The sequence below is a fragment of the Sycon ciliatum genome, chromosome 2 (genome assembly GCF_964019385.1).
Source record: "Sycon ciliatum chromosome 2, ocSycCili1.1, whole genome shotgun sequence".
NCBI lineage: Eukaryota > Metazoa > Porifera > Calcarea > Leucosolenida > Sycettidae > Sycon > Sycon ciliatum.
In genome coordinates, this window is record NC_088644.1 from 4,782,834 (window position 1) to 4,843,781 (window position 60,948).

General features: G+C 47.2%; 4 protein-coding genes across 4 annotated transcripts in view; 1 reads left to right on the forward strand and 3 right to left on the reverse strand.

Moving 5' to 3' along the window:
• LOC135808348 (uncharacterized) overlaps nt 1-5,864 on the forward strand; it is a 22,781-nt gene extending 16,917 nt beyond the window's left edge. Inside the window, exons 14-17 of the mRNA XM_065321526.1 lie at nt 411-501; nt 2,313-2,445; nt 3,240-3,299; nt 5,119-5,864. Of these exons, the coding sequence (XP_065177598.1) occupies nt 411-501; nt 2,313-2,445; nt 3,240-3,299; nt 5,119-5,397 (563 nt within the window). The 3' untranslated portion in view covers nt 5,398-5,864. The remainder of the gene's footprint in view (nt 1-410; nt 502-2,312; nt 2,446-3,239; nt 3,300-5,118) is intronic.
• LOC135808349 (monocarboxylate transporter 8-like) lies at nt 5,460-20,616 on the reverse strand. The gene is made up of 6 exons (XM_065321527.1): nt 20,331-20,616; nt 15,370-15,994; nt 11,674-11,911; nt 10,484-11,063; nt 9,613-9,988; nt 5,460-7,242 (listed from the first exon to the last, which is right to left on the reverse strand). The coding sequence occupies exons 2-6, from the start codon at nt 15,725-15,727 to the stop codon at nt 6,983-6,985; spliced, it is 1,812 nt and encodes a 603-aa protein (XP_065177599.1). The 5' UTR covers nt 15,728-15,994; nt 20,331-20,616; the 3' UTR covers nt 5,460-6,982.
• A 6,336-nt stretch (nt 20,617-26,952) lies between these two features.
• On the reverse strand, nt 26,953-41,339 carry LOC135808351 (uncharacterized). Its single transcript, XM_065321529.1, has 6 exons — nt 40,047-41,339; nt 35,632-35,744; nt 34,184-34,500; nt 32,378-32,560; nt 29,581-29,919; nt 26,953-27,713 (listed from the first exon to the last, which is right to left on the reverse strand). The coding sequence occupies exons 1-6, from the start codon at nt 41,066-41,068 to the stop codon at nt 27,594-27,596; spliced, it is 2,094 nt and encodes a 697-aa protein (XP_065177601.1). The 5' UTR covers nt 41,069-41,339; the 3' UTR covers nt 26,953-27,593.
• A 10,533-nt stretch (nt 41,340-51,872) lies between these two features.
• On the reverse strand, nt 51,873-60,696 carry LOC135808352 (TNF receptor-associated factor 3-like). Its single transcript, XM_065321530.1, has 9 exons — nt 60,083-60,696; nt 59,480-59,540; nt 59,045-59,149; nt 58,143-58,307; nt 57,287-57,364; nt 55,577-55,654; nt 55,126-55,344; nt 54,315-54,519; nt 51,873-52,594 (listed from the first exon to the last, which is right to left on the reverse strand). Exons 1-9 carry the CDS (start codon nt 60,340-60,342, stop codon nt 52,173-52,175), a joined length of 1,593 nt encoding a protein of 530 aa, XP_065177602.1. The 5' UTR covers nt 60,343-60,696; the 3' UTR covers nt 51,873-52,172.
• Nucleotides 60,697-60,948: the final 252 nt, after the last annotated feature.

The following is a 60,948-nucleotide window of genomic DNA, read 5'->3' on the forward strand; positions in this document are numbered from 1 at the left end:
TCTTTGTGCACGCATATGTGTGTATGTGTGTACGTGTGTGTGTGTACGTGTGTGTGTGTACGTGTGTGTGTGTGTACGTGTGTGTGTATACGTGTGTGTGTGTGCGTGTGTGTGTGCACGTGTGTGTGTGCGCGTGTGTGTGTGTACATGTGTGTGTGTGTACGTGTGTGTGTACGTGCATGTGTGTGTGTGTGCGTGTGTGTGTGTGTGCGCGTGTGTGTGTGTACATGTGTGTACATGTGTGTGTGTGTACATGTGTGTGTGTGTGTGTGTGTGTGTGTGTGTGTGTGTGTGTGTGTGTGTGTGTGTGTGTGTGTGTGTGTGTGTGTGTGTGTGTGTGTGCATGTGTGCGTGTGTGCATGATATGTGTGTACGTGTGTGTGTGTGTGTGTGTGTGTGTATCTGTTCAGTGGTGAGCCTTCATGCCGTCACATCCCTGGCTGAGTGGGGCACACTAGTAGGACAGCATGTACTGTACATTGTACTATTCCACAGGCGGGGGTAAGACGTGTACCTTCCTGTTTCCGTGGGATACCAACCACCCAGCTGAACGTCTGATTCGGCTGCTTGAAACGGCGGGGGAGGATAGATCGGATTAACAACCAGAGGCCAAAGGCCGAAATCCCATTTGCCTCAGTGAGGAGAACTCCACATGGGGTTTAGTTGGGTGTGCCTGCATGGTAAGATGTGTGTGTGTGGGTGTGCCTGCATGGTAAGATGTGTGTGTGTGGGTGTGCCTGCATGGTAAGATGTGGGTGTGCCTGCATGGTAAGATGTGGGTGTGCCTGCATGGTAAGATGTGTGTGTGTGGGTGTGCCTGCATGGTAAGATGTGTGTGTGTGGGTGTGCCTGCATGGTAAGATGTGTGTGTGTGGGTGTGCCTGCATGGTAAGATGTGTGGGTGTGCCTGCATGGTAGGATGTGTGTGTGTGGGTGTGCCTGCATGGTAAGATGTGTGTGTGTGGGTGTGCCTGCATGGTAAGATGTGTGGGTGTGCCTGCATGGTAAGATGTGTGTGTGTGGGTGTGCCTGCATGGTAAGATGTGTGTGTGTGGGTGTGCCTGCATGGTAAGATGTGTGTGTGCCAAGTATACCATGCCGCTACCGGACCTCACCGTACCGTGGTATTTTAACATCAAGGGAAACGGCACTTGCGAGTGGAATGCAACACTATGTTGGATTCACTGCTGGTCTACCCGTTCCACTCACCCATAGTGCAGTGCAGATTTATTCACGCGCTCGCACATTGAATGGCTGGTCTCTGTCACGTTGGGGTCGGCAGGTCAAGGTCGCGATGTCAAGTAACGTTGCATAGATCATGAACCACGCCGAAGCTGCTAGTCCCGGGCCTAAATGTACATGTATATCGTTTCTGGTACTTTTGTCTCCTGCTCTCTCACTACCGGTACATGCTGCGACTCCCTGGGCCTCCTGTAACCGCACACGCTTGCTTTCCATGAGATTATTCGGAAAGGCGGGGAACTCCCTGATATCCGAAAGCGTTTGACGTTGTACTTCATTGCGTTCAGTGTAAATTGCTCCGTACAATTTTCCACTGGTCGGCGTGGAAACGGGATTCAAGATGACCGGATAAGCAGAGTCCGAGAATATAACCAGTGACATACTTTATTTTACTTCACCAGAATTACAGGCAGTAGAATGCCTTCTCACTAGACCAGGTCTAGTTCTCACAAATGATGAAGAGTTGCGCTCGCTGGAATCCGGCCCAAGGTGCAAAACTAGCGCCCTGGACCAGTTACGATTGCATCGCTTTACTTGTACATCTACACGTCCAGCCGCATTCAAACCAATTCCAGGGTGCCAAGGGCCGTGCGAGTTCAGGGCGCAGAATATGCACTTTGGGTCTGATTTCACCGAGCGCAACTGTACTTTTACTGGCAATGCCTCTGAACTAGGCCAGGTGATGACGATGCAGTGCACGGAGTACCTGTACGTGTGTCGTGTTGTACCCTGTTCAGTGTTGCATACCACAATCAAGGTCAGTGTCTGGTTCTGCAGTTACTTCTGCTGTATGCGCAGTCCGAGTAGCCGTGTCAACAGAATTGCTGTTGAAAGAGATGCATTTGTTACAGTTTGAGTGGCTGATTTCGGTACATGTTTGGCTTGTTGCTTATCATTGTTGTGTGTGTGTGTGTACGTGTGTGTGTGTGTTTGTGTGTGCGTGTATGCTTGCGTGTATGTCTATGTGTGTGTATGTGTGCCTGTGTGTGTCTGTGTATGTATGTATGTATGTATGTGTTTGTGTGTATGTGTGTATGTGTGTGCATGCACATGCATGGCTACTTGTCCAGTGATGCTTACTCAGAGCGTGCACTGCAAGACGTGCAGGAGGTGTGTGCGGAGATGATGCAAGAAGGCTCTCTGTTCAGCCAGGCCACCCATCCCACGCCGAAATTCCTCTCCGTCGACTTTGATGATCTCCGCGTAAGTGACTGAATTGTCCTGCCCAGATTCAACACACTGCAGGGGACTTGTCAAAGGAGGGGGAAGAATCGTAGGGGAGGGGAGGGTTGAGGGGAATGGCGGGGAGGGTGGGCGAGGGGATGTGTGTGTGTGTGTGGGGGGGGGGGGGCATTGAATAAGGCAAACACCTGTCCAAGAGGACCACTAAAGCCAAGCCAGAGGAGTATCTTTCCAGGCTGGCTTACTGTTGATGAGGTGAGGTACGTTTGCATATACGCATAGTCTTTGCGAGGAGCATGTTTTTCAGGTGGTTTAAAGCAGTGGCAAGCTATAACAGGTTTACTGTACAAATGATCTATGATCGTCAGGGGTGTTGGTCACGGTACTGTCAGTGCGCTATTGACCGTACCACTATTTGCTCCAAGTACCCCGTAAATCAATAAAATGCACTGATTTGGGCTCTAAATTTCCGAAATGCTCGGCTAGGCCACCCCTCCCCCACGTGTAAATTGTAGTTGAGATGGCTGACTGACCGTACCACACTAAATTACCTTCCGACGCACCATCCGTCTGGGTTTTTTTGTCATTGCGGGGGGGGGGGGGGGGTACATGCACGGCTACACTATGTCGCATTGGCTAAAGCTGTCGGTTTGGGTACACTGGAAGCATGTGAAGCATGTACTGACGGCTTGTGTTCAGCAAAGCACTTTGCAGCTGAGTTGTGTATGTGTGTGTGTGTGTATGTGTGTATGTGTGTATGTATGTGTGTGTGTTTACTGTGTATGTGTGTATGTGTGTGTATGTGTCCTGTACAGGTAATAGCCCAGAAATACAATGTAGTACAGGTGCCGGTCATACTGCCTATCGTAGTGCGTGTAAGTTGCACTATTACTCAACTATTACTAAATTACAGCAAACCAGTTCAGTACAAACTAACATTACAGTATTAGTGCTGGAATTAGAGCCGGTCTTTTTATTACTGCCTGTCTGAAGTAAGCAACTAGTCATTTCAGGGCTTCTGTGTGGATTTTTTTCAAATTGGGTGAATTTTTAGCTCGCAAACTGCGAAGCGCCTCGGCCAGTATTGCCGAAAACGCCATACTACAGTTGCGCTCGGTGAAATCCGGCCCAAAGTGCATAACTGACGTCCAGTACTGATGCGGCCCTTGACGCCCTCAAAGTTGTACAAGTGCTAGTGTGCACGTGTACCGTATGAACTGTACCAAAGTGTAAAAAACCGCGCCAAACAAAGACAAGTGTAACATTCATTTCAGTTCAGCACAAGTAAAGAAGACGGAGATCGTTTCGAAGCAGTTTATTTCATACACAGAGCAGCAGGGCTTCAATATTTTGTGTGGCCACCGTCTGCCTCGATTAGCGCTTCAACACGACGTGGCATTGACTCCACGTATGGCGGGGAAACCGTGTCAGGAGCCTACGAGTCTCACTCCAGGTGTAGTGCCTGCACCAGCTGGTCAGCATTCTCGCAGCGATGTGGAATTATTCTCTTCTTGAGAGGAGCCCACACATTGGGAATGGCCATGTCCTTCTTCTCTATCTCTTCTTGATCTTGAGCTGTACTTCGTGAGGTGAATGAAAGACATTTCGAAATGTTTTTATTTTTTTTACACGTGCACTCCGAACTTTTACACGAGGTGCGTACAGTTGAGTTCGTACACACAAATCGCTAGTGATGCAATGGGAGCTGGCTTCGCGGCGCCAGCTTTGCACTTCAGGCCGGATTTCACCGAGCGCAACTGTAGTACCTGGCTTGGGTATTGCATACTTGTTTGTATTCTCTTGCAGAGGAGAATGTAGTGTACTTTCTCGAGGACCCTGTGTTTCTTTTCCAGTTATTTGACCTTGGAAATGGAGGGAGAGAGAGAGAGAGAGAGAGAGAGAGAGAGAGAGAGAGAGAGAGAGAGAGAGAGAGAGAGAGAGTGAGTGAGTGAGAGAGAGAGAGTGAGAGAGAGAGAGAGAGAGAGTTATGAGAACATCGGCTATACATGTAATGTGTTGATTGTCAATTTGTTATGCTCATTTGAGGTACGCTACACATTGTACTTAAGTTCAAATGTATAATTTATGGTTGACTTAGCTTCCCCTCCGATTGATCTTCCAATCTTTAGAGCCACACAAGTTGTGTGGTATGTTGCTATGCGTACTTGAATTGTGCTTTGACCGTATTGTCCTATGGTCTTGCCAGTATCGTCTTCGACATACATGTACATCCACCAACGTCCTTCAGAGCTGAGACTTTCAGCTCGTGCTTATCTTGGTTGCGCGCACCTTCCCGCCCTATATTACTGCTACAACGTTGAACCTTCCAAGTTGGAAGGCTGTTGGAGTGCGCATCCAAGACGTGCCAGAGTTTATTGGCAGTTAGTTGTAGAACGCCAGTACCGTTGGTCAGTGTCGTGCAATGTTATCGCATGAGCTGATTGTCAAGTAAGTTTTGAAGTAACTGCTGGTCTTAGTGTGGTAGTGGACACTATAGCCTAACTTGTACTTGTAGTTCCTTGGTCCTTTTTCTTCCTTTAAAGTTCCTCTTTTAATTTTTATTTCTCTCTGTCTCTCTCTGTCTATGCGGTGTGTGTGTGTCTCTCCTCTGCTCTCTCTCTCTCTCTCTCTCTCTCTCTCTCTCTCTCTCTCTCTCTCTCTCTCTCTCTTCCTCCTCTTCCTCCTCCTTCGCAGAGAGTAAGGCGTAGAGGTATTTCTGGCGGACCTGATGTTAATATGAAGGAAAAGCTCTTGACGCAGATGCGAGATTGGACGGCTGGTCTCCGTCATCAGCAGCATGCTCCACAACACCATGATGATGATGATGAGGAGGATGATGATGACGACACTGACAGCGACAATGGTGAAGATAATGAGGCGGTCATGGATGTGGAGGACGAGGAGGGCGACAGCAGCAGCAGTGGTGCTGAGGACTCTGAGAATGACGATGATGACAACGATGAGGACATGTAAGACCAGTTCTTCCCTCACTCATGCATTGCAATTATCACACCACCATCATGCCCACACTCAACTCATAGTCAACAGTAATCATCATCTTCTTTCTTTTAAAATGGGAAAAGAACATAACATTTACATGAGCACCATGCTAAATCATCTGATCTGACCCTGCTGTGATTACCAATCTACATCACTTGCATCTGCATGCTTTCTTTTGATGTTAAAAAAACTCTCTAAAAAGGAAAGGAATAGAATAGGTGGGGTGAGAATATCACCGAAACGGTTCGGAGAAGAACTGTTTTCTGTTTATGCAATGCCGGTTCTGTCTGCTGTAGTTTTTCTTCCAAGTTTCTTTTCTATACTTACTGTGTCTATTGAGTGCTTTTCTCACTGGGTTGCTATCTCGTATTAGCTGCTAGCAGCACTTAGCCCGACGTACATATTTATCCTGAAGCAAAGATCAAGCGTGCGGACTATTATGCATTGAGGGAGGAGAGAGGCAAGCTCATAGCGTGTATGTCTGGGTATGCTTACAGCAGAGAGGGGGGAGTCTGGGAGGCAAGCTTGTGACTGATGGTTGTGAATGACTATAAATAACACACATCCGGTAGAAGTAAATGCCTTTACTCCAAAGTTCCATGTCACTCATCAGAAGTTCATAAAGCTGATACGCACGATATAAATATATTATGGCTTGGCAGCAATGCACCTCACTGATATGCTAGATGTGCAAATCTTGTAGGTAGAGAGCATTCGTTGGCTATGATGCGCTGATGCGATGTTGTTCATTGGCCGAGTTCATTACAACTGATTGCTTTGGCTGGATACTCTGTGTGCTCTCCTGGGCAGGCGGGACGAACACAGCCACTTGCTGCCCTGGCTGGATATTGAACATGCTTGTGAAAGGAACTACTGAAGTAACTGCTAGTACCAGTGCATGGAGGTCTTGTCTTTTCTTCTAGTTAGAACCTGTGTCTGAGAAGCAATTTGATGTAATACATGTATGTACTTCGAATGACTATTGTTCCACCGTGCCCAAGGTCACTCAGGCTGGTGTTCAGAATGACCACCTGTTGATGGATCCAAACATGGGTTTCTTGGAGTCGGTGGGTGGTGGAAGGTTGTAGTGCCTGCACGGATTTCTTGCGATTTATCTTTCGTTCCGCGATTTTGTAATTTTGTGCATTTCTCAAGCTTCTGCGCGGCAACATTTTATTTACAGGATGTAGCCTTTATCATGTTGTCATTGTCGGCTACGTAGAGTACCATGCTACGCATAACCCTCGGAACGTTGCGCAGATGTACCACTTCCTGCGATTATGGACCCTACCATATTTGTATACATGTGTATTGTTGTTGTTCCACCACGTATCCTTTACGAGGATCTAGCTCTTGCATTGAAAGTCGGCTCAGGCTTTCTTGTTCTTGCTTTTCCACTTCTGGACTTTTAGCAGTAGTTTGTGGTTTGTCTCTGCACGTAGAATTCTTCCCTCGTTGGACTGTCTCCTTGCCATTTCCTGTGTGCAATATACCGATTCTCGCTGACTCGATACTGGGAGTTAATTAGTTAAAAGAACATTGTCTGCTGTACGCGTGATTAGAGGCTTGTTTCCACAAGGTCGCCGAACCCTGGCTGCACAGCACAGCGTAGCCCCGGCAGTGGAGTTGCACTCCTTGCTGCTTTGCGAGGCCTGCCGTCCTCACTGCCGCTTGCTCCGTCAAGTGCGTCAGCCCCCTCCGCCGGTGCAGCGGGTAGCCAGAATGCCGTCAACTCAAACCCTATGATACTTGACATGGCTGTAGCTCCTGCTATGATGTATGCTAGTTGATAGTCACCTGTTGCATCTGTTATCCAGCCTGGATGAGGAGAGAGACGGAGGCAGCGACAGACAGACAGACGCAGAGAGAAAGACACACACACACACACACACACACACACACACACACACACACACACACACACACACACACACACACACTTGTACTTATTGCTCACTGCCAAAACTGGTCACGTGGGTCTCCCCGGGAGAGGGGGGAGAGATTCAAAAGGAATCTTGCCCGTAGGGGTGAAACGAGTGTCAAAATCGAGGACTAGAGTACTCGTTGAAAAAACGAGCGAGTACGAGTATTTTACTGACAACATAAACAATGCACTGCACACATTCTCACCACACCGGACGTAGTACACCCGATACATGAAGTCTTGCCAAGCACTTCTCACAACTTGTTACTAGAGAGGTTCCAGGGTACGATTTTCCGTGCCAAAATCCGTATGGGCGCTACGGATTTTTTCCAGGCGTGCTCCATACGATTTTTCGGCACGAGAATCCGTGTGGACTGGCTTTCATACGAACCATGTTTCGTATGGAGATTTTGCGTCATCGGGTGCAGAAAGATTTTTCGCGTACAAATTTGGTACGAGAAATATCGATTTTTCGCGGGAAGTTTTGATTTCGGTACAAATTTTCAAAATAAAAAGGCATAGCGCGGGAATGTGACGTGTTTGCGATCGTAACCTAGGCAATGACGGCAAACACATGAGTTCCGTACCCCGGAACTTTTCACTGCTCGAAAACGACGTACAAAAAATCCGTAGAGCCTCCACGGATTTTGGCACGAAAAATCGTACTCCGGAACCTCCCTATAATCAAAAGCACTGGACTTTCACAAGATTCAGATCTGGAGGTGCTAGGCCGCAGTAGGCGCACTTGCCTGGGCTGTAAGTACTGGCCAGAGCAACAGTAGGCGCACTTGCCTGGGCTGTAAGTACTGGTCAGAGCAACAGTAGTCACACTTGCCTGGGCTGTAAGTACTGGTCAGAGCAACAGTAGTCACACTTGCCTGGGCTGTAAGTACTGGTCAGAGCAACAGTAGTCACACTTGCCTGGGCTGTAAGTACTGGTCAGAATAACAGAAGTACTTGATGTACATGCATACAGTAGTGCCTAGTACGTTTCGAGTATTTTCGCGAAACGAGTACTCGCTCTTTTCAAATTTTCGAGCAAGTGCTCGAGTATTCAATATGTTTCACCCCTAAATCTTGGAAAGATGACTCGATTGGCTATTGTCGTATTGAACTACCCAACGACCGACACCCCCTGAAATCCCCAAAACTCTGGGTGGACTTCAAAATGATCCCACTTATGGGCTCGCCACACCTCAGTAAGTGGGTGAGGCCAAGGTGCAGAAAAAGGATTGACAGCATCAGAGTATCCGTCCCGGGATCCAACTGCAGTTACCCATGCCCCCAGGCCCAGTGAAGATAATACTTGGTACTAGTGTGGCTGGCTAAATCAGAGTGGATCTGATATAAGCTTCACTAGCACCATTGATTACACAAGAGTTAATCTAGCCAGAAGCAGTCCATGGTTTATAGCAGGTATGTATACTTCAAATAGAAAGTATATGAACCCTGAAACCAACAAAGGTGCCAGGTACAACATTACACCTTCAAGTAGCCGAGCCCGTTGGCAACAGACCCAACACAAGCAGGCATACGTGTACCCACCAACCGAACTAGCTGACACACACGCACACACACACACACACACACACACACACACACACACTGACGGAGAGAGAGAGAGAGAGAGAGAGAGAGAGAGAGAGAGAGAGAGAGAGAGAGAGAGAGAGAGAGAGAGAGAGATGGAGAGGGCCAAACAAATGGATTAAAACCAGGTCTGTGTGAGAACCATTCGCCAGGCTTTTCCGTCTTCGCGCGTCAGAGTACATCTACACATTTTTGCCTCGAAAGGCTCAACTTACATACAGCATGCAGGAACTTCACTGGGCACATTCTACTAGTATAACAAGCATGGTGACTGACAAAACCAGCGGGAATGGGATGGGAAAATGCAGCATGGTCGAACTGTGGGCAACATGTACATGTACTTTGAAGTACGCCGGGAGAGAAGTCCTCAACATTGTACTTCCAGGGAAGCTCTGCTATGGATCAGTCAGGGGCATCAGAAGGTATTTTAGGGTGATACGATCAGCCACCTGTGTAAAATTTACTCGGGGGGTTGAGGTGGCTCCAATTATAATTTTCAGAAGTTAGACCCCTGATCTGTGTTTTTTATTGATTCACAGGGTACTAGTACCCGGGACGGAGAGCGGTACGCGGTACGGTTAATACCGTAGTAACCGTAGAGTGTCCCTGAATCTATATTTCTTTGTAGAGGAGATATTCCTCAGCAAACTTCTAGTGCATGTTTGTTTTTGACTTACCAGCAATGGGAGGTCCGATTAGATCGGGTATGCCGCTAAATATACATGTACTGGCCCATGCACAGCTGAACCATTGCTCTGTTACGATATCCTGCGCAGTGACGGCCATTAGCATAATGCCACTGCGGCACAGACCTATGACCAGAGCGTAGACAACAAAGTGCCAGTACTCGCTGCCAAAGTGAACCAGGATGTTAGCCAGGCCGATGAAGAAGCCAAACGAGGCGAACAGGTGGAGGCGTCGGCGGCCAGTCTTGAGTACGTCCGACAGCCATCCGAACACGGGCAGGAACACCAGACCACTGCCAGCCGAGTAGCTGAGCAGGAGGGCTGCATCGCTGCTGCTGACGTTCTTGTCCTTTTCAACCATGTTGATCTGACCACACAGAGTACACACACGTGCATAGCGACGGGTTCACAGCACACAGATGCGCGTACATGAACATACGAATGAAAACACACACGCACACACACACACACACGCATACATAATGCGTTAAGAGCGGGAGATGCACATCAGAACTGATAGCCTTTGTAATTCTTCTTTGGAAGTACGTGTACATCTGTATGGTACTATCAAATCACTCACCAAGGTATGCTAAGATTGTATACGTGCATACAGAGAACATTGGTTTGTTTCAGAATGGATGCATGCCTAGATACCAGGGCAGGGTGGGTGCATGCCTCTCCGTCATTCTCCCTTTACACAGTGTACAACAGAGCTCAGATAGACTCACACCCCTCATCCCCCCCCCCCCCCCCCTACACCCCTCAGCCCCACACCCCTCATCCCCCCCCCCCCCCCTACACCCCTCAGCCCCACACCCCTCATCTCCACCCCCACACCCCTCAGCCCAAGACTAAGACTCACCAGATGTACAATAGGTGTGCTGTAGCAAGCAATCCACAGCGTACACGCCGCCAAGTAGACCAGGAACGGACCGTTGTACCAGAAGTGTCTGTTCAGCAGCACCCGGTCGACGAAGACGAGGAATGCACGCCATGGCGAGTACCGGTGTGTGCAGCTCTGCTCCTCGCTGCTCAGCTGCTCGTCGTCAGCAGGGACATCAGGCTGGCTGCTCTCACATTGATCCTGGCCACACTCCGGTGTTGCTTGAACCTCCTCACTTCTACTACGACTGCTTGCAATGCTTGCAATCGTCTTCTCGTGAGTAGCTGATGATCGTCGCCGTGCCGTCACAGCAGCTTCGGACATGCGCCGCTTCTCTCTCCGTTTGTCCTTGAGCTGAGCAGGTGTGTCCAATGGCGAGAAGGAGAGTGCACAGCCAACAGTACCGACCGCCTGCACGGCAGCCAGCCACCAGAGAGCACGGCGCCAACCCCACAGGTGGATGACGCGCTCGTAGCTCGGTGACAATCCCATCAGGCCGACGAGGCTGCCCGTGAGGATCAGGGAGAGGACGCGTGACCGTTGCGGCGGTGGAAAGTACCTGAACACATGCACATGCATGCGAATGCATACACACACACACACACACACACACACACACACACCACACACATACACACACACACACACACACATGCACGTACACCAAGATTTCATCATTCCTCCTAATTTCATATCTATGTCTTCCTTGCATCAGCCTGGGGACTTGTTAGCCGTATACACCTGCATGTACCATTAAGTACCGCGAGAGTGCCCGTCTCGCGAGAGCGACCGTCTCGCGAGAGCGGCCCACCTTGATTTTACAGCCAGGGGAAGGAAAATCGTATTGCAGAGTGCAACAAAGCTTGTACAGTGTGAGAACCTTAGTGTACTAAGGTCACGCTTAGCCTGTTTTTGTGTGGAGCTCAAAGGTAAACTGAGTACGGATTGACTGCACAGCATGTGATGTCACTGATGTGTGTACAATGTACGTGCCACATAACCTTCAGACAAGACACCACCTCCACAGCATGGCCGCAAAAGGACGAGTTGGTGGGACGCTCTCGCGGTACTATACGGTACACATACTGGCCTCTGAAGAATGTACTGCGGCACCAGAAGACACAGCAAAACAATACAATGCCAAATGGCCGGCTGCAGTGCGGCCATACCTGCTGGTGTAAATCACAACTGGCTGGTAGATGAAGGAGGAGCCGATTCCCAGACACAAGCCGTAGGTGAAGTAGAGCCAGTACAAACTGCCCGTCACGAGTGATGTGAACACAAGTGACGCTGGGCAGATCAACGAACCTAGCGCCAACACCACGGCTGGACCCCAGCGATCGCAGAGGACCGCTACCAGCCTCGAGGCAAACAGCATCACGCCAAACGCCAGAGATCCTATCCAAGCTGCACGCAGGAGAACACCAGGAGAAGAAGAAGAAGCGTTTTAGCTTGGCATGCAACTTATAACTTCATGTGCACTGACATGCATAGTGCTAGGGGTAATATAGTGCTAACTGTCACCTACTTACAGTGCCGCTTGCGTGAGTGTATCACAAGAACATCATGTACTGAGTTTAGCTGTGCAAGGTCTGAGCACCTCATTGGTATCGTTTGTGCAAGGTCTGAGCACCGCGTTGGTGTTAGAAGTGCAAGGTCGGAGCACTAAAATAACACTTATAGTGTACTCAGTGTGACGACTGTAGTACTGTCACAGTGTGCCGTGCACTATACTGCAGGCTCAGGGTCACCGCAGCTGTACTGTACTGATGGTGGTAACAACACACCTGAAGGAGTGATGTACCAGCCCACAATGTCACATACCACTAGCCATGTATCAACTTGGCTCCATGCGCGAATCGATGGTGGTGGTGGCGGTGGTGGTGGTGAGAAGGAGAGCTCTGTGGCAGATTATAATATAACTTTGCAGCTCAGATAGCGTATGCACTTTGCCAAGTGTGCTCTTACTACAATAGTCAGTGCTTTCGGAAACAACACAATCATTCTAGTGCATGCTAGTGCATGCTAGTGCTTGGAACTGTAGCGCCAAATACGTAGCAGAAACAGTGAAGGTCGCAGCCGGCATCATGTGATGCTGAGAGATGGCGAAGACCATGCCCTCCTGTCAATATGGAGAATTGGCAAACATCATCGGATTTGCGCTGACATGATGTCGACGGGTCGTTAGGTAGCCATAGTACAGACGACCGTTAGCTCAAGTACTTCAGTAGTATAATATACTAATTTCAGAAATTTTAGGTGCTCAATATTTTCGATATGAGGGCAAAAGACCAGGCTAGGTGAACAGAAATTTTAGGTACAGAGAAGCCATTTCGTATCGGACAGGGTGTGTGTTGTGTTCGTGTGGCTATTGAAATTTTAGGTATGAAAGAGATGCACTGAAAGAGATGCACTGAAAGAGATGCACTGAAAGAGATGCACTGAAAGAGATGCACTGAAAGAGATGCACTGAAAGAGATGCACTGAAAGAGATGCACTGAAAGAGATGCACTGAAAGTACCGAAAATAGAGGTACATGTACACCGACAATTTTGTGAAATTACAGTATTCCAGATCCTTAGAGCTAGCTGCGGTGCTCACACCGTACAGCCGACATAGCCAGGCTCTGAAATCCATGCAATGATCATGGGTCTAGTACTAGCGGAACAGTACTGGGTCTGCAGAGCATAGCAGCCCCGGCTTGCCGCTTGTACTATGTCCAGCCACGGAACTCCTACAGTAACTTCTCCCCTCCATTCCAGGAATCAACCACGCATGCACTATCGGGGTAAACACAAAGTAGCAAAACGTTACCATGGTTACACTGGACATACAGTAAAACCTGGTGTAAGCGATCTCTGGTTTTAGCGACCACCTGCTCTTAACGACCGTTGTTCCATGCACTGACAGTTCTCCACAGAAACTGCACCGGATACAGCGACCACCTGCCTTGCGCGACCAGCGACCGACTTTTAGTGTACCAAGTGCCATATTGGACCTGCACACAGCGACCAGAAACTAGCCAAAAGCTCCATCTCGGCTGGCAGGGTTGACTCAGTGCAACTGACTCACTTGAAGTGCACTCTGAAGCAAGTGCATGCAGTCAACAGAAGTGCCAAGTGACAGTGCAGGGTGCCCGTGGTGCATGCACTTGAGCGAGGTGTGCTTTGCCTGCACAAACATATTCTATGCTCCATACCTGTCAATATGAGTACACAAGGACCGCTTTTTCTTGCACCGTGGGCTTGTCGCTTAAACCAGGTTTTTACTGTATGCATACACCAATAGACCGTAAATAGTTGCATACCTGTTTCACCCTTGCTCGCCTTGCTAAATAGTTGCATACCTATTGCACCCTTGCTAGCCTTGCTTAATAGTTGCATACCTGTTGCACCCTTGCTAGCCTTGCTAAATAGTTGCATACCTGTTCACCCTTGCTAGCCTTGCTAAATAGTTGCATACCTGTTGCACCCTTGCTAGCCTTGCTAAATAGTTGCATACCTGTTGCACCCTTGCTAGCCTTGCTAAATAGTTGCATACCTGTTGCACCCTTGCTCGCCTTGCTAAATAGTTGCATACCTGTTGCACCCTTGCTAGCCTTGCTAAATAGTTGCATACCTGTTGCACCCTTGCTAGCCTTGCTAAATAGTTGCATACCTGTTGCACCCTTGCTAGCCTTGCTTAATAGTTGCATACCTGTTGCACCCTTGCTAGCCTTGCTAAATAGTTGCATACCTGTTCACCCTTGCTAGCCTTGCTAAATAGTTGCATACCTGTTGCACCCTTGCTCGCCTTGCTAAATAGTTGCATACCTATTGCACCCTTGCTAGCCTTGCTAAATAGTTGCATACCTGTTGCACCCTTGCTAGCCTTGCTAAATAGTTGCATACCTGTTGCACCCTTGCTAGCCTTGCTAAATAGTTGCATACCTGTTGCACCCTTGCTAGCCTTGCTAAATAGTTGCATACCTGTTTCACCCTTGCTAGCCTTGCTAAATAGTTGCATACCTGTTGCACCCTTGCTAGCCTTGCTAAATAGTTGCATACCTGTTGCACCCTTGCTAGCCTTGCTAAATAGTTGCATACCTGTTGCACCCTTGCTAGCCTTGCTAAATAGTTGCATACCTGTTGCACCCTTGCTAGCCTTGCTAAATAGTTGCATACCTGTTGCACCCTTGCTAGCCTTGCTAAATAGTTGCATACCTGTTTCACCCTTGCTAGCCTTGCTAAATAGTTGCATACCTGTTGCACCCTTGCTAGCCTTGCTAAATAGTTGCATACCTGTTGCACCCTTGCTAGCCTTGCTAAATAGTTGCATACCTGTTGCACCCTTGCTAGCCTTGCTAAATAGTTGCATACCTGTTTCACCCTTGCTAGCCTTGCTAAATAGTATAGTTGCATACCTGTTGCTCCCTTGCTAGCCTTGCTAAATAGTTGCATACCTGTTGCACCCTTGCTCGCCTTGCTAAATAGTTGCATACCTGTTGCACCCTTGCTAGCCTTGCTAAATAGTTGCATACCTGTTGCACCCTTGCTCGCCTTGCTAAATAGTTGCCATGATACCTGTTGCACCCTTGCTCGCCTTGCTAAATAGTTGCATACCTGTTGCACCCTTGCTAGCCTTGCTAAATAGTTGCATACCTGTTTCACCCTTGCTAGCCTTGCTAAATAGTTGCATACCTGTTGCACCCTTGCTAGCCTTGTTAAATAGTTGCATACCTGTTGCACCCTTGCTCGCCTTGCTAAATAGTTGCATACCTGTTGCACCCTTGCTCGCCTTGCTAAATAGTTGCATACCTGTTGCACCCTTGCTAGCCTTGCTAAATAGTTGCATACCTGTTGCACCCTTGCTAAATAGTTGCATACCTGTTGCACCCTTGCTCGCCTTGAACTCCGCCAGCAACTCCACATAGAGTATACCGAACATGAACATGTTGGAGTAGATGGCAAAGTTGCTCAGCCACGCGCAGATCAGTACGGCCGCACGCCGTTGCTTGGAGATGTGCCACGGCTGGACGGCATAGTCAATGTAGTCGGTGTCGTTGCCCCGTGGTGCCGATGACTCTTCTCCCGGGTAGCGCAGGAACACGTCATCATCGGTGTCCGTCTTTGCCGTGTCGATCACATAATCTGTCTCTTCGTTTTCGCCGCTGTGGAGCTGAGGTGCTGGTTCGGCACACACAGTATTCTGAGCGGAGTGCTGGTTGTCTTCTCCCTGTGCCATAGTAGATATAGTCGTGTGGGTCAGTGGCACTGCTGGCACATGAACTGATACGCTGGTTGAGAACCAATCCGATGTGGTGTGTAGCGATGCGTTCCTATGCTCAAATCACCAGTATGTCCATGTCACGCCGGGTCACCTCGGTTACACCTCTCTCTCTCTCTCATTCTCTTTCTCTCTTTCTCTCTCTCTCTCTCTCTCTCTCTCTCTCTCTCTCTCTCTCTCTCTCTCTCTCTCTCTCTCTATCAGTTTACTCCAGCATCATGAGTCCTGCAGAAGAGATCAGAAGACAACAGCATACACTCATGAACATTGTATCGTCATGGCACAACTGGGTATATGGTGCAATACTGGCTATGGCTGTGGGGTTTTCCAGTACAGTTTAGTCAACATGACGCAGGGCTCTAACAAAACATACACTCTGACCTGCAATTGAAAGCTGAACTGGACACATACTAGCCATCATCCCTATTCCATTGGCTCAGTATGTGCCAATTCCGGAATGCTTCAACCTCGCCACCAACAAGCAACTCTGGTTAACAATCATTGACAGATGCATGAATTGACCCCTGTATGATTTGTTTATGCGGGCAATACCGTAAAATTCCGTAAATAAGCCCACCCTAAATAACGCCCATGTCCGATAATAAGCCCAGTTTTAGGCGGTGTACACTTCAAGCCCGTTTTAGCGCCCATGCCCGAAATAAGCCCAGGGCGTAAAGTGGACAAGTAGTTTACCTATCAAATCTGTAATTTATCGCTACATTCTTGGTTACGACCAAATTTCCAGCTGTGGTTTGATGTACCTGTACCGCGCTCAGTGTGAATGGTGGTTCACTGAAACTAGTGGGTTGCTGATAGATTGATCTTCTGTAGATTGCGTCCGAAATAACGCCCATGCCCTAAAATAAGCCCATGCCCAAATATACGCCCGGTTTTTTACGCTCTGCAAAGTATACGCCCGGGGCTTATTAACGGAATTTTACGGTACGCGACCTGTTCATAATACTAATATTACTAAGTTAGGTGCCGTGCTGTACTATGAAACATAGATACTGATACACGGAAACGGGCTAGGGCTGTGGGGCTGTGAGGTTGCAATGCCCACGACTTTGAAGCCAAGTGCACCCATGCAATAACGTCACCGTTTTACTCAATTCATCAATCCACACGTTTTGGGGCAGTTTCCTTCACAGTTTATGGTCACGACACATCTGCCGGTATTGGCGCTCCGGAGCTCCGGGGTCCCACTGCTGGTGTAGGGAGCACTTATACCATCATGTAACATGAGATGCCTCCCCACCAGATAGTGTACCATTCCGTATGGTCAGAGTGGATCCGATTTCACACTGAACTCGTTTTCTATTTTTTTTATCGACATCTGACATCATCATATTGAAGCCCTATCAATGGCTTTCACATGTCTCTTTGGAGAGAAGGTGTACTGTAGGTCTACAAATTTCGGCCTCCCAGGGTTAAAACCCATTTCGGCCGCATCAAATTTTCGGCCTGTACTGCTGCCGCCTGTATACACTGTCACACTGGACCTTGCAAAACAAAATGTCGGCCAAACATGACCAGGTGCAGACCAGGTGCAGGCCGAAAATAGCCGAAAATAAATATGCGCCGAACGCTTGTTGACTTGCAGTGGATTGTATTTCCAGACTTGTGACTTGAACACATACACTTAGTAGGGCTTGAACGTGGTGACACCAGAAGTCAATATTGTACGACTTCTAGGTCGAAATAATTGTCTCAATCTGGTGGGTAAGCCCCTCGTGTCGCATGCTGATCTGACTCTCCCAGTATCAGCAGGCAGTCCTCGAGTGTGCAGTCAGTCCCGGAGTGTGCAGTCAGTCCCGGAGTGTGCAGTCAGTCCCGGAGTGTGCAGTCAGTCCCGGAGTGTCCCGGAGTGTGCAGTCAGTCTCGGAGTGTGCAGTCAGTCCCGGAGTGTGCAGTTAGTCCCGGAGTGTGCAGTTAGTCCCGGAGTGTGCAGTCAATCCCGGAGCGTGCAGTCAGTCCCGGAGTGTGCAGTCAGTCCCGGAGTGTGCAGTCAGTCCCGGAGTGTGCAGTCAGTCCCGGAGTGTGCAGTCAGTCCCGGAGTGTGCAGTCAGTCCCGGAGTGTGCAGTCAGTCCCGGAGTGTGCAGTCAGTCCCGGAGTGTGCAGTCAGTCCCGGAGTGTGCAGTCAATCCAGGAGTGTGCAGTCAGTCCCGGAGTGTGCAGTCAGTCCCGGAGGATACATGTATGTAAAGGAAACCACCCAAACACTTATAAAAGCGCTGAAATGGATCCAATTTCAAATTCGTACTAGTACGAGGTGAATTGCGATTTCTGGACATTGTACATTTCTGGACATTTCGAGTAAAATAATTTTTCGTCGCGTGTAGAGTCAAGTCAGTCAGGTTGATGAAGTTTTTTCTTGCCGTAGTTGACAGCTGGGCTGTTGTAGTTTCTCCTCGTGTCGATGCCTTGTTGATAGCCTTTTCTTGGGAGGCATTTCAACGAGTTTTGTGGTACTATGTCGCATGAGAATTTTGAATTTTGAGTAAAATAAGAAGTAATGGACGAATCGTTGGCTTCCCCATGTGCACTCCACTTCAGACGCTGTATAGTCTTGGACCTGTTGGCTGGAAGTGTGAAGAGGCCAACTGCAGTCCACCAATAGAAATAATAACAAAAATGGTGCAGTATAGGATGCCTATTGACGCTATTTTACTTTCATGTCCAGAATTCCATACACTGAAATTTAGGCCAAAAAATTGGCCTGTCGAAAACGTCCTGCTATCAAGTCTCTGGGATCACAGCATGAGCAATTGTCACATATTTGGAAAGATGAAAGATTAGGCCATACAATAGATACAAAAAGATATGAAAAATGTAAAACACACAGCCAGCGGAGCTCTATTTTATTTTCATGTCCAGAAATTGCTATTCACCTCGTACTAGGAAATTAGAGGCCACATGCCTCGTACTGCTCTTTTCTCTCCAAAACTCAACACTTGCAAGCCAGATACGAAAGAAAGAAAAAATCATAAGTCACGCCACCGGGACTCGAACCAGAGACCTTGCTATTCGTGAGCAATGCTCTAACCAACTGAGCTACAGTATGACTCTTATCCGCAGTGAAGGCAAATCTATCCTTCTTCGATCAATCAATATCTGGCTTGCATCATACTGGCAACTCACACCAATCAAGAGGGCCCTCGGTCATCCGCTTGATATCATGGCGAGCGCTCTTGATTGGTGCGAGTTGCCGGTATGGATAAATACAAATTAACCCTTTAACCGTCAGACCATACATTTGTGGGTCGAATTCGACCCATCATTTGAAATACTCGCACTGGAATGATTTTTTACCCACGATAGAAAATTTACTATCGATTCGGTCGCGAATTTTCCAGGCTTTCTGTTGCAGAAATCCGCGTTGAGCTACGATGTAGTCATGGTAGTGGAGCAGAGTTATCAAGCACTGAGTAGTGCACGCTTGTCACTTCCGCTGCGCTGGGCGCGCGGCTGACGTCGTCACGGGATTTCCCCGTTTCTTCACGCGCTCTGTGACTGTTGCTCGCGACCAACGTATTCCTCACGAAATGCTCGATCTCTCAAAAAAATTTTGAACACTCTACGATGAAGGAGACGGCCATGGCGGAGTTTTGAACTTGTCATTTGCATGCCTGGCGTTGAGACGACGTCGCTGCGTTCCAGCGCTGGTTTTGTGACTGCTGAGGCGAAGAATGTGGTATCATCGTGCTGGTCTCGTCCAGAGCTTTCCAACGAGCCCAAGATTATAAAAATCGAGTGAGTACAACTAAAGTTATGACCTGGCAAAGTTGAAATTTCGTTCGTTAAATCTGGATCCATGCAAAGTCTGGATTAGATAGTCATACTAAAATCTGGATCCGTACAAAATCTAAACCCATACAAAATCTGGATCCATACAAAAAATCCGCATCCAAAAGTCAGCGCTGTCATGCCTCCGACCTCGTCCAAGCCCGCATGGTTTTGGCAGTGGTTAGTAGAGCCACTTTTTATGTGACCACAATGCTTCAAAAACACTGTGTAATGAAGTGTAGTGAGGTGTTGCTTGGGTGCTTGAGGGGGGGGGGGGGGGGCAAGTGTTGGGCTTCAAGCGATGGTATACTTGCCCAAAACACTGCCACTTACCAGCAGCGGGAGACTCTTCTTTTCGCTAGCAATCACAGATTCACACTGTCACACCCTACTAACGCCCCCCTCATCCCTCCCCCCCCCCCCCCCTCATTTTGTGTACATGAAGCAGCTAAGCGAACTGGATTATTTCCACCTCCATTAGACCCCTATCTCAGTCCTGGGATTGAGTGCGTGGTTTGGACGATTGGCTCGGAACTGGCAAAGGTGACCAGACCCGGAGTAGAGATGAGCAGCGAGTTCATTCAAACATTAGCCACCCTGAGCCTCTCTAAGTCTAACCCCAGTCAGGCTACAGTACATGACCATGCCAACCAGTCACTCAGTGCAGTATGGGCTACTAGCAGTGCCAGTAGCGCCCTCACCGTCCTTGGCTTCACCTAGTGATACGGAGTGGCTACATTTGCCTTTCCAGTAGGATGGCCGCAATGGACCTACCTGATACAGTGCTGGGTAGTCGGTAGTCTCATCAGGCGATCTCCGCACTCGCTCTCCAGGCTCCTGCGTCCTGGACGGCAGAACTTCACTCTTCAGCCCGTCCACTGAACTTCGGACTGGCTGGACTTGGTTCAAGAAGGGTCCTCGCTGCCTTCACTGCACTATTTTGTGCTAGCGTCGCCTTTTAGTTATGGTACCATGGTACCAGCCTACAGCCTACAGGCAAGAAATTGAAGAAAATGCTAGCTTACTTCCAAACGTTTTGCAGTGTACTATCCACCATGCATGATCCACCAAACTCCGTGCCAACTGCAGTGAAGTTTGACACGGATTTTTCGTTGCGCCGGCGCCGGTTCTGCTGTGCGGAGCATGCTGGTAGCATGCTCGAACTCCCCGCCACATGCGCAGTAGACTACTCTGTCCGCTCAGTTTTCGCACGGAGACCAGTCCGTGAAGCTGGCTTCACATGCACACGGAATGAAAAAATCCGTAAATACCGTGTGTACTGCACTGATCTGTAGATCTGCTGTGCCTAGTTAGTCCTGGAGCCAGGTCCAGAAATCTGCCAGTGTCATTTGACACCTCGCCCAGGAAAGATTTGACTTCAAATTCGGAGAGGCGAACCAACTATAGGAATTTTGGAGAAAACCAAAAGTTCCCAATGTTGTCCGTTTGGAAGTTATGAGCTATTTCCAAATTGCTTAGGTTACTATGGTAACCTGTGTGCAATTAGCCGTTTCTGAGGCAAAGCCAGTATAATTGTGGAGAACAAAGTTACCTTGTTGGATGGCGAGCTCTTTCGAAGACTATGAAAACCTGAAGTTTATAGGACTGTCGGCTTCCTTGTTACAGGAATTTCTCCAATTTCTACGGTTACCACGGTAACGTGTATGCTTTTAGCCACTTCTAAGCCAAAATCTATGCATTTTCTCCCCTGTAGGCAGGTGAAAAGCAGAGAATAGTTCTAATAGTGTGGCTTACATGTCTATGGGGCTGTTTCAAGCCAGGTTTGTAGAGACTGGGCCCCTCTCCCCTCTAACAATGCCGGGATTGGGATTGATCTGGCACTTTTTTCCCCCTTCCTTCACATACATGTACTTGAAGTACTAGCCTACGGTACCCGGACAGCGGTGTACTACATGTACGTGTATGTTGACAGAATCAGTGACCATGATCTGCTTTCCACCCAATTCACATTAATTAATTATTTATGGAACAATTTCATGCAGGCTGTCCAATCTACATGTACATGTACATGTTTTTGTATAAGCTTTAGGCAGGCAGGCATAGTGGGATGGTCTAAGACCGTGATTGAGAAACAGAGGGTACCCGGTTCAAGTCCTGCTTGGAAGCGGAAGGAATTTTTCCAGCCGTGCTGCGACCCACAGTTAATTGGGAACTCGTGGCCTGGCACGAGGAAAACATGGATGCAGTGAATGGGATTTTCGGTCTTTGACCACTTGCTGGTGAGCTGATCTACTCACCTCCCACCACTTTAGGAGCTGCATCTGCGCCTTGATCCTTGAAGGGTGGTGGCGTTCCTACGGATGCGGAAAACCCAGCCGAGTCTCACGCGAACCGTGAACTTTTTTTTTAGGAAGCATAGTGCCCATGAAATAAATATATGTAGACCAGGGCGGGGGTATCCTACACGAAGACCTGGAAGGGCAATTTTGGTGAACGAATTGGCGAATAGACAAACAACTGTCCTAACCGCAACCTACAGCAAACTCCGCCCCATGTTCCGTGTTCACGTGTCATCCTTCAGCAACTCACAGCTAGCAGGCATTTACACAGAAAGGTCTGATCACATCCCTCTGATCAAGCAACAGTTTCAAAACAGTGACTAATCCCAGGCCAGGGGACAGTGACCTCTCCTGCTATCTAGCCGAGCCACTATGAAGTCTATCACACTCATTTACCTAGTACCTGTGGCATCATTTCCAGCACTCACAGATACGTGTGCAGCAGTGGTTCACGATCCAACTGGGCCACAAGCGATGCAACCTGAATACCTGATGCCACAGATTCTAGTGCATGTACATCGAACACCCTGAATGAATGAATGGTTTCACCTCTATACATGCACATGTAAATGTGGAGACAGTTTTAATCTGGACATATTGACAACTCTCAACTCCTACAAGTACAAGCCTGCATGCTTGGATGGCGTTCCTCCCTGCATATTTGGTCACGCAAAGCATCTACATTGTGCATTGTATTGCAGCCAAGACGGTGGTATGTACATGTACATGTACGTCCTCTCTTCAAATCCGTAGACAAACTATCAGCTACTGCCCATATCTCTTGCCAATTGCCAAGGTATTGGAGACAATCATTCATCGGCAGGTTTGGAGTTCTTTAAGTGACAATAGTGAGGTTTCTGCCCTGCCAAGGAGCAGTTTGCATACTCAGATCTCTCGAGTCTTCTAAGTCATCTCCAAGTGAAAAGGGAACTTGGTCTGTGCAAGATAAAGTCCGAGTATACTATGGATGTGAAAAAATACAGTACAGTCTGTATCGGCTATAGAGTGACCGGATATAAGAATATATCGGCTACAGTGATATTGGTACGAAATATCAAAAGCAAAACGTATTTTATCCAGTACAAATATCACTATAACCAATATTATCGGATGAATTGATATATCGGATATTATGATGGCAACAAAGAATCAAAACATGCATAACACACTGCATTATTATCGGCTATAGTGATAACTTTAAAATACATGTTGCAATAATATCAAAGGCCCTATTTTTCTTTCTTTCTTTCTTCACGTTCTTCACGTTGCTTATTTTGATAGTGACACATGTACATGTACTTAAGAGAATTTTTTTATGGAAATGCGGGCACTGTCAACTATGCAGCATGCTCATTTGTCAAAACGCCATGCTGGAAGTATTTCCCTGCCTTTCATGTGTTGATCGAAAAAAATCGATCGTATCGCATATAGTGATGCATCGGTTATAGTGATAAAATCACGGAAATCAAAAGGGTACGCTATAGCCGATACAGACTGTACTTGAAGTTGAACATTATACATGTGCAAAATGTAGTTGGGTTGCCAGCATGCTAATACACGCTAGGCGGAGTACGCACTGTGTTCGAAAACAGTGCTCTTTGCTCCTTATGACTTTGCAACAACCTCCACGGTTGGCAGAGCCCCAGTACCGCGGTCTTGCGACCACTTGAACTATTGGGCTAGTTCCGGTTCTGACCCTCATTATGCTAGGGAGTTGTTTGATTCTTCTTGTTTTTGTTTTGTACTGTCAGTTGTGTTTTCCTTGCTTGTTCTTGGATGTCAGCTCTGCGTAAATCCTCTTGATCCTTTTGTTTTCAACCTTTCAGCTTCGGTTCTATATTGTTTCTGTTATGTTTGTTCTTCTTTTCTTTTATACCCTTCTCTTCATTTCTCCAACTTCTACCCATGGCATCCTTCTCTCAGCTCGTCAGCTGACAACACCACGAGAAGGTGCTCGCTGTAGACGAGGTTGGTGATGTCCCGACCTGGCTGTGGGGCTAGCCCCATACCGTTCAAATGGTCGCAAGACATGTAGTGTAGGACTCGGTGTGGATCCCGGCACTAAATCAGGAGAGAGGGTCCCAGTCTCTACAAGTCAGGCTTGAAACAGCCCGATAGACCTGTAAGCCACATCTGCTTTCCACCTGCCTACAGGGCCGAAAATGCATTGATTTTGGCTTAGAAGTGGCTAAAAGCATACACGTTACCGTGGTAACCGTAGAAATTGGAGAAATTCCTGTAACAAGGAAGCCGACAGTCCTATAAACTTCTGGTTTTCAATAATAGTCTTCGAAAGAGTTCGCCATCCAACAAAGTATCTTTGTTCTCCACAATTGTACTGGCTTTGCCTCAGAAACGGCTAATTGCACACAGGTTTCCATAGTAACCTAAGCAATTTGGAAATAGCTCATAACTTCCAAACGGACAACATTGGGAACTTCTGGTTTTCTCCAAAATTCCTATAGTTGGTTCGCCTCTCCGAATTTGAAGTCAAATCTTTCCTGGACGAGGTGTCAAATGCAACTCCTCAATAAAGCGACTTTTTCGGACTTGGCCCCAGCACTAAGTCGGTGACTGCGTTATGGCAGGGCCTCGCGTCATTGACGCCGCTGCCGGGTAAAAATTAATAGCCTACCCGTACTCAAAATGGTACTCGCGCGATTAGTGCCCCTGGGGCACTATTTTTTCAATGTCCATCACAGATGGGGCCGTATTCAAGAGAGGGCATTATTCAAGAGAGGGCACTATTTTTTCATTGCTGGTACATTTGCATCATCCAGCATAAAACAAAGAAAAACAGAGCCTAAAGTGTACTGTAAACGCTCACGACTCCACAGAAACGGAAACAAGACCTGCGATTTTGTTCCTGAAAACACCAGTGCAAAGTGGCCAAGAACATTAGCAAAAGAACACCAAACTTGCACATGGGCTTGGTTACAAGACCGGGGGGGGGGGGCACTATTCAAGAGAGGGCTCTATTTTTCACTGGCTCTTGCCGTTTTGGAGACTAGGGCACTATTCAAGAGAGGGCTCTAATCGCGTGAGTACGGTATAATTTATATCATAATTATGCAGTCATCTACATGTACTTGGCGTGGTCGGTTGTAAGCCTGGTCACGGTGTGTGATAATGGTGTTGTTTCGTCTGAGTAAACGGATCGGATTATACAGTATCAGCGGTTGGTTTTTAAAATCTCTGAAAGCTTCTTTTTATCGCCTTGACGGGCACAGCTAGACGCGTGACAAAAGATTTTCGAGTTGGAGCACTGCAGTGTACATGAATTGACTACAGTCAACTTCGCTAATAACGACTGCGGATATAACGACAATTCGCGAATAACGGCAGAATTTCCATGCCCAGAGCCCCATCCAACTGTAATACTACAGTCGTCCCTCTCTAATCCGGCACTTTATAATCCAGCACCCTCGATAAACCGGCACAATTTTCAGTAGCCAAATGTCCTCTTCATGCACATTGCAGCAGTAGATCAGATTTGTTAATCCAGCACCCTCCCTAATCCAGCAGATTTTCGTGGCACAAATGGTGCCGGATTATAGAGGGACCACTGTATAATGAGACTTCGGGTATAACGACACTTCGCAAATAACTACACTTTTCTGATGCCCCGCTGAGTGTCGTTATAAGCGAAGTTGACTGTATAGTCCTTATGCACATTGTACAGATGTACGAAGTTCTGCACTAGGGCCGTAGGTGTGTACATACCCGGTTGGGTGTTCATTGTGTGCTATACATGCGTGTTTGACCCATTTAGCCTCATAATTCGCGGCGAACATTCACTTTTCCAGCTTCTTCACTTTGGGATTGAACTAACGACTCGCTAGATCACTGTCGAAAAAGTGTTCGTATGAAATGCCTTCAGGGCCCATTTCGTTGTGGAAATAGCAATAAACACAATAGGGTCCTGCACATTCAACACCCAACCGGGTCTACGGGATTTCGTGCATCTGTACAACGTGCATAAGGCCTATTGTCTTGTACTTCCACAAAGCTCCCAGTCCACATCATGATGCTGTGACGTAGCACTTTCAAGCCCTATTAGGGCTTGAAAGTGCTACGTCACAGCATAGCAACAATTTCAAAAATTCAAAAATTGGATCCACTTGGATCCAGTATTTGTATGCATCCAAGCACATTTCCAGCCGTCTTACTCACCGCAAGGTGATGTAACCAGTGAAACGGACTGATTTGGCTACTGGGGGCGGGGTTACAACTGGTGGCGAAGTAAAAGTCACCCCTGCATACGACATGAGTGGGTTGCTATGCACCCACATACTGAGGCAATAGCAAAGTCACACCTTAGTCCTTAGTGGATCCAAAATAGAAATCTGATGTCAATTTGCTACTCCCTGGCCGTTTTTGACGTCATCACTTTCAAGCCCGATGCCTCTATTCACTATTGGTCTGAGCCAAAGTTTTTTTCATGATTGTCCGTGTGTGGGTTACAGTGAGGGCTGCGTCCCACCCGCCCGCCTCAGCCCTGTGTGGATTCATAAGAAATGGGAGCTACGAAGTCTGAAGAAAATGTTGACCGGTCTCTGCTGAGATGACGACTACACCATAGCTCAGTGGTTAGAGCATCGCTGGCTACAAGCGAGCGTCCCTGGTTTGAGTCCTGGTGGTGACAGCCAATTTTTCTTCAGACTTCTCCCGTTCGCGTCTTTCCCTCAAGCCAGTGAATATTATCTGTTCTTTTGGTCTTTTTGCTGAAGCATATGCATAATTAAATTGGCCGTTTTCTCGAGCAACCAGTTACCTGCGAGCATCCGCTAGAGCATAATCTGGTCAGCATCCGCTAGAGCATAATCTGGTCATTTCCGAGCATAATCCGCTTCCTGTAAGTGCCGAATCGGACCACACGGCAAGCAGCCGCGCAATGCCGTGGACAGGAGGAGCCCACACTACACTGCTATCTACATTACAGACATGTCGACATGTCCATAGTCGACGGGGCAGAGGCAGCATGGACATGGAGAGGTCAAACCTTACAGTTACACCAGCAGCGCACCCTTCGCTCAGGCACTCTTTCCGTCCAGCCCAATGTGGCAATGAGTTCAGCACAGTACAGCTGGAGGCAATCAAGCAAGTGCATCCGCTTTTTCATTGTGAAGAAGGTCCAGTTTGGCGAACAACAACTGGCAGAGGTGGAATACACAGTTTTGAACTGAGAGCAACTGCAACAGTACTACAAAAAATAGGAAAATACAATGTAGATGCTGCAGCCAGATAGCTAGCTGCAGTAGAATTTGTCGAACTAAAAAATTAGAAGCAAAATGCTGGCGAAATGGTCACTCCTGCATGTATGCCAGCCTGGAAAGGGGGGGGGGCTTCTTCATTAGGCTGCATTGTGTTGAAATTTCAGAGAGCGTGTCGGCGAGGGCAGGCATGCCATAACTAGTGCATGTGCAGCCCGTCTGTGGCCAGGCCACGCGTGGCTAATATTAATAGAGCACTGAGCCTGACCCAGACACTATAATCTCTCCACTCGAGAGAACTTCTAGGAACACAAGCAAAACGAGCATTACTAATGCCCGGCAGGCCGGAAAGCTGCTCTTGTTTTCCAGAGCAAGCGGCACCGGCATGCATCATAAACACAAACGGAACTTTCTTGTGAGGAAACGGACATGTTCTGGAAATTTAAAAAAAACTATTGGCTCCACACATCAGCTCCACACAATGGTGTACCTACACCAAGAGATACGCGGAGAACCGAAGCTAATCAGAAATGTAGACAATATTCGGCCAGCACAGGCGGCAGCTTGTCTAAGATCGAGAGGTTATTGGTCTGACGGCACAGGTCCATAAAAGCCTTGGCAGTGAGTTGCTTCATTGGAACGAGCTGCACCGAAATACATGTAAGCATAACAAGCAACAACAGCCACTGTACAGAATGAATTGTAATCATGTACTAGTACGAATATCGGGTGGACTAACAGCTCCCTACACAGTGCAATGGGCTCAGGACGCCATAATCAAAATTCAAACCTTTCCGAAAGGAGTAGCCCGGGCAAGGATAAAACAAACTCAATTCACTTCATTCTTTCGATTTACCAGGTATTCAGATAGTTGCTAATAGGATGCTGTCCGTAACATTTGAAACAGTTTTATAGCAAGCATGGATAGTGGCCGAGTGTAGGCTGACCTACGCACATTCCTGCATTTCCAGCCATTGTCCACCGTTAACGCGTTAGGCAATAGCATGTGCACTCACGCCGCTGGGCTGCCAACTGACAGATCTAACTACTACTGTTTTGTTCCTTGCACATATCAGAGCTAGTGCTATGTACCTGTAACACATCCTCCCTCTTCTCTCTTTCTTCTGATGTGTCGTCAGGAGCCCTACACTGCACCGTAGTAATTTAGGAGCCCTACACTGCACCGTAGTAATTTAGGAGCACTGCTGTAGTGTATTGATAAGACAATAGTTTACGCAATCAATCTATATACCGGAATTGTCCTCGCTGTGGTGATGGTGATGTGAGTGCAGAGTTTGGATCGGCCAAGAGCGCAATGTGGTGGTGTGGTGTATTGGATTCAATAGTTTACGCGTGCCAAGTTTCCTGCCTGATGATGGTCCAACATGGGAATGTTACATAGAAAACAAGTCCAGTGCATAGATCGAGAGGCATATAGTGGTTTGCAGTTGCTTGCCCCGGCCTCTCGGATGTATTTTGACGTGAAGCCGCAAAAAAAAACGTCCCAAATTATCCTTCCCGCGCCCGGCACTACCCCATAGAAAAAGATGATCTGTTTTTTTTTAAGTACAACAATGCCATAACAGCGGGACACATGTATGTACATCATGGTGTATACAGCATATCTCTCAGTATTTACCACTGCTCTGCACGTTTTGGAGCCGCATCTGACGCCTGATCATTGGGTGGTGGCGTCCCACGGAAGCGGAAAGGTGGTTCTTGACCAGGGGGTTGTACAACTCCTTGTTCTTGACCTGCCCGGTATGCGAACCCGTCGAATTTTTTTCTTCTTTTTTTCTGCACGACTACAGATGCAAGTCTTTGAAATCCTGCTATGCCGTCCGAAAGTGCCAAGAATGGGAATAGACCGGAAAAAGGGAGTGGACCAGTCAAAAACACAGTTGCGTACTATCGATCATCCTAACCCTTTGGGGTAGACGACATTCAGAAAGCGTTTGGATAATAGAGAGGTTGCGCACAACGTTTCGTAGTGTTTGACGTAAGAAACGACCACTGAAAAAGCTGAAGAAACTTAATCGGTTGATTGGGAGGTTGCACAACAGTGGCATTATCAAGTTTTTCCTAGTACGAGGAATAGGTATAGACAGTCAGGCATGCAAACGCTAAGCGTATGGCAGTATGCAGGCGTCAGGGGTCTTACATAACGGTGTCGCAGTACGGTGATTGCGACGAAAGCAATTTTCGTTGCTGAACTTTACACGAGTAATGACAGGCATGCCATTAGTGCACACGAACAACCTGGTACGTGTAGATCTACGGACTACTTCAAACTGCATATGAATGCACTGGTGTGCCATTTCCGGCGCAGTTTTTCCCAGGGAGGGGGTGGGTCCAGCAATTCTGGATAACCTATTGTCCGGATAATCAATGCTACACACACACACACACACACACACACACACACACACACACACACACACACACACACACACACACACGCACACACATTACATGTAGTGAGAACCAGTTGATCAAGTCGACTCAACTAACCTTTACCAGTTGCTCTAACTCGTCTCCAGTTAGACATGCAGCTAAGGCGTTGTCCGGAAGATGGCTACCCTCCGAATCACGTCCCTGTGAGTAGGCGCCATGACTCAGGAGTAACCGCACAAGACGTTTTGCTTCTTCGCGGCTCTGCTCCACACTGTATGCTGCCTTGGGATTCCATCTAGTGTTACCACTGCCACCAGGATGAAGGCTGAAGAGAACCTTGTCTGTCTCCACGGGCGCTCTCTTTTGCTCTGGGTCTATAGTGTTAAGCAGTGTTTTTGTTACACCAAGATCTTGATTGCTGTATAGCGAGGCAGGGTAACCCGTATACATAGATCTCTGCACACAGACAACACAGACAACACAAACAACACAGACAACACACACACACAACACACAAACACACACAACACACAGCACACACACACACACACACACACACGATCCCCAGATGTGAATATTCCTTTACGTCTAGCCATTGCTTACTCGACGGTGCGTCAAAGTCAGTTTAACATGCTCGATGCAAGCGGCAAGTGACACTTCATGTACTTCTCTTATACTCAATATTATCAGAGATGAAAATAGTTTCGCGAGGACGAATTGTAACAAACCGAACACCGATATCCTACAGTACTGTACTTAGTTGATGACAACGATGGACTAAGGCGACGCCGTTTTTTCTATGTTCGCGTCACCTCAATGAGGGAGGGCGAAAAAAATAAAAAAGCCATCCAAAAAAAAAGTGTACGTGCATTGCATTTGTGTACAATGAAGCTTAGACCCGGCACTGTTCGTGTACATAGTCATTGAACATTATTAATTCATACATGCATACATGAATACACGAGTGTATCCCCCGAAACAGTTTGCTGTCTACAGCATTGGGTTGAATACACGAGTGTATTCACTTCAATACGTTGAATGTCGTCAAGTAAGTTTGTTGCACATGCTATCGCTACTGATTGGTAACAACTGGCCAAACTGTGTCAGCATTATCAGCCGATGGGAAGCCACGCCTCTGCCATGCTTGTGGTCCAAACACAAGTGGTATGATGATTGCGTGACTTGCGGCCCAGCCACACACACATGTACATGACGTATGTGAGCTGAGTACAATCATGCGATGAATAGAACAAATGATGCCGTAGTTACCATGTAACAATCATGTTTCCGTTTTTCTTTCTGGTACATTTTTTTCCTTTTCTAGTTTTCTGGGTTTGCATTAAATTTGTATTGCATTTTCAAAAAAAACATGTTCTTTTTTTCTTTCTCTTTTTTCACTTCGGCTGTGAAATACACGCGCGCCGGGGACGCGAAACATAGATAAAAAACGATGTGGGCTAACTAAAATGCAATATCACGTATAGTATCACATGACGATTTGCTCAGGACGGCTTGTTGTTTAAATTAGCCGTCTGCCTTTCGCCATTGAGCACTGTACTGGACAGCCTGAAACTTTGCTCCCCATAGTCAAGTGTCAAGTCAAGTCGGTGGAATAGCGCAGCCTCCAATGTGGGGAGCAAACCCTTTCCTATAAAGGAATATAACAAATACTCAATCTGCGGACAGAACTGTTTCGTCCTTTGTGGACTCGTCGGCGCAGCACAGAGAAAATTAGGAAGAACCTGATAGCAATGAAAAATAAAATTTCCAAAGCCAGATTTAAACCAGGCCCGAACGTACCTTGCCAGAGTGCTCAAACCGACAAGTGAGCATTGCACAATACATAGTGTATGAATGCAACCGGCTAGCAGTTGGACACATTCCATTGACGCCAACTGCGTTCACTCATCAGCTTCACCTGGCCACAGAAAATATCGAAACGTAGCCTTGTACCAAGCGCTGCAATGCGCGCCCGCACAGTTGGCGAAGGCACACTAATTAGCACTTCTGAAAACGGCATAGGGCTAGGAAGGCCCAGGGCGACCCTCCAGTATACTCTGTCATCGTACTTGAAGTCAACGGGCCGTGGACAGCCGGAGACCCTGCAGGACCTCCACAAGCTGCAGGAGATAGCTCGGGACAGCCGGCCAGCGTAGAGGCAGCTCTGCAGCTCCATCTACAAGAAATTGCGACACTGAGGACCCAATGCGTCGAGACTGGCATTAATGTTAATGTATTAACATATCACTATTTCACTTTTAGTCAAAGAATACTTTTGTCTCTCCAGTGTGAGAGGTGTGCTTCAAGTTACACTCCAGTACACCAGTCACCTGGTCACCGTACCCGCAGGCTACAACTATCACTTACTTACAACCAGGGAGTAGTACAGTACCGTACTACTCCCTGCCTACAACCTGTTTAGGCGTGTTCCTGTCACTCGAGTTGTTGAACCTTTGAACCTTCGAGTTCAAACTTGGTGTGAAAGTTTCAACCTGCAGGCATGGTGACCAGGTGATTGGTGTACGCATGAGCACATGACCGCTTACTCAACCGTGTTCGATTAGGAATAAGGGCCGAACGCTGCATCGCAACCTTTTCGGACCAAAACCAGTCGACTCAGCGTCCAAAAACTACAACATATGGGCCAATCGCGATCATCTGTGCTTTTATAAGAAAAAATAGCGCTTTTAGTGACATTTTGCAATTTGCATACAGATCTCCATCTAGTAGGGCGCAGTCACCCAATTTCGGTGGAAGCGGCAAGCTCGATAGGGATGAGAGGAAGGAGCGTCCCCGCTTCCTCGAATCAAGACCATTCAACTCAGCACCCCGAAGACTACAACCGGCGAAAATTTGATTTCAGGGTATACTTCCCCTTCAAAAGAAGCAGAAAAAGACCTTCAAACACGCTTACGTGGCGGTCCACTGCTAGGTACGTATCCAAGGCAACATGGAGCGGAGTCTTTCCATTGACATCTCGTGTATTGATTGAGGTGGCTGATGCAGTCGTGAGGAACACTGCCAGTAGGTCAGCGCTGGGCAAGTAGTGATCTGGAGTGGCTTTGCTTACTCCTGGCACAAGGCCCGATACCTCCTCCTGTGCGGGATAGCAGCATACAGAGCACTTTGATGTAACCAGCTCAAGATTTTTCTATCAATCTTCTAGAAGACACCTAAGCCGACCATGGGGGATGCCATATTTTCTGCGATGTTCACACAAGCTGAAGAGAGTTCTAGCAAAAGTGACCTGATTTGCTGTACACTTTGAACTGACAACATGTAGAATCTATTGCTAGTGCCATAATGGATTGCACTATGTGAAATGTAGTCTGATAACACCATACATGCATTGTCCTAGCCGTGGGGGAGTTCTGAGGGTTTTTATGGGTATCAAAGTGCGGTTTACACCCCGGATTCTTATTATTACACCCCGGATCTGCGTCTGCATCTGCTGCAGCTGTGCATTGATATAGATGGTGGCGGCGTTCCTGCGGATGCGGAGAACTCAGCCTCCAGTCGAGGCTCACGGGAACCGTATTGAATGTTTTAATTAACCTTTTGAGCACGCGTGACGTTCTGACACGTCAGGACCACTGCCACTGTCACACGCGTGACGTTGTAGAACGTCACGCGTGCTAGAACGTCACGAGTCAGTACGGAACTACATCGATTCCGCGTTTCTTCCGTGGCTTGGCGTCTAGCTGTACCGCTGCACAGAGGACTCCTAGGATGTACGAGTACAGTGAAAAATGTGAGTCGCTCCGTAAGTTTGAACTGGAGTTACATGCGCGTGCATACTACCATTTCAAAAATACCAATTTCGCGTAAAACTACCTTTCTGAAAACGGTCATAACTTTTGTAATCTTTGTTGTATTTCCAAAACAAAAACAGTTCTGTGCTCAGGATACATGAAAGAATCGTTTGAAATCAAGTTTGCTCACATAGAGTGAATTAAATTGTTTTACTGCGTGGCAGAGGTTTTCAATGGGCCCGGGCTCAAAAGGAAAGGGACATATTGGTAATCATCTAGTTTAGTAGGGTCCCAAATTATTTCGCATTTTCTCAGTGTTCTGTGTACTTTCCGTGTACGTGTGTTTCGTTCCTCTCGAACTCTTTGCCTCCACACGACCTCGCAGAGGTAGGTTGGAAACAACTCGCGACTCGGCGAGACATGCCGAAGTTTGAGCTGGCGCTTAGCACGCATCCACATATTCTCGACATTGTTGGTACGACTCGTATGGATGCTTCGATCATCCGGATCAACAAAGTGGTCGTTACTTATGTCACATGAACACGCACACGCAGTCACGCACTGCACCTAATAGTACCACTCGGCTACGTATTACAATTACCACAAAGTCAAAGGAAACAATTCTAAGGACACAAAACTTCGAAACACACTCAACCACGCTCTCAAGTACACAGAAAGTGCACAGAAAGTACACCGAACACTGGGAAAGTGCGAAATAATTTGGGACCCTAAACTAGATGGATACGAGTTCCGAGTTGTACCCTGGAAAATATGGTACATGTACGACTTGTAGTTCAGTTTACTTCTTCAAATCCATGGCGGAGAGCATGCCCATTTAAAATTGATGTTAGAGAGGGGAGGGGGGGGGGGGGGGGTCGTCAGTATTTTCATATGCTGTGTTGTTTTAACTGAAGTAGCTCGCGACGCACACAATACCCCTGGCTTAAAAGGCCCCCTGCGGAACTCACCCTGCACAATAAGTGGAGGACCGACTGAGATCGGAGCCGGTCAAAGTAGCCGAGATTTCCGAACGCAATTGCCATTCCCTGGCGTTCGGCGAATGCTTCGCTATCAACACCATATGGCATACGGTACCACATCGACAGGAGCAGGACAGACAAGTGAAACGTATTATCTACCAACTCTGAGCGTCCGTGGTTATTCATCATCCACTGCAAGTCCCCATACATGAAATGGGCAAATGGCGCAAAGTTGTCAGGCTGGTAACCTCCATCCATGCACGTTTTTATGGCGTGGATCCACTCAAACATAATGTCGTGTCCATCTGAAAAAATGCACAGTCAACCATTATATATATTTAGATATTGGACATGATAAACACAGCACATGCATAGCATGGTCACTGAGAGTCACCAAAATGGCTTGGCAAAGTGATGTTAGCAAAAGGCCAAAAAGGCCGGGTTAAAAATAGGTTTGCACCCTGCAGTTGTTGAAAGGTCGGGTACGTACCTGTGCCAACGCCTTTGTGAATCACATTCATTCAGGTCTACAGTGCATTCATAAAAAGATGATATCCTAGCTTTTGGCCATAACTAGGTCAAATTTTGAGTTTTCACAATTGTTTTCGGCAATCCTCATGGAATGCACTTCCAATGATGTTTCCGAAGTGAGTATTTCTCCAAAAAAGCAAGCCATAACAAGATTTCGGCCAGGTTTTGCCCCCAAAGCACAGAATTGGGGAAAATCATGAAAATCCAGGCCGTTCACTCCACTTGCATGACAGTACGATAAGCGTTTCGAATCCAAGTTCAGGTACCTTTTGGACCCATTTTCAAGTTTCAAGTCTCGCAGCACTGCACTGTGTACGAAAAAATCACGAAAAATCAACAAATACGGGAACTCGCCAGAGCCGGCGCTTCTCTATTTTTCTGAATGGACTGTGCAATGGACTGTGCAATGGACTGTGCACTGTTTCATTGAAAATCAGCTGCAAACAGACTTGTTTAATGTGTCCAGAACACCAGCCGCCACCTGCCTCCCTGTTATTCAGTAAGTGTGTGCGCATTGTAGCTATCTGAATTTGTTTACCTTAGGTCTTAGACTTCAGCAGGGTTGTGTGTAGCACCCCCCCCCCCCCCTCCCCCCTCCCTTCCCCCCAACCCTTTCCCTACATGAGCCTCAGGGAGTGGACACGAGACTATAGTACCCAAATGGGCCAAAAGAGTGTTTCGATCCCGAATATGGAAATACTACATGATCAGCACCCTACGCAACTCACAATCGCGCGTGCCTGCCCAACTCTTTTGTATCCTTCAAGATTTTCCTCCCGATATATTCTGGGTTTTCTCCGCCGGTGTATGCATTTCAGGAAGCACACGGATCGACTGGGATACGACTAACAACGCAAAAGGAGAAAATCAGTGGTGAACTCCCTACATTGCAAACATAGTCTTACTGAGGCCACAGTAGGTAGCGTCGGAGTTCTTCATAGTCTTGATGGAGTGCTCATATAGCGACAGGCATTTCTTATACTGTCTGTCGTTTGTCAGACGCGAGTTGGCGGCTTTCCTGACAAATCAATTCACCACACAAGATCAACAGAGAACGACAAGAAGACATGGAATTCATTGTTACAGGACTGCAGGGAAAGGAGCATCACGGCAGGCTCTAGGTAGTGGCACCCATGCATGTAGAAGGTATAGTAGAGTTCGCACGTCCATCTTACCAACGGCTTACATTTGTGTTGAGAAACACAACCAGCTTGGAGAAGTTAGTTTCGCTTGTATCAGGTCATCACCATGCCTGACTATACCAGGATGGCAGATGTAGTGCCATAAACGGCGAGGGTGCGGTGGTTAAGTCTCACGACCCATGCCTGGCAAGATCACGAACCTTGTTAGCTGCATCTTTGTTACCCTGCATGTACAAGGCATTTCACCAGGGTTGAAACAAGCCCTTGGCGGATAATGCCACTAAAAATTGGCAAATTCTGCTAAAAAAACAGCGAAATTGGCAGAACCATACAAACCTTATGGCAGGCACGTCCTTGAATTCTGCTCCATTTCTTTATCCACATACCGAACATCATGAAACATATCAGAAAAAGTACCCAATTCTGCCGGTTTTCCTGCCAGCATTATCCGCCAAGGACTAGTTGAAACTAGCCTGAAACTGATGGGATTCCATCACTGGCTCACACTGTCCGTCTATTAAAGAAGTAGAACACATAATTATTTAAACTTCATGCCCACTGGTGATATTGCCATGTTGCTGCCATGTTGCCATGGTGATATTGGTTGCCATGTTTGCTGTACTTCAGTAGTTGTTGGATTACTAGTTATGATAATTACACTGATTGGTTTGTTTGTTGGGAAAGGGGACTATGACTCACAAGAGTACTGAACAGGACAGAATGCGACTCTACAGCCCGGGAATAACCAACGGTTTTCGGAATATTTTAAATACGTCCAAGTACATCGACACAGAGAGAATAAGTTCATAGAGCTACCCAGAGTATAAAGGATGCAGAAATCACCAATCATCAATCACCATAACACGCGGATGAATAGTTTTGAAACTCGGATGCTGAGCCAATAGTATAATATCAGGCGCGTAGCACCACTGTTCACTGTTGGAGGTGGTTCTGCAGGAGGGGGGGGGGGGGGGCGGGGTCTCCCCCGGGGAAATTTTGGAATTAGGGTGCAAAATCCTGCATTCTGGGCACTTTGGGTATTGTGTTAAAAAAAAGTGGTCCGGCCAAAGCCGGACCGGCCGGACCGGCTTCTATGCCCCTGAATATGTACATGTGGAAAGGAAAAGGACATATGGATAGATACGAGTTAAGGGTAACTGTCAACCACTGTAACTAGATACTATTGTACAGTCAGAAAGTGCAACAACCGTAGGCACAAAACTGACAGAGTACTGAGGCATTAGACATAAGACATGGGACTTTTCTGACTATAATTAGAACAGTATCTAGTTACAGTGGTGGACAGTTACCCTTAACTCGTATCCATTATGTCCTTTTCCTTTCTACATGAATAGTTTTATTCCAGAATTGCAATTTTTGCATTCCACTCCTCCGTAGGAAAAAGCGGCACTCATACAGTCCACTCCTTAGAAACTGGCACCCCGGCTGCCGACTTGGTGGTGTCACCAACGTAAAGTTGCAAGTAACAATTGTACTCCTTGCACTGTGTGACCCATGCACTTATTCCTTGGCACATTCAACAAATCCAGGGCCAGGGAAGTAGAAATTCAGCCAGGTTTTACAAAATTCAGCCAGGCTTTACAAAATTCGGGTAGGTATGCCATTGGAGCGTGACTTTTGCTCGAACGGAGAGTTGCCAGAAGCATGTCCTGGAGACAGGTCGGCAGATGCGGAACAAGACATCTTTGGAGTCCAAACAAAGCTGTAAACACAAGTAAAACAACTCTGTAGCGTGCAGGCCACATGACAAATGACACATGACACGTGACACAGTCACTGTGGCTGCAAGTGGTTTTCATTTTGGGCGCTTGACTTAATACTAGTTGATACTAGTTGCACTGTCTGTCCTGTCGACATGTGTAGTGCTATATGTAGAGCCGTACGGTGGACAGTGTTCGCTAGTGCAAATAAACTGGCCGCACAAGCGAGCCGAGTTTCTGGCGAGCAAGCTAACGAGTATCCAGTGAGATCCTTTCAGCACTAGAACTGCTACTGAAAGATGGGATCAAACCAAAGTGGTGATCATTACATCTCATGCCTAGCAGCTCCAAGGTCAAACACATCCTACGTATGTTGTTAGGGACAACACGTGGTTCATTGTTCCAGTCAAGTATGAGACTTGGTCCAAAAATCATGTTCACCCAGGCATGCTGCTATCATCTTCAGTGGCTCAGTGTTCAGTGGCTCAGTGTTCAGTGGCTCAGTGTTCAGTGGCTCAGTGCTTGTTAACAAGTAACTATTTTAAAAGTATTCGCTTGCGTCTATCAACTTGTACTTCTGCATGTCAGCCATCAAGGCGATGCGCTGTGGAATTCAATGCAAGGTTCTTCACCCAGCTGTGAATGGAGCACGGTTTTAAGCATGTCAGGACCTTAGAAGTTGGAACAGATGAGAAATTTATGGAAAAGGAAAATGGACCAAGGAACTACAAGTTACGCTATAATGTCCACTAACATCACCAGTTACTAAACAATCAGCATAACTTGTAGTTCCTTGGTCCTTTTTTCTTTTCAATAAATTCATCCTTGCCCTCTCCATCCGAGTCCAGATGAGAAATTGAAGTTCATTTGTACTTTCAGAATGAATACACTAGCAACAGCAATTGCATGTGGCTACAAAGCTTGCAAGACAAAGCCATCAGAATGATCAGATGCAATAATGCCATTGTTCTCTCTCACGCAGCTCGTAAATTTTCCAACACACGAGTCATTGTCTGGCATGGGGGCAGCTCTGGACCTAGTTGTCACTGATATACCGGACTCTATATCTTGCCTCCGTGCTACAGCACCCTGACTGGTCAATCCGATCATTCTATCGTTGTTGGCCACATCCGTACTGTACCCTGCCCAGAAATGCCCACATATCGTTCTCGTGATGCTCGTTCGACTCCCCTGGATGTCCTGATTTTAGTGTCTTTTCTTTGGATTCTCTAGACAGCAACACTGTCGCGAGTATGAATACTGCCATGTTCCACATACACTGGCCAGCAGCTTTGAGCCTGGAGAGGCGCGATCCTGACATATCTGTGGACAACTTTTACTCTACCCTCCATAGCATCTGTGCAAGATTTCTGCCCAGGGGGAAGCGGCCAGCTGTCACGCGTATCCATATGAATGATCTGTGAAAACCCACCCTGCTGACCCTCTTGGGTACGCCCCTGCACACGCACACACTTCTACTTCCACAACGTGACATGCCTCTCGCTGAAGAGATGATGCAGGGAATACCAGTAGTGAACAAGCTAGGTTAGACAAACATGCAGCAACTTGTGCTGGGATTACACCCTACAACAGCTTCCAAGGCCGATGAATTGCCCGCCACTATTTTTGGCCTGGTCTACACCACACAGCTGACTGAAGTGCCTTTTTCTGGCGCACTTGGGCATGTTGTGAGACCGGATGAGTGCAGCTTAGGTATGCTCTACCATTGCCACAAGATGTAAGCTTCAACCAGGCCAAAGTCAGCCACCCTGCTATTCATGAACCTTAAGGATTCCGGTCATATACACACCTGTACACACACACACACACACACACACACACACACACACCTGCACACACCTGACCTTTGACGCCCATCGCCGGAGGCGATGATAGCAATGCTACGGCAGAAGCCATAGCAACTTGTGCTGGGATTACACCATTCAACAGCTTGCAAGGCTGAAGAATTGACCGTCACTATTCAGCCTGGTCTACACCATACAGCTATTTGGAGTGACATTTTCTGGCCAGTGAATCCCTTTTTTGGTCTTTTTCATTTTTTTCTTTTTTTCTTTTTTTCCCCGCACACACATCACACCACATACTCCGGCATGCACTGGCTGTTGGTAACCACCCAGGAGAATGAAAGAAAAGTCAGGAAGAGTCTGAGAAAGAGAAGAAAGACGTGTGTGACCATAATCGTCGGGAATCGAACCCGCAATCTATCGATTGGAAATCGCTGCACATACCACTGCACCATATGGGACACACCTGCACACACACACACATACACACACACATACACACACACATACACACACACACACACATATGCACGCACACACACACACACATGTGCACGCACACACACACACACACGTGCATGCACACACACCCACACACACACATGCGCACGCACGCACACACGAGTGTGCGCGTGCACACACACAGTCTTACCTGAATAGACAGCCGGTGATCGGATGAGTAGGCAGCAAATTTTCGAGTACCGTAAGTTGTAGCGGTTCGATGACACCATGGTCACTGTTGTCGCACAATAAATCTATAGATTGTTCTGTGTTCAACAAGCCTTCAACATTCACGTCACCACACACTGCCAGTGGTTCGTACTTCGGCAGAGCAGCAAGCCACTTTTTGCTCAGCATTAGTGCCGTTTTCCACGCTCTATTGTAACTTTTGGGTTTTTTTTGGCCCTGGCTCTGTTCCTTTGTCATCACTGCGGCGAACTCGAATCCCAGGACATGATAGGCCTCCAGGATCTTGTTCCGATTTCCCACAGCTGCGCACAGTGCCTTGGAGAGTATGTTGAGCACCTTCTCCTGACGATACACAGCTGCTGTCATGAACACGTCAAGTCCTTCACGATCCCCTTCAAGAATAGCTCTCTTCTCCAGTAGTAGTTCAACTATACTTGTATGACCAAGAGCAATGGCGGCAAGAAGGGGCGTGACACCGTCCTCGTCCGCTGCGTTAATGTCTGCACCGGCTCTCATCAACATTTTCAGAGTCTCCAGCTCGCCGCTAAGTGCAGCGCCTCGCAGCGGAGTTGAGTTGGTCGCTGTGCGTGCGTCCACTTGGACATGGCGTGCCAGCAACGCTGCTGTCATTTCCTTGTAGCCACCTGCCGCCGCTACCCACAGCGGCGTGGCGTTTTTCACTGGACTACCGTCGATGTATGCAGGGATTTGGCCGCGCTGCTGAATATCGATACCTCTAGTAGCCATCAGCCAGTCGAAAACTGCCGTGTTCCCGAAACGAATACTCCGGAGCAGAACCGTCGAATTGGCAAATGTCTGTGACACCACCCAACTGGTGTCAACGCTGCACTTGCGGCCGGCAACTACTGCCTTCTTGAAGTCAGACATCTTCTCAAGGAATACGTCCAGGGTTTCGACCATAGCCGCAAAATGGAACTTCTTCAGGCACTCCTGTATGTCCTCGTCTTTTGAGCTCGACGCCATGTCAAATGTGGACAAAAGTACGCCGCTGCTACTTGTTCTCTTCTCCGCTCAGCTGATACACGGTTAGCGGTCGTGAGCGCAGCGCAGGGTGAGGTTTCCGGCTCTGTTGAAGGTTGTTTAGCCTGTGACACAGTTCGTATTGTTACGAAAGCCTCAAGGACTAGGTCGCCCACTGGTGTTATCCAGACTGTACTCTCCTCCGACGGCCTCCTCCTACCTATGCGCCCACGCAGCTAGGTCGACGACCTTGAGTTGAGAAGACTGAGGCGAAGAGGAGTAGTGAGCCTTGACTTGAGTCTCAAGCCAGCTCAGTTTTGATCTACGCCCAGGCTACGGGGAAGGTGACATGGCGCGCCCTGCAGATCTAGTACATGCATACAAGGTTCGCACCTCAGTAACCACGGTGACCTGGGCGGTGACAGACAGCACACGTCACATGATGTACTGTCTGTACTACCGTACTGGCAATATTATTAGTAGTATCAAGGGTTATGTACTCTTGGTAGTATGTTGCCGCGTAATGGCTTTCACCATTTCCGGACCCTCCACAAAGTGCAGCTTGTACATGTATACAGAAAGCAGAGCCCTGCTACGGTACGGCGAATGTCGAGGCTCGGGAGGTATGATCCATCTCGGCGCTGGATGGCAGTGAGGCGGGCCAAGGTGGTGGGGGCTGCGCTCATCCACACCAGCATGCCATACTCTAACACAGGGCGGACAAAGCCACGGTACACGATTGCCGAGTGCTTTGCGTCTAGCACAGCCGATGCCTTACGGAGGGTGTGCGCGTGAGTCGAGATTGTGTGCGTCCGTCTCGTAATAACAAGTCTTAAAAAGTATACAATCATTTGGTTTCTAGTACTGACTGTTGTCGTACTTATTCTGATTCCTGTTTTTCTGTTTTGTGCCGTGCTCGTCATGGTTATCTTTTGCAGTTACAAGTTTTGGAAGCTGTTTGTCAGCGCATTCATAAGCCGAATTTGTGTGTCCAGAAAGATAGTGTTATTACCCTAAAATTGTTAATAATGTTCTTTTGTGTAGTGTGGCAACATTGTTGCCACTTGTGCCTAAATGTGTTTTTGTCACCTTCTTGTTTTTTATTGTTATTATTATCATTCGTTAGGACATTTGAGGCCACATGCCACGTACTGCTCTTTTCTCTCCGAAACTCAACACTTGCAAGCCAGATATGAAAGAAAGAAGTATGATGCAAGCCAGATGTTGATTGATCGAAGAAGGATAGATTTACCATCACTGTGGATAAGAGTCATACTGTAGCTCAGTTGGTTAGAGCATTGCTCGCGAATAGCAAGGTCCCTGGTTCGAGTCCCGGTGGTGTGACTGATGATTTTTTCTTTCTTTCATATCTGGCTTGCAAGTGTTGAGTTTCGGAGAGAAAAGAGCAGTACGTGGCATGTGGCCTCAAATGTCCTAACACTTTGAAAATTCTCCGTGAAGTCCAAATTTGAAATTGCAATTATCATTCGTTCTCACTTTTTTGTTTTTGTTGCTGATACACACTTGTCACGCTTAGTTTTTACTTGTACAGGTCTAATCTCCATATAACGTAATCTCTGGGACCACGCAAACATTATGTTATATCGAGAGTTATGTTAATTCACATTCACACACCTTGCTCATAACACCCTGCCCACACCAGCCATATCCATTTACATTGCGCTATTATCACACTGCTAGCTAGCTCTACAGCCTCCTGCCTACAACATCCACACGCATTGTTCACCACCTCCTGCCCACACCAGCCACACACTCCGCGCTAACACTGCACTGCTAGCCCCTGCCTTCAACAACCACACACTCTGCACACAGCCCCTGCCTAAAACACCACCGCTACTGCGCTAGCCCCCACAGTCTCACACAGCTTTTTATACCACCCTCTCCTGGCATATTACACCGGCATGGTCGGCACCCGATCTTCATGTTGCCTGATGATTGCGTGAGCATGAAACTTAAAGTAGCAGCAAACAAGCCTTGATTGTCCTTGTTGTTCTGTTGTGTATTACGCTCTGCCTTTGTGGTGTTGAGCACTGTCAGCACTCTGGGTACATCCTTCGGAGAGTTATGTTATGTAGAAAACCGTGTGTAAATTGTAAAATACAAGATGCACCTCAAAATGAAGGGTATTACAAGGCGGGTTCAACCGTGCAAACATATACACACTTTACCACCATCGACATCAGATACCATCAATGCCGCAGAATATGCACATAGGACTAAACTGGCTAGCTACGGCTACAGCTTGATTGTGCCGCGCACGTGAATCTACGTTGTATCGAGAGTGTGCACGTCGGGGACTGCGCCGTAGCCTAGGCTAGGGTGCGTTATGCCGAGGTTTACGTGATGTAGGCCTATATATAGATAGGACTGTAAACTGGCCCAAACTGCCTAGCTACAGCTACCGCTTGATCATACCGTGCACGTGAATTTATGTTGTATCGAGAGTATACTGATTCGAGAGTGCGCACGTCGGGGACCGCCGTAGCGTGTGTTATGTCGAGGTTTATGTTATGTAGGATTATGTTGTGTAGAACAACATTTGTATGGGAGTGATGCTGTTTCGGCGCGGGATTTGACTTTTTTTGTACTAACGAGGTTTATGTACAAGTGAGAGTTGTTATATCGAGAGCAGACCTGTATACCCTTGTTTTCTGCACACTTTTGTGAGAAATCGCACCTCGATATTCCAGTGCTGTCATTGTATCGTGTTACCCTACCTTGATTGCTATAATAATTATTATCACTCCCTTAGTATTGACTCACATAGATTTTGCCATACCTAAGCAGTCAAATATTCCTGCATATTTCACTGCTTAGGGCTATATTGACCGCTTATATTTGACTCCTTTTTAGCGATTGAACACAGGCTTTGGCTAGTCGTGATAAATCTAATATTGACTTCGTACTTGGTCAGATAGGAAATAAAAGACCTCGTAAAAGACCTCGGCTTCGCCTCGGTCTTTTACTCGGCTTTTATTTCCAATATTGACCTCGTACTCAGTCAATATTAGATACTTAGGCCAAACTAAAGAAGGTGTGTGGTTCGACTCACCCGACCGACCGTACAATTTCAGCCCGACCGTAACTTTTTTTCGGCGGGCTGTCGTGTGACTGACGTACGTGGACTGAACACGTCCACGTCTACGTGCTGTGCGGCGTGAGTCTGCGGACGCTAGGCGGCTCCTTTTGGACTTGACTTGTAGTTGTACTGCAGTGCAGTGCAGTGAGTGGTACGACTGCTAGCTGCCTTGTGCTGGTAGTACTAGTAGAGTCTACTCGATACGCGTACGGTATACAGTGTATTTACATGTACTAAAAAATATATTAAAAAAAAAAAAATCCGCCCGCCCGCCCGTAAAAAAAATGTCCATGTTAGTCGAACCACACACCTTCTTTAGTTTGGCCTTAGTATTATTATTATTATTCGAACAAGTTTTCGTACAACACTCTTCAGGAATCACCGTTGTACTAAAGAACAAAATGAGAACAAAGGAAATAATAATAATTATAGCAATCAAGGTAGGGTGACACGATACAATGACAGCACTGGAATATCGAGGTGCGATTTCTCACAAACGTGTGCAGAAAACAAGGGTATACAAGTAAGAACTAAGGGCGCAAGTGTGTATCAGCAACAAAAACAAAAAAGTGAGAACGAATGATAATAATAACAATAATAAACAAGAAGGTGACAAAACACATTTAGGCACAAGTGGCAACGTTGCCACACTACACAAAAGAACATTATTTGAACAATTATTTTAGGGTAATAACACTATCTTTCTGGACACACAAATTCGGCTTCTGAATGTGCTAGTCGGTATGTTGGTAGGACTGTTCAGCACCTGAACGCACGTATCAAACAACACACTCCACTTCACATCCTTCCACCCAGTGCGCAATCTGAGAGGCCCAAACGCGGGAGGCCTAGGAAAAACCCATCACCTACACGGCAGGATAGTTCCCCGCCGCTGTCTGCCGTTCCCCCTCTGACATCTGTGTTGGACGGGCTTGAGCTTGGCAGCTCTTTGGAGGTGCGTGCGGAACCGCCATTGGTGCAGCCCTCGGGTGTGCCTAAGTCTGTGCCTCTGGGTGCTTTGCATGGGGCTGTGCCTCGAGTGGTGACAGCACCTCTGCCTCCCCCCTGACCCTCCTCCTTCGAGGTCTGTGTTGGTGGGGAGCACCCGTGGCGGTCGATTTGTCCCACCGGAACCAGAGCTGAATTCAACAGAAAGACCAACAACCATGGCTGCAACAACAACACCAGCTTCACATCCAACAACAACACCAGCTTCACATCCAACAACAACACCAGCTTCACATCCAACAACAACACCAGCTTCACATCCAACAACAACACCAGCTTCACATCCAACAACAACACCAGCTTCACATCCAACAACAACACCAGCTTCACATCCAACAACAACAACAACAAATCCACAAAACAAAGCAGCAAATGACAGACCACGCAGATCTACAGCAGATTACAACCGGACCTATGAATTCACGGTAAAAATACAAAGGAAACAATCGGAAAGGACGACGACTGACATGAAGGCAACGGCATTCACGGTTGGCGTGGGTGGTGAAGGTGAGACGCAGGACGATGCAAGTGAGGAGGAGAGTCAAACCGCTGTGGATGACGGAGCAGGTTCTGATTCGGACAGTGAGGGAGAAGGTGAGCTGAGTGAGGGTGAGAGTGAGTGTGAGGGTGTGCGCGTGAGTCGAGATTGTGTGCGTCCGTCTCGTAATAACAAGTCTTAAAAAGTATACAATCATTTGGTTTCTAGTACTGACTGTTGTCGTACTTATTCTGATTCCTGTTTTTCTGTTTTGTGCCGTGCTCGTCATGGTTATCTTTTGCAGTTACAAGTTTTGGAAGCTGTTTGTCAGCGCATTCATAAGCCGAATTTGTGTGTCCAGAAAGATAGTGTTATTACCCTAAAATTCGTGTTCGAATCATGCTCTTTTGTGTAGTGTGGCAACGTTGCCACTTGTGCCTAAGGGGTCGTCCGTAAATATCGAACTTTTTTCACAAAACGAAATAGTTTCGTTATGGGGTGGGAGGGGGTTGACCAATTTCGTTTCAGAAAACATTGATTCATGTACATGGCCGTTGTATATACATGTATATCAACATTTTTTACGTTCTGAGGGGGAGGGAGGGAGGGGTTGGGTACCGGTGTAAACTAAAATAATTCGTTTGGTGAAAAAAGTTCGATATTTACGGACGGCCCCTAAATGTGTTTTGTCACCTTCTTGTTTATTATTGTTATTATTGTCATTCGTTCTCACTTTTTTGTTTTTGTTGCTGATACACACTTAACTTGCACGCTTAGTTCTTACTTGTATACCCTTGTTTTCTGCACACGTTTGTGAGAAATCGCACCTCGATATTCCAGTGCTGTCATTGTATCGTGTCACCCTACCTTGATTGCTATATTATTTCCTTTGTTCTCATTATTATTATTATTATTATTAACTTAGAAGAAAAAAAAAAGCGTCTCTGTAAGTTTGTATCCCTGGTGATGGTTTGGCCTGGAGAGCAGTATATAAGTGGTGCTTTTCAGGCACAATCTTCCTCAGCCTACTCAAGCTCAACTGATGAGGGGTGAATTCCCCGAAACACCGTGTATTGAGCAGGGAGTGGTGCTTTCTTGCAGGTTTGCCGAGTGGAAGGTGCGACGTGCTCCTCGTGTGCTCCGGATCGTGAGTCAGTCAAGTGTCAAGTTCGGCAAGAAGCGTGTGTTCCTAGTTGGAATAATCAACTTAATGATTATTTTAATATGGCAATAAGTAGGACGAGCTGAAGCGACATGTGGACTACTTTATTAACAATGTAAGCGATGGAGACGATGCAAGAAACGACCTAAAGGGTAAGGAAAAATACATGTAAGAAGAAAAAGGGGCAATGGAAAAAAAGATGATTCGAACAAGTTTTCGTACAACACTCTTCAGGAATCACCGTTGTACTAAAGAACAAAATGAGAACAAAGGAAATAATATAGCAATCAAGGTAGGGTGACACGATACAATGACAGCACTGGAATATCGAGGTGCGATTTCTCACAAAAGTGTGCAGAACACAAGGGTATACAAGTAAGAACTAAGCGTGACAAGTGTGTATCAGCAACAAAAACAAAAAAGTGAGAACGAATGATAATAATAATAATAACAACAATAAACAAGAAGGTGACAAAACACATTTAGGCACAAGTGGCAACAGCGTTGCCACACTACACAAAAGAACATTATTTGAAATAGGGTAATAACACTATCTTTCTGGACACACAAATTCGGCTTATGAATGCGCTGACAAACAGCTTCCAAAACTTGTAACTGCAAAAGATAACCATGACGAGCACGGCACAAAACAGAAAAACAGGAATCAGAATAAGTACGACAACAGTCAGTACTAGAAACCAAATGATTGTATACTGAAGACTTATTACGAGACGGACGCACACAATCTCGACTCACGCGCACACCCTCACACTCACTCTCACCCTCACTCAGCTCACCTTCTCCCTCACTGTCCGGATCAGAACCTGCTCCGTCATCCACAGCGGTTCGACTCTCCTCCTCACTTGCATCGTCCTGCGTCTCACCTTCACCACCCACGCCAACCGTGAATGCCGTTGCCTTCATGTCAGTCGTCGTCCTTTCCGATTGTTTCCTTTGTATTTTTACCGTGAATTCATAGGTCCGGTTGTAATCTGCTGTAGATCTCCGTGGTCTGTCATTTGCTGCTTTGTTTTGTGGATTAGTTGTTGTTGTTGGATGTGAACCTGGTGTTGTTGTTGGATGTGAAGCTGGTGTTGTTGTTGCAGCCATGGTTGTTGGTCTTTTTGTTGAATCCTGCTCTAGTTCCGGTGGGACAAATCGACCGCCGCGGGTGCTCTCCACCAACACATACCTCGAAGGAGGAGGGTCAGGGGGAGGCAGAGGTGCTGTCACCACTCGAGGCACAGCCCCATGCAAAGCACCCAGAGGCACAGACTTAGGCACACCCGAGGGCTGCACCAATGGCGGTTCCGCACGCACCTCCAAAGAGCTGCCAAGCTCAAGCCCGTCCAACACAGATGTCAGAGGGGGAGCGGCAGACAGCGGCAGGGAACTATCCTGCCGTGGAGGTGATGGGTTTTTCCTAGGCCTCCCGCGTTTGGGCCTCTCAGATTGCGCACTGGGTGGAAGGATGTGAAGTGGAGTGTGTTGTTTGATACGTGCGTTCAGGTGCTGAACAGTCCTACCAACATACCGACTAGCACAATGTCGGCATTCGAAGTTGTAGATAACATGACTGAGGTGGAGGGTTGGTAGGACGTCCTTCCGCACCGTGAACGCACGCATTGTTGTGAAGACTGGCACAAAATGTACTGCATAATAAGTACGACGGACGATAGACTTGACTTCGCGACACACTTTGATCGATTCCTGCCCCTTCCATGGCAAACATAGATAGACGGGACAGCGAGGTGGACCAATCAGCACCGATTTCGGTTTCTGCTCCATGGACAGAAACTTACGCAACAAGAATTCCGGATAGCCATTCTTCAAGAAAACAGATCGAAGAAAATCGAGCTCGGCCTGCAGCTTACTGGGCGAACAAATACGTTGCGCACGGTCCACGAGGTTACGAACTAAGTTGACCTTGTATTGAGACGAACAATATGAATCGAAGGCAATGTACTGACCGGTGAACGTAGGCTTACGATACACAGAAGTCAACATTTCACAGCCAGTCTTCTCTACAAGCACGTCTAGAAATGACAACTTACTAGACTGCTCGTGCTCACAAGTAAAGCGGAGGGAAGGATGTAGGCTGTTGAGCACATCGAGAAACAATTCACTGCTCTCAACACTGTCAAAATGCGTGAACGAATCGTCAACAAAACGCACGTAGAACGCGGGCCAAAGCGACTCATCAATCTTGCACTCACAATAACCAACGAATATATTGGCGAGGACGGGACCAAGAGGAGATCCCATCGCCACACCATCCACTTGCTTGTACATCACATCGTTGAACGAAAACTCGACACCAGTTGTAACTGACAGCATCAAATGACGAAACGCCGCTTCCGATACCCATGGAGTATCAACATCATCGTTACGGTACAATACATCCATACAGATGTCAACAGTCTCATCAATAGGAACATTCGTAAAGAGACTTACAACATCGAAGGAACACATGTGTGCATTGAGAGGGACCGGACTATCACGAAGCCTCGCAACAAAGTCGAAGCTATCCTTCACAGTGCGTTTGCAATAGTAATCTTGAACAGGCTGTAGGTAGATGCACAGCCATTTCGAGATAGAGTATTGAGGGGAGGCGGTCATGGATACTATTGGTCTAACAGGGCATGTAGGTTTATGGATTTTAGGAAGGCCATAGAGTCGAGGACGAAGGGTACCAGTCGGTTTGATGCGATCGAATTCATGTTTTGATATTTGTTCTTCATTCTTTAGCTTCTTAAGATAAGTTACAAGATCCTTTTCTACTTTTTCAGTTCGATCACAGGTCTTGACCGGACCAAGTGTACGGAACTTTGATGTGTCATTTAGGATAACGGACATCTTCTCGATGTAGTCAGTTTTATTCATTAAAACAGTTGCACGACCCTTATCAGGGCGCGTGACAATAATGTCTTTGTTATTCCGTAGCTCATGCAGGGCTTTGAGATGTTCGCGTTTCAATGAAAACGTTCTTCTATCCGGTAATGCATCAGCGTGTTCCTCGGCCTCTGCCCGGATCTTTGCGGCGCAAATGGACTGTTGTGACTCGGACACTGGTCTGAAGCGTAATAACTTGCGGTAAAAGAGCTCAAACTCGGTCGTGATTACTTCCTTCTTGTTTGATTTTGGTGGAATCCCGAAATCGGTTCCACGACAGAGGAGCTCTTTCTGAAGAGTGGTCAACTCTAGTGATGTCATGTTAATTATGGTGGTATCAGGATCGATTGTGACATGTCCATATCTTTTCTGTCTTAGCCAATTGTAGGTCTTGTCATGTTTTGTGATTAGATGGATACGTTGTTTCTGGTCATTTTCCGAAAGGAGCATAGAGAATCTCAAGAAGTCGTGAGAGGAGAGAAAGCAGCGTGCACGATCATACAAATACCTAAACCGCGAACGTGACTTTGACAAAGTGTCGCAGGACCGGGCAATCTCGTCTTTCATGAATACGCGTTCGATGTTTAAACGTGTGGTAAGCTTTGGTCCTGCGGACACGGTTCTCTACACCACCTGGACAAACACCATTGTCCAGACAACGTCTAAGGAACACTACGTTAAATACAACACCACGATAATGAAATCGTGACTTCAGCGCATGGTTCAGAATATCTATCTGAGTCTGTAAAATTATTGTCTCCTCGTCGAATTTTTAATGATTATTATTATTATTATAATTATAGACAACACCTCATGGCATGAAAAGAAAATCAGCCAGTACGCGAGATGTGGGTGTTAACCAACCATGGGGAATAAAAGAAGAAAAGTAATGGTCAAGGCAGAGAAGCATGGGAGGGACAGGTGATGGTGAATCTAGTGAGCAGATTTAAATGCGTCCAGGGTACTGGCATTGCGCATCATAGTAGTAGCGGGCAGCGCAAGCCAAGCAGAGTAGGCAACAAAGAGTGGAGAGTGTACAAGGGAGGACGTTTTAGCCAAGGGGAGGGCAACAGAGCATCTTGTCTGGGAGCCATCCGTGGTTCGGAACCAGTTATACACGCTAAGATGAGGAGGATGTAGAGCTAGTTTAAATTTGTGAGCAAAAGTGCAAATTAATTTTTGACGGTGGGTTGACAGTGGGCAAGCATTTGCAAGGACATACAGGGAAGCAAAAGAGTAGAGAGGGGGTAGACTAAACAGGATACGAAGAAGTTTTCTAAAGGTGGATTTTGAGACGCTCAGCGAGAACCGAGGATAAGCCACACCAGCTAACAGCAGCGTACATAAAAAGAGGCAGGATGTACAGTTTGTGAAACATTTTTTTTGCATTTGACAGGAAGATGGAAACAATGGGGACGTATAACACCTAGGGCAGAGCTTGAACGGCTGCAAAGAGCATCAATATGGTAAGACCAAGAGAGACGATCATCAAGCATTATACCCAGGTGTTTATGGTTGGAAACAACCTTTATGGGTTCTGGGAAATCAGGATGGTGTAAAAGTTACATGGATGAGATTGGGGGAAGGAACATTATTTCAGTTTTAGTCAGGTTGGATCTAAGTCGCCATGTTTGCATCCAGCGTAGGACACTGCATAATACCGGTAGTGCATAAGCGGCGCTACCAAGAGTCATAGCTTATAAACCTCGGAGTTTAGGCGAATTGTCACTCTTTGACTTTTCGAGGAGTTTCGTTTTTCTGAAGAGGTGGGCCTCTTTAGAAGAACGAAGCTCCTCGAAACTCCACAACGTCATCCTATGGGAGAGGTGGATTAGTTCCGAAGAGTTTGGAATAGCTACGTCACGTGGTACGTGGAGATGGTCGATCTGATCGGACGTCATCATCGCCATGACAATTCCACTGAAAAACTCTAAAGTGATAGAAACCGTTCTAATGGGACACTTCAACTGATCTCTTTCAAAAATGTGTTCGAACAGTTGATGACGACAATTCGAACGCCCCTTAGTGGCCATTCTGCAGCGAAAGCACAACGACGTGTATCCGTGCATCAACTACGCCTAGCACTAGTAGTACTAACGAGTAGGAGGGTGTACTAGTAGCAGTAGCACTCCATCCACGCGTATCGGGGTTTTTTCAGAGCACAATGTCTCATTGCATATTGCCATGCAAACGTGGAAGGCATGACTGTGAGTAATGCATGTGAGTACACTGGGACCAGGACGGCACCGTTCACATCGTTCAGCACCCTACTCTTTACTTTAGAAAGTCTTTCCAACAATAATTATTACTCGATGATTGTTGTCTCTTCGCAGCTGTACTGTGCAGTTGTGGTACACCAAGAAGGACTATTGAATGCCATTTTGACAAGAAAGGGAAAACCTAGGCCTAGAAGAGCAAAATATTTGATAAAAATTACTCCATTTGCTTTGCAGGTAGATCAAGCAGGTCATGCAAACGTTGGTGTATCAACAGAGACAATGCTGGAGGTATCAACCCTGATCCTGAACACAATGGTATCGTCCCTCACGTAGTCGTAGTGCTCCAGGCCGCTGAGCTTGAAGAACTTCGGACAGCCGCTGGCAACGTTGGCCTCGCCGACCGGCCGGCCAAACGACGACTGTCGGCCGTCGGGCACGAACTTCTCGTGATGATGTCGCTGCGCCGTGCCCTGGTCGAGCAGCGTCAGGGTGACGCGAGCGCCGAACGGCCATCGCAGCACCGAGTCGTACTCGCCGCGCATCACCACCGTGTACAGCGAGACAAAGGAGCCCTCGCCAAGCCCATCGCCGTTCAGGTACACACGCGCACACAGCTTGTAGCCGTGTGGACTGGTGTAGAACGGCGCGGACGTGATGTGGCGCATAGTTCCTACATGCACAAAAAAAAGACGGAACCGAAATACCACCACAATATGAACATGATGACTTTAAGTTCACCTTTATCCTCCCGTTGTTTCCATATGGGGAAAGAATCAAGACACGGATTTTAGGTGAACGGGCAGATGGCACACAAACGGGATTAGATTGTGAGATAGTTCCAATTGTCCTTCTGGTTACATTCCTATCAACAGAATCTGGAGGCTGTGCTCGTGACCATGCCAAGGCAAGGCCGTACACCTGTGCCATTGCCAACCTCCAGACTGCCAGGAACACGGTTGTTATGCCTTGCATTACGTAGAATGTATATACTTTGAGTAGTAAAATCTCTACTCCATGATGTGTAGTCTTTGCTCTGTTCTTCCTCTCATGCGCATGCTCAACTAATGTTCATGGTCTTCTTCCTTGGGTAAGAAACGTGTGCAAGTGCAAGATGACCTTGCCTGTCCGAATGTGAATGGGGACAGAACAATGGTTGTCAAGTTTTTAAAAGAGGGCAGGTTCCCAGTGAAGTAGTTCGAACTTTGCAGTGCCTTTTTTGTTCTGCTTTTCTCCCAATTTGGCTCGATGTTGAGCGTCTCGGTTGGGCGCTTTCAAAGTACAGTGAAACATGGTTTAAGCGATCACCCCACGGTGCAAGCAAAAGCGGTCGTTAAAGCCAGGTGGTCTTTAGAACCAGGTCCCATTCATTCGTGGTATATCGGATTATGCATACATGTGCTTGATTGTACTTCCATGTACTCATATTGACAGGTGTGGAGCATAGAATACTCTCGTGCAGGCAAAGCACACCTCACTGGAGTGCATGCAGCGCATTCTGCACTGTCACTTCAATTGACTGCATCCACTTGCTTCAGAGCGCACTTCAACCCTGTTGTAGTCAACTCTGCCAGCCAAGATGGCACTTTTGGTTAGTTTTGGTCGCTGTGTGCAGGTCCAATACTGCACTTGGTACACTAATAGTCGGTCGCTGGTCGCGCAAGGCAGGTGGTCGCTGTATCCGGTGCAGTTTCTGTATAGAACTGTCCGTGCATGGAAAAACAGTCGTTAAGAGCAGGTGGTCGCTAAAGACAGAGGTCGTTAAGAGCAGGTGGTCGCTAAAGACAGAGGTCGTTAAGAGCAGGTGGTCGCTAAAGACAGAGGTCGTTAAGAGCAGGTGGTCGCTAAAGACAGAGGTCGTTAAGAGCAGGTGGTCGCTAAAGACAGAGGTCGCTTACACCAGGTTTTACTGTACAGCAGAACCTGTCAAGGGAACCACTCGGATAAGGCGACCACCTGTCCCAGAAGACCACTGCAGCCAGGACCAAGGGATGCTATTTCCAGTCTAATGGCACTGGATAAGGAGATCAGCTGGTTACAGCGGAGACCACACTTTGAAAGTCCCTTGAGCGGTTTAACTGTATTTCTTTGACAGGTTTAACTGTCTTTCTTTTTGATTTTGTTACGGGCCTAATCGCAAAATAGGTGACTTTGTTGTACAACCACCCAATTCACAGCACATGCGTGTGCTTTGTTGTTCAGTGCTGTGCAAATCGTACCAAACGACACCACAGTGTTCATCGCCGTCAAGGATGCAGAAACAGCTGTTTCAATCTCCTTTGTCTGATTTGTCAATGCCGGTATTAGTGAATACACAACCGTAGACTGAGGTCAACAGAGATTTTAACGTGCAGTACGCAACCGCTAGGTATCAAACAGAGTAGAACACATACCTTTGATAGCTGCCCGTCGATGCTTGCTAAACTCTTCCAGCTTCCAGATGAGCACGCCGTTGCAACTCTGCGACGACTCCAGGGAGTACAAGCGCTGTTCGAGACTGTTAACTCGGTCCTGAGTAGTCTTCAACAGGTCGCTCGGTGAACTCCTTGACGGGCTTGAATCTCTCCGAGAGAAGAGCGATGCAAGGCCGGATTTGCTCTGCAAATACCATCATGCAGCAAAAGAGAGAAAATAATAATTGAAGAAAACACTAGTTCTCCTGAAGTTCATTAGATACGTGCACGTGATGTAAACAAATACGTGTACTGACAAGGTATGGCCATTGTTACACTACATGTAGTATATGGCAGCAAATTTACCCAGTACACGGCTGCTCAGGTGCAGGTGACACTCTGCCAAAAACACTCAATGTTTTGCTGATTTGGAAAAGCAGGATTTCTAACACCTTCTTAGAACGAAAGTACGAACCTTCTCACTTCACTTAGAAGCAATGCTGGCTATACTTTCGCTTACAGAATCTCCCATGGTCATTTCAGTTCAAAAAGGATAACGGCGAGTGGGAATGGTGAAAGCTATAGAGATAATTGAAGGTGATTCGTAGTGAATTTATGTCAGAAGCCAACTACTCCGCCGCATTTCATAATGACTTACACAACATCTCCTTACTGGAGCCCGTAGACCCACTGATTCATGACATGCCCGGGAAACGGGTAATTCAGCCAGTGCTGTCACAAAGTAATGTGTAATGCTACTGTCCAGGTGGACCGGGTCACCCCAGACTACCGCAGTGCACCACTGCCTTACCCCACTGGCTGAAGGTGGATCAGCCGAGGACGACGCAGCAGCCTTCGCGCCAGGCATTCTCATATGCTCCACGACGTAGTTGAGCTGCGTTTGCAGCGCGGTGACCTCCTTGGAGCGTTCCGACAGCTGACGCTGCTGGACATGGCATAGGTTGGCAAGCTGAACGAGGTGGTATGAGGAGTCAGTCCTCAAGTGCTCTTCCATATCACGGCGATTACCCTTCAGCAAACAGAACAACACAGCCAAGTAGAGGAGAATGCTTTAAGCGTACAGAGAAAAGAGACAATTTGCAAAAAAATGTAATGGTTCTGGGCAGAAATGAAGATACCGGGTGAAGCAGTATCACAACGCTGTAAACATGCGTTCTGGTGTGTGTCTTCGATCAAGAGTCAATCGTTCGATGAGCAGCAAGATGTCCATACAAGCAACAGTGCGCATTGGGAGCTCATACCTTAAACGTGCAGTCCACAAATGCGAACTTGCAACTTGTGACGGTCAGCACACATTCCTTGTCTAGATGCTCGTCAACCTGCGTGAAGAGAAGGCACAATAAAGCAGCAATGCAAAGCCATTGCAGAAATCAAGATGCACGCAACATACCGTAATCTCGCGTATATAAGACCATGGTCATGTCGACGCGATGTTTTTCTCTCGCATATAACACCATGGTCTTATAATCAAAAAGTCGCTGTTTTCTGTCCTTTCACAAGTGCATTTTCGTTCGATTATAAGATCATGGTCTTATATGCGAGAGAAAAACATCGCATCGACATGGACATGTGCAAGTACGCATATTATTGGTTAATGCCAGTACAACGGAACCATAATGAACCTCGTGTGATTTTGTGATTTCATTCACATAGAAGTGCATGTTCTTACAAGCGAGAGTGCTCGGCCTATATTCAAAAATAAGACCATGTCCCTAAATGTGCGAGATTACAGTTCAAAATATATACCATGCTCAGCTCAAAACTTCAAAGTGTTACAACCTGATCATTACCCGCCCTTAGTCTCTCCCCTTGTTTGCACTGCAATCAGAATGCATGCCACTCTAGAAGTACCTACCGTACATCCACACATACACGCACACGTGCTTATGAAGTTATGTCAGGACATAAGCACCCCCCCCCCCCCACCATTATAAGCGCATGTGCTTATATTAATGTTAACACTATTAGTGAAGCACCCAGCAGCTGAATAAGCATTGTGATAACACCAGTGTTTTGGACACAAACAAACCCAGTTTATTGCACATATAAGCACATGTGCTTTTTTACCCGGACATGTTTACACAGCAAAAAAAACTTTTTTGTAGCAATTTTTCACTTTATAATAAAAAAGAAAGAAAAAAAGTAAATTATCGTGTCCGTTCCCGAAGGGAACTCACGACGGTCGCTAACACCCGGTAAACCCTTCACTTATAAGCACAATTTTACGTGAGGAAGTGTGGTAGGTACAGTGGAGATTGGACATAACGACACTCCTTCGGGAGAGAACAAAATGTCACTATATCCGATCTTCGCACAGTACTAACTAAACGACTTGGGCAACAGAATTGTGTCACTAAACTCAATTTGTTGTTGTATGCAAGGTCGTCATATCCCGGATCTCCACTGTGGCTGCTATTCTGGTAGTAAACTGAGGAGTTCTACGCAGGGAACTCACGACGGTCGCTAACACCCGGTAAACCCTTCACTTATAAGCACATGCAATTTTACGTGAGGAAGTATGGTAGGTACAGTGGAGATTGGACATAACGACACTCCTTCGGGAGAGAACAAAATGTCACTATATCCGATCTTCGCACAGTACTTACTAAACGACTTGGGCAACAGAATTGTGTCACTAAACTCAATCTGTTGTTGTATGCAAGGTCGTCATATCCCGGATCTCCACTGTGGCTGCTATTCTGGTAGTAAACTGAGGAGTTCTACGAACGTACTGGTAGGGGAGATATTCATGGTCTGTGCCAGGTTGGCAGCCAAAGCAAGGGGTTCGGACCACAACACTGATACCCGTGACAACCCGTGCCGCACAATTCAATAAGCGGCAGTGGAGTATGCGTTGCAATCACTACTGAGCAACACGAAGAAAAACAAGTGGTAAAGGTGGTAGGGACTCGCAATGCAGCAGTAGTCCAAATCAGTCGGACGTCACTCACCAAGCTCTTGGGCAGCGCAGTCATGCCACAGCCCTGAGGACAATCCATTGGCCATTCTCTGCATTGATACTGGTGTTCCTGTGTTACGACAAGACATGAAATAACAGGATTATCAATCAGGATTCAGGAAACAGTGCAGGACTTTCTCGATCCTATGCCGCTATGGTGTGCAATGATAACTAGGTGTTTGGCCATGTAAAGCGCAGTAAACTGTCACTAACGACCTTTGAAAGCTGATCTCACCGCACAGGTGGCCGGTGATTCAATGTGATCCGACTAAATCTATAAGCACAGACCACGCATTACTGCGGCATTAGATCCATGCCATTGCCCATGAACGCCGTGTACTGGGGGGGGGAGGAGGCTTTACAGAAATGAATTATGAAAACAGCACCTCACGTACAAGCATCACTCTAGGCGCAGATTATTGTTATACCAGGGGTGTAGCTGGTCCCCCTTTGACGGGGCGGGGGGGGGGGGGGTGCACGGCCGCTTCACCTAAATACTCTTGCGCAATATTGTGTTGTATTTGAAGTTCGAATAGTATGCCGATACCATACGTGTAGGATGGCTGGTGCATGTCATCATGGTCATTATGTGCATGCTGAACCTAGGTCGAAATGTTTAGGGCGGTGCACGTGCACTATGCGGGGCTATGCGCCTGTATGCGGGGCTATGCGCCTGTATGCGCACCAGAACCACAATTATGGTTACTATCATGGCTGTACTTCAAAGTATTCATATCACACACCAAACAGCTAGGTCTGTACTATACTCTAAAGCACACAGCAGCTATTCAAGTTGTTGCGGGTTCTAACAAATAAAGAGGAGCTTGGTTATCTGCTTAGTCACTTACAGGCATTGAGTGCAGGACGATAGGAGTTCCGCAGTGACTGCAGTTGACAAAGCGAAACTGGCACTTCTCCTGCCGGTGTGTGAGCAGGTAGCGTCGCTGGACCAGTTCCGTGCAGCTATTCTGCCCGCAAGGCACTAGAATGTACGGGCATTCTTCCAGATGATCCTGTGGCAGTAGTCAAAGATGTTTCCCACAATGCAGTTAGGGTGATAAGCCACACACTATACCGTGTCGCCGTGCCCTCTTTCGCTTGCCCCCTCCCCCGTGACTAGCCAACCTACAAAACGAATGGGTGCATGAGTGCATGTAGCATGAAGTACAAGCAGAGAAGCCATTCCGAACACAACGTTTGCAAAGTGAAAGGCTCAACGTGCTTCCTGTGTGCTGAATTACACTGAGTTGTGATCAGTTAGGTGTCAGATTCATTCAGCACCCCGCCAACACCCACAAGCACACACTTGCCCACACATGTGCATACAACATGTAACAATACTGAATTGCATTGAATTAGGGGCCGTCCGTAAATATCGAACTTTTTTCACCAAACGAATTATTTTAGTTTAGTCCCAACCCCTCCCTCCCTCCTCCTCAGAACGTAAAAAATGTTGATATACATGTATATACAACGGCCATGTACATGAATCAATGTTTTCTGAAACGAAATTGGTCAACCCCCTCCCACCCCATAACGAAATTATTTCGTTTTGTGAAAAAAGTTCGATATTTACGGACGACCCCTTACATGAATAAAGTATACACACATGTCGATTCAGCTTATCTTATTGATTGCGGTTATCAAGTTATTGTCTCCTCGCCATTTGTTTAATTAAATACTGAATGTCACAAAACATAGGGATGCAATGAGTAACTAGCAACACACCATTGAATGTTGTCCAACTTACTTCTAGCTCTCTCAGCGTCCCAGACCATTGGCACCCATCAGTGATCGCCGAACACACGACTTCCAAAGCAAGAATTTCACGTTCGGCAAACGTGTCCCGAAAGAGCTACAGTAAAACAAAGGCCAGATGGTGGAGGGGATGGGAGATGCCAAGCGCTGCCAACCATATAGTAGTGAGAGCAGTGTTCACTCTCAACATACATGAATTTGTCATGTGTAAGGATTCCCAAAGCCGTCATGATTGCAGACGGCTATGAACTATGCATATCTTCACAAAGAAAATGGTCTTCTCGTCATCTGCAACTACACACACACACACACACACACACACACACACACACACACACACACAAACACACACACACACAGGCGTGCATGCGTCACCCACACGCTTTGCTGACGCACCACACATCCCAATGCAGGATTCTGTACTTACATCCCCCTCGCTTAGCTCACTGGCACATCCTGAATCCGGGCAAAGGAAAGTTCCACCTCCCCTACACAACATCAAGCAAAAGCAGAGAAAGACGTCAGATGTCAGTGCAACGATGCATTCACATACCCGGCACGGCCGTGTCCCGATAGCCGACGTATGGACTTTGTTGTGTAGATCATAACCTTGACTATCCCAGTACACTTTAACCTGGTTTAGCCGGACCCTGTAGCAAGCGGAATCCTGTAGTGACCGGACAAATTTGCCATGTACCAAAGTGCTATAGATCGAACGTGCATCCCTGGATCAAGCGGGATCCCGTCATCATTATCAGGACGGTTTCCGCTGCACCAAGGGCGTCAGGTTAGCACGGGGTTTTGCTGTGCTGACATTAAAGACTTCGGTCACGTGATCACGGTCGGCAAGGGGTTCACATAGTATATGTATTAGCTGCAGCATTTGGCTGTGAAATTTGCCCGTTACCAATCAATTTTCAAACTGTACATTGCCAGAAATTTATCCTGTTGTGGAATGATACCGACTTCCCATGTTTTGGGTTGATGGCACCGATATGAATCACTGTGAATCATTACGTATGTTACTCACATGAGAGGGTTGACGCAGGATGCACATACGCGGTGGCCACATTTCGTCTGCATCGGCTGGCGCAGAACCTTGCTACATATCGTACACATGTGTTTCGCGTCCGGGCCCGACGAGAGAGCGAACGTAGCGTCGTAACCGCCGCGCACAACGCGACGAATCTCACCGCTAGACTGCATTGGTCGACGTCGCTTCACAGGACCAACACCATCCATCAAGGCGAAGTGGGGAGAGGATGCAGCAGCTCCGTCAGGCTCATCCATGACTTCTGCTCAACACTGATCGCTTCAAGCTTTTTCATTCAATTTTCAAAATCAACGGAGTTTGATAATAATTTTGAAAAAAAATACACAGGCGCCGGGATCATGCACAGACGACTGCTGCAGTACAGTCGAGGTAGATCAGACAACGGTGCCGAGTCTCGCTCATCGACACCTTACCGGTACCACCACCAGCTAGCTGTGACTGAGAGTGAGAGTGAGCAGGAGCCCGAGGAGGGATCAAATCTGGGACGACACCAACGTCATTGCTCATAACCAGTTTTCACAAACACTAAAAACAGAAACAGTAAGCAACGCACGTATCAGTACGTCGCTCGTACGAGCTCGTATCGACGCAACAACAGCACTACATGTACTAGCGCACTAGTTGCACCGTGCTGGCAACTGTAGTGTTACTTTCCTCTAACGTCACGACTTTTACCAAGGGCCCTGCCCATCATCAAGACATCATGTCACGCCAGGGCATGGTGCAACACGCTAGCGCGAGATCGAACGCGTCACGACTCACGAATGACTATGTCCGAGAGATGGGACACCGGTACGGCGGTACCGCGTTACCATGGTTACGGTAGACGGGAGAGTCTGCAT

Bases quoted from the DNA above. Each gene is read 5' to 3' on its own strand.
- LOC135808349 (XM_065321527.1), bottom strand. From the start codon at position 15,727: ATGGCACAGGGAGAAGACAACCAGCACTCCGCTCAGAATACTGTGTGT. The intron at 11,064-11,673 runs GTATGGCCGCAC...GCATGTGTTCAG, and splicing joins GTTGTGATTTACACCAGCAG to GTACTTTCCACCGCCGCAAC. The intron at 9,989-10,483 runs GTGAGTCTTAGT...CTGTGTGGTCAG, and splicing joins GCACACCTATTGTACATCTG to ATCAACATGGTTGAAAAGGA.
- LOC135808351 (XM_065321529.1), bottom strand. From the start codon at position 41,068: ATGGCGTCGAGCTCAAAAGACGAGGACATACAGGAGTGCCTGAAGAAG. The intron at 35,745-40,046 runs GTAAGACTGTGT...TTGATTTGTCAG, and splicing joins ATCACCGGCTGTCTATTCAG to GAAAGCCGCCAACTCGCGTC. The intron at 32,561-34,183 runs GTGAGTTCCGCA...TATCCCGCACAG, and splicing joins TCCTCCACTTATTGTGCAGG to GAGGAGGTATCGGGCCTTGT.
- LOC135808352 (XM_065321530.1), bottom strand. From the start codon at position 60,342: ATGGATGAGCCTGACGGAGCTGCTGCATCCTCTCCCCACTTCGCCTTG. The intron at 57,365-58,142 runs GTAAGTGACTAA...GTCGTAACACAG, and splicing joins TCGTCCTGCACTCAATGCCT to GAACACCAGTATCAATGCAG. The intron at 55,345-55,576 runs GTATGAGCTCCC...TGTTTGCTGAAG, and splicing joins TTGTGGACTGCACGTTTAAG to GGTAATCGCCGTGATATGGA.